Source organism: Elephas maximus, chromosome 15 (genome assembly GCF_024166365.1).
Source record: "Elephas maximus indicus isolate mEleMax1 chromosome 15, mEleMax1 primary haplotype, whole genome shotgun sequence".
NCBI lineage: Eukaryota > Metazoa > Chordata > Mammalia > Proboscidea > Elephantidae > Elephas > Elephas maximus.
Window position 1 is genome coordinate 86,942,430 of NC_064833.1, and position 72,089 is coordinate 87,014,518.

Below are 72,089 nucleotides of genomic sequence, written 5' to 3' on the forward strand. Positions count from 1 at the left end.
TCATGGAAAATACAAAAAATGGAAGAATTCAGGAAAATAATACAGGAACAAAATGTCAAAATAAATTCAAAATGAGAAATTGTACAAAAACAACAATTAGAAATCCAAAAGATAAACAAGATTTCAGAAAAGGACAGTGTCACAGAAGAACTGAGGAGCAGGTTTGAAATGATGTAAGACAGGATGAGTGAAATTGTAGACAAACACTTGGATACAACTCTGTTTAAAGAAAAATTAGAAAAAAGAACAAAGAAATATGAGGAAACACTGAGAATTTTCTGAGATACAATCAAAAGCAAAAATTTGTGAGTGATTGGAGTTCCAGACCAGGGAGAGAAAATGGAAAACACAGAGAGGGTCATTAAAGAATTGCTGACAGAAAACTTCCTTAATATCATGAAAGATCAAAGGCTGACCATCCAAGAAGCTCAGCGAGCCCCATATAGGATAGACCCCAAAAGAAAATCACCAAGGCATATCATAATCACCCTCACTAAAACCAAAGACAAAGAAAAAAATCCTGAGAGCAGCAAAGAAGAAATCCTGAGAGCAGCTCAAGAAAAACAAAAAGTTACATTCAGAGGAGAAACAATAAGATTAAGATCTGTTTATTCATCAGAAACCATGCAGGCAAGAAGACAATGGGACGATATGTATAAAATCTTGAAAGGAAAACATTGCCAACCACGGATAATATATCCTGCAAAACTTTCATTCAAATATGTTGGCAAAATTAGGACATTTCCAGAGAAACAGAAATTAAGGGAATATGTAAAAACCAAACCACACCTACAAGAATTATTAAAGGGAGTCCTTCAGTCTGAGAATAAACAACATCAGACCACAGCCTGAATCCAGGATGCAAGATTGTACCAGCCAGTTAGCAACATAGGAAATGAACTCTCAAGGACTATCCAAAACCAGAAGAATTGCAACAGGAAACCAGAGAGGTTAATTTGTAAAAGACAATGTTGTCAGAATAATAAAAGAGGGAATAAAAAGTGTAAGTATAGAACTTTCTAATGGAGAGGAAGGCAAGGTGATACCAAGTAATAATAGACTAGTTCAAACCTAGGAAGATATGGGTAAATTTCAAGGTAAACAGAAAGAAAGTTAACAAAGCTACTCGTCAAAATAAAGAAGAATAACATAAAGTCTTAACAAAAACAAAATCTACAAAAACAAAAGAAATCCACAGCCAAAAGGAACTCAGCACAGGACAGTAAGAGGAACAAAGAAATATTAGCACCACTAACAAAAGCACTACAAAATGACAACAATCAACTCACACCGATCAATAATTACACTGAATGTAAATGGCCTAAATGCACTCATAAAGAAACACAGAGTGACAGAATAGAAAAAAAAAAAGGATCCATCAATATGCTGTCTACAAGGGACACACCTTAGAAACAAAGAAGTAAATTTATTAAAAGTCAAAGGATGGAGAAAAATATATCAGGCAAATAAGTACCAAAAAGAAGAGGAGTGGCAATACTAATCTCAAATAAAACAGACTTTAAAACAAAATCTACCATAAAAGACAAAGAAGGGCACTATGTAATGATTAAAGGGACAACCCATCATGAAGACTTAACCATAATAAACATCTACACACCCAATGACAGGGCTCCAAAATACCTAAAACAAACTCCAACAGCACTGAAAAGAGAAACTGATGGTTCCACAGTAATAGTAGGAAGACTTCAACAAAGGACTCTTGGCAAAGGACAGAACATCTAGAAAGAAGCTCAACAAAGATACAGAAGAGCTAAAGAGCACAATCAGCCAACTTAACTTCATAAAAAAAAAAAAACATTAGATATACATAAAACACTACACCCAACAGCTGCAAAGTATACATTATTTTCCAATGCACATGGTACGTTCTCCAGAATAGACCACATCTTACGCCACAGAGCAAACCTCAACAAAATCCAAAACATTGAGATAATACAAAGTATCTTCTCTGACCACAATGCCATCAAAGTAGAAATTAACAACAGGAAGCGTAAGGAAAAAAAATCAATTGCATGGAAACTGAGTAACACCCTGCTTAGAAACCACTGGGTAATAGAAGAAATCAGAAGTGGAATAAAAAAATTCCTAGAATCAAAAAAGAATGAAAACACATCATACCAAAACCTTTGAGACAAAGCAAATGCAGTCCTCAAAGGTCAATTATAGCAATAGATGCACACATCAAAAAAAGAAGGGACAAAATCAAAATATTAGCTACACAACTTAAATAGAGAAAAGCAAAAGAAGCCCACAACCACAAAAAGAAAGGAAATAATAAAGATCAGATCAGAAATAAATGAAATAGAGAATAGAAAAACAACAGAAAGAATCAACAGAACCAAAAGTTGGTTCTTTGAAAGAATCAACAAAATTGACAAACCACTGGCCAAAGTGACAAAAGAAAAACAGGAGAGGACACAAATAACCCAAATAAGAAATGAAATGGAGGACATTGCAACAGAGCCAACTGAAATAAAGAGGATCATAACAGAGTATTATGGAAAACTATACTCCAACAAATCTGAAAACCTAGAAGAAATAGACAAATTTCTAGAAACACACTACCTACCCAAAATAATACAAAATGATGTTGAAAACCTGAACAGACCTGTAACAAGGTAAGAGATTGCAAAGGTGATTAAAAAAAAAAAAAATTTCCAACAAAAACAAAGCCCTGGCCCAGATGGCTTTACTGGTGAATTCTACCAAACATTCAGAGAAGAGCTTACACCAGCGCTACTCAAACTATTTCAGAATGTAGAAAAGGAAGTGACACCACAAAAAAAGAAACTTACAGACCAATAACTATCATGAATATAGATGAAAAATCCTCAACAAAATTCTAGCCAATAGAATTCAGCATCATATCAAAAAAATAATACACCACAGGCAAATAGGATTCATAGCAGGTATGCAAATATGGTTCAATATTAGAAAATCAATCAATGTAATCTATCACATAAATAAAAAGAAAAGAATCAAATGCTCATCTCAATAGACGCAGAAAAGGCATTTGACAAAGTCTAACAACTATTTCTGATAAAAAACTCTGAATAAAATAGGTATACAAAGAAAACTTCTCAACATAATAAAGAGCATATATGCAGAACCAATGGCCAAGACCATTCATAATGGAGAGAGGCTGAAAACATTCCTTTTGGGAACAGGAACAAGACAAGGATGCCCTTTACCACCACTCCTATTTAACATTGTGTTGGATGTACTAGCTAGAGCAATAAGGCATGAAACAGAAATAAAGGACATCCAAATTGATAATGAAGAAGTTAAACTCTCCTTATTTGCAGATGATATGATACTATACATAGAAAACCCAAAAGACTCCACAAGAAAACTACTGGAACTAATAGAAAGATTCAGCAAATTACCAGGATACAAGATAAACATACAAAAATCAGTTGGATTCCTATACACCAACAAAGAGAACAATGAACAGAAAATTGGGAAAACAATACCATTTATAACAGCCCCTAAACAAATAAAATACTTGGGGATAAATCTAATCAAGGATGTAAAAGACCTATACAAAGAAAACTACAAAACGGTACTGCAAGAAACCAAAAGAGATCTACATAAACTGAAAAACATACCGTGCTCATGGATAGGTAGACTCAACATTGTGAAAATCACAGTTCTACTGAAAGTGATTTACAAATGCAATGCAACCCCAATCCAAATAACAACATTCTTTAAAGAGATGGAAAAATCTATTATTAATTTTATATGGAAACGGAAGAAGCCCTAGATAAGTAAAGCACTATTGAAGAAGAAGAACACAGTAGGAGGACTCTCACCATCTGACCTCAGAACCTACTACACAGCTACGGTAGTCAGAACAGCCTGGTATGGGTACAACAACAGACACATTGACCCATGGAACAGAATTGAGAACCCAGATGTAAATCCATCCACCTATGGTTACCTGATCTTCCACGAGGGCCCAAAGTCCATTAAATGGGGAAAAGACAGTCTTTTTAATAAATGGTGCTGGCAAAACTGCATGTCCATCTGGAAAAATATGAAACAGGACGCATACTTCACACCATATACAAAAACTAACTGAAAATGGATTGAAGACCTAAATATAAAGACAAACTCCATGAAGTTCATAGAAGAAAAAATAGAATCAATGCTAGAGGACCTAATACATGGCATTAACAGGATACAAACTGCAACCAACAGCACACAAGCTCCAGAGGATAAGCTAGATAACTGGGATCTTCTAAAGACTTCCCAAAAGAGTAAAAAGAGAACCTACAGACTGGGAAAAAAAAATGTGACTATTAGAAATCAGACAAAACTCTAATCTCTAAAGTCAACAAGAAAATCCAACAAAAAGACAAATAATTCAATTAAAAAATGGGCAAAGGAAATGAACAGACACTTCACCAAATAAGACATACAAGTGGCCAACAGACACATGAAGAAATGCTCAGGACCTCTAGCCATCAGAGAAATGCAGATCAAAACCACAATGAGATACCATCTCACCCCAGCATTACTGGCATGAATCAATAAAACAGGAAATAACAAATGTTGGAGAGGCTATGGGAGATCACAACTCTCATGCACTGCTGGTGGGAATGCAAAATGATACAACCATTTTGGAAAATGATATGGTGCTTCCCTAGAAAGCTAGAAATAGAAATACCATATGACCCAGCAATCCCACTCCTAGGAGTATATCCTAGAGAAATAAGTGTCATCACACGGACTGACATATGCACATCCATGTTCATTGCAGCATTGTTCACAATAGCAAAAAAGATGGAAACAACCTAGATGTCCATCAACAGGTGAATGGATAAACTCTGATACATACACACAATGGAGTATTATGCAACAATAAAGAACAACGATGAACTTGTGAAGCATCTCATAACATGGATGAATCTGGAGGGCATTATGCTGAGTGAAATAAGTCAATCACAAAAGGCCAAATATTGTATGAGTCCACTACTGTAAATACTCATGACAGGGTTTACATACCAAACGAAGCAATCTTTGGTGGTTACGAGGAAGGGGAGCGGTGGGGATGGAAAAACAGTTAATAGAAAATAGATAAGTAGAAACTGAAAACCCTGGTGGCACAGTGGTTAAGTGCTACGGCTGCTAAACAAGAGGTCAGCAGTTCGAATTCACCAGGCACTCCTTGTAAACTCTATGCGGCAGCTTTACTCTGTCTTATAGGGTCACTATGAGTCAGAATCGACTTGCCAGGAGTGGGTTTTGAAGTGGAAACTTTGGTGAAGGGTAAGACACAGTACTGGGGAAGCCAGCACAACCTGTACAAGGCAAGGTCATGGTAGCTCCACAGACACATCCAAACTCTCTGAGGGACCGAATTGCTGGTCTGAGAGCTGTGGGGACCATGATCTCGGGGAGTATCTAGCTCAACTGCATAACACATAACATAGTTTATAAAGAATATGTTCTATATCCTACTTCGGTGAGTAGCATCTGGGGTCTTAAAAGTCTGTGAGCAGCCATCTAGGACACTCCACTGGCCTTATCCCTTCAGGAACAAGGAAGAATGAACAAAACTAAAGATACAAGGGAAAGATTAGTCCAAAGACTAATGGGCCACATCTACCACAGGCTCCACCGGACTGAGTCCAGAACAATGAGATGGTGCCTGGCTACCACCACTGACTGCTCTGACAGGGATCCCAACAAAGGGCCCCAAACAGAGCTGGAGAAAAATCTAGAAGAAAATTCTAACTCAAAAAGGAAGACCAGACTTGCTGGCCTGACAGAGACTGTAGAAGCCCTGAGAGTATGGCCTTTGGACACCCTTTCAGCTCAGTAATGATGTCACTCCTAAGAGTCACCCCTCAGGCAAAGATTGAACAGGCCCATGGGACAAAACAAGAGTAAAGGGGTGCACAAGCCCTGGGGCAGGGACTGGAAGGCAGGAGGGAACAGGAAAGCTGGTAATAGGGAACCCAGGTTTGAGAATGGAGTGTGGTTGTTAAACAATGTCATAGAACAATGTGTGTACTGTTTGATAAGAAACTAGTTCGTTCTGTAAACCTTCATCTGAAGTACAATTTTAAAAAATCTAAAAAAAAAAAAATACAGCAAGTTTAATAACATATGCTTTCTATCAGGGGAAACCCTGCTGGCGTAGTGGTTAAGAGCTATAGCTGCTAAGCAGAAGTTCAGCAGTTCAAATCCGCCAGGCGCTCCTTGGAAGCCCTATGGGGCAGTTCTTTGTCCTTTAGGGTCGCTATGAGTCAGAATCGACTCCACGGCAATGGGTTTGGGTTTTGGTTTTTTTTATATCATTTTGTATACCATTTTAACCATTTATATTTCCTTCCCATCGTGTAAGCTTTTATCCACTACTCTGATATAATCTCATGTTCTGGAGAACCTCCACATCAGCATCTCTCCTCTATGTATGGAGACACTGGCCAGGTTCCCCAGGCAACCAGAGTCTAGGGAAGCATCTTAACACTCTGCCCATTTGGGCTTCACTTAATTTTAGCCATTAATTTGCTAAGAAAGAAAAATAAAATAGGAGTACTCAAATGAAACAAAATAGTTTTATCATAATTAACAGTTTTACCTTCAGAGGACTATCTCAGCTGGTCTAGGTTTCTTATCAAAGATCAGAATAAGAGCATCCTCCCAGGCTGAGTTCTGCCTCCTGCTTTGGTTACTGAAGTATTTTCTCAACAAAAACTTCCCATTCATTACAGATATATGAAAAAGGGGAATTGAGAGTTTGAATTATATCAACTTGGAAACCTCTTTAAAGCTTTTGCCACTTTAAAACTTTGCCTAAATCCTTTCAAGTAATAACTTTTCCTTTCTCGTTGAAGGGAAGCTTTCCCTTTGCCCCTCAAATCACCCTGCTCCAAAGCGCAGTGTATTTGCAAGGCTGTGGAAACACTCTGGTAGTCAATTCCCTTTTAGGATTTAAGTGTCTTAAAAGAGGCATGAGACCTTCCTTTGGCTGTCACTGTCAGCCATCATGGTGCCCCTGGGTGGTGCAAATGGTTAACACTCTGGGCAATTGGAAATTCGAATCCACCTAGAGGTGCCTTCAAAAGAAATGGCTGGCAACCTACTCCCGAAAAATCAGCCATTGAAAACCTTATGGAGCACAGTTTGACTCTGACACATATGAGGTGGAACCAACTCTACTGGCAACTGATTTAGGTGGGGCATGGACATGAGCTGGTGGGAGAGTAGGGGCTCTATGCCTTTGTTCCAGGGAATCCATGCCAGAAACCTAGGAGGCTAGCCCTTGTCTCCTAACTCCCTGCCTCCAATACCTCGTTGGGGATGGGGAATCCACTGCTTCTTCAGGAGCTACGCTTTGGAGAGAAGCTGAACCCTGGCTCTCTGGCACTTGCACTATGTCTGGAGCACCAATCACTCCACCCTTGATTTCTTGTCTTTGTACCATTGTTCCCAGGTCCCTTTGCTTTGCCGGCTTTATTTCAGGAAGCAGACTCTGACAGTGATCCTTGGACTGGCAGAGTTATGGGAAGAAATGGTGGTGACTGAATTTCTCTCTGGAGCTCCAGATCTTGGGAGGGTTGATAGAGGAGGCCCTGTGTGAAGGAGCAGCAAGGAGAAAATGGTGGCCTCAGGGAATTAATTTAAGACAAAGAGGCCTCCTGAACTCCTGGGAGCAGCTCTAAGGCCTGGGTGAGGAACCTCTTTCACTGGTAAGACCAGCACATGGCCTAGGAGGGGCAGTCTCTATGCAGTCTGCTGGGCCAATGAGGCAGGGGGACTGAAAGGAATAGAATGCACGGAAATATTCTACGTGTCTTAAATCATTAATATTTTCAGAGCTGGTCTTATTCTAACTGGATCATTTTGCCTACTTTGCTGGGATGAGTCCTTCGAATAAATAGAACTCCGATTTTTCTCCTCTCTGGAAAGGAGCTGTACCTCAGGAACTATGCCTACACTGAGTTCTAGATGCATCACGAATGATCCAGATGCACGGTCGTACTGAACAGACACGCCCTCCGTTATTATTAAGTCGAAGCGGTTCGGAGGTTCGTTAAGAGAGCTGCAGAACAAGCCGAGAGCTCCTGTCCTCACTGGTATTGGAGACACCGGCGCGGGGCGAGCCTGCCAGACTGGGGTGAGCCTGCCGGGAGCGCTGGGGGCGCGGGGCTGGGCGGGGCTCGCGGACTTCGGGGGCGGGTCCGCGAAGCCCCTGCCAGGCCCCTAGCCCCTGGCCCCTTCCCGCGCCACGGACCCCAGGGGCTAGCTGCCGCCTTCTTGTGAGGCGCGCAGGGCTGTGGGGACGGCGCTCGGCGGAACGGGCGCCATTGGTGGAACACAGGGCCGGCCGGGGTCCTAGAGCCGGCGGGGGCTGCGGGTGCTCGGCGGCCGCGAAGACTGAGCGCACCCTGGGTGGACTGGAGGGCGGGGCTCAGGACCCGACTGGGCGCCCGCGGGACCCGCAGGTCTCTAGGAGCCAGAGGTGAGCCTGAGGCTTTCAAGGTGCAGTTCTTGGGCGCGACGGCTCCGTCCCTCAGGGGCCCTATCCTTGGGGGACCTCTTGCCCCGTAGAGCTCGGACCCGTAGTCTGGGAAAGCGTGCCACCTGGGGACCTTGCCTAGGCGGGGTGGGACATCTCGGGAGAGCCAGGCCAGCGCTCAGCTGAGCGTTTGCCTGACGGATGGCAGCGAGAGGTCTCTCCTCTCGCTCCCATTCCCGAGGATGAGCGGCCTGGGTCGCAACCGAAGGCCCTCGGCTCCCAGCGCCTTCCGCGAGCTGGCCCCGGCTGGGAGAAAGTTTGCGTCTCCGGGTCCAGCCAGTCTTCTCGCTTTCCTCCGCCGGTAGGTGCCACCCTCCTCGCTGGCCCTCCAAGCGCGGCCGCCGACCATGGAGCCCCCGGTGCAGATCTTCCGCGGGGACCCAGTCCCCACTTGCGCTCCGAGCGCCTGTCTGCTCCCCAACAGCAGCGGCTGGTTCCCCGGCTGGGCCGAGACAGACGGCAACGGCAGCGCTGGCCCCGAGGACGCGCATCTGGAGCCCGCGCACATCTCTCCGGTCATCCCCATCATCATCACGGCCGTCTACTCCGTGGTGTTCGTGGTGGGCTTGGTGGGCAACTCCCTGGTCATGTTCGTGATCATTCGGTGAGCTCGGGGTCCGGGGGGGGGGCAGCGAGGCGGGGGTAGGGACTTTATTCCTGCAGGGTCCAGGAGATTACTAGAGGAGGGGAAGCATTACCTTGGAGAGCTTTTTGCTGGGAGGCTTCGAGGTTCACACAGGGCGAAACTGAGCAATCTGAAGGACCGAGGAGGGACCCTCTGTTCGCAGACCCCTGTGGAAAACTGAACGGGCAGGGACGTGCCAGAGTGTGGGGCAACAAGATCGGTTTTATGATCTCTTGGAAGAGAAGCTGGTCCATTTGCGTGGCCTTTTGCCTGATTGCCTGTGTCACTTTGGAGTACTTTGTTTTGCCTTTTGCAAATATTAAGATAAATCGCTGGCTCGCTGATTTTACTGATAATAATTTAAAAATTTCCGTTACTCATCAGATAGGTGGTATGGTTTATGAAGCAAAAGCCGATATCCTATTTGGTGTTGTTGATATCCATATATGAATTTTTTTAGTACTGAAAAGGAGCCCTGGTGGCGCAGTGGGTAAAAGCCCTGAGCGTCGGTTCCAACCCAGCAGCCGCTTGGAGGGAGAAAGATGTGGCAGTCGGCTTTTATAAAGATTGCAGCTCTGGAAACCCTGTGAGGCAGGTCTATTCTTTCCTCTGCTGTCGCTATGAGTTGGAATCCACTGGACGTCAATGGGTTTAAGTTTTTTTTTTTGCTTTTTAGTACTGCAATGCCTTATGGTTGCGGATATCAGTGAATTTTGTAACTAAGCCATCCAGTGTTTTCCTCTGAAGTATGAGCTGTAGAGGTTTTCAAAAATGGGCTTTGATTTCTCGTTTTCCATTATTTTATTGTCCTTTTGTGGAATTTTACTAAACTCAACATCCTGTAATAAATATGTCTAGATATATACAAAAGTATGCTAATTTTCTGGCTCTGGAATTTAATTACAGAGTCTGGTTATGCATTCTGATTTTGGCTTCTTTCCAAAAAAAAAAAAAAATACCAACATGGCCTTTGAGATCACGTATTTTACTCTGTGAGAGTGCACCTTTGAGAAGTCTCTGGTAAATAAAGGAAGCATGCAATTCACCCTGTGTAGGGACTCTGAAAGGATGAAGATCTAATTTCTTTTCTTGTCCTGACTTTAGTTTTAAAACAGGCCATTTATTTATTTTGAACTTTAAGGACAACATCTACAGTAGCATGAATCTTACTCTTGGGAAATATCGTAATAAAAATAGCCCTTTACTTTTTTTTTTTTTGGTTGAGAATATCAGATCTTTTTTGTCCCATCTATGTTATGAAGTTTAAAACCATAATTTAAAACTTGACACACATATTTTAAAGCTCATTTTTACTTACAACGAGTGTTCGTAGCATGGTATCCTTGGTTTCCATAATTGCTTATTGCATGTCACAGGAATCCTATCCGTGATAAGTAAAGGCTACAGAAAGGGGACATATTAAAGACAAATTGTTTATCCAGGTCATTATTAACCTCAGGGATTATCTCCATTAGAGAGAAGATTATAGAAAACCAGAAGAAAATACATCTGTAATTTAAATTATGTTTATACTTACTATGACACCTTCGGTGTAGGGGTCTTCTTAAATAAAAATATCAGTCCACAAAAAGAGGATGCTAAAAAAAAAAAAAACCTCTGTTTCCACTCATTATATTTAGGTGCTTAAGTAAAAGTTATATCTTATTGTTACTTGATATAATTCCTGAAATCTTAAGTTTGAGAAGAGCTTCTCGGTTGCTCTACAGCTTTTTATATGACCTGCAGCCAGGATTAGAATACTGAAGAATCCTAAAATATGTGAAAAGATAACTCACTGGGGTCATTAGAAGAAGAGAAAGGTCTTGTGAATTAATTATGACTTCTTATGGTGGTTCGGTGGCAGAATTCTTGCTTTCCATGTAGGAGACCCAGGTTCGATTCCTGGCCAGTGCACCCACCTCATGTCTGTCAGTGGAAGCTTGCATGATGCTATTATGCTGAGCAGATTTCAGCAAAGCTTTCAGACTAAAACAGAGTAAGAAGAAAGGTCTGATGGTCTACATCCAAAAAATCAGCTAATGAAAACCCTATGGATATATATACCCCACAAAACCACTGCCATCGAGTCAATTCTGACTCATAGTGACCCAGAAAACCAAGCCCAGTGCCATCAAGTCGATTCCAACTCATAGTGACCCTACAGGGCAAAGTAGAACTGCCCCGGAGAGTTTCCAAGGAGCGCCTGGCAGACATATATATGTACGTATGTATGTATATATGTACGTACGTATATATGTCCCCCAAAGATATTCAGGGCTAAAATTTGCTAGATGGGCATAAATTCAGTTAAAAATATCAAAGAAATTGATAAAATAGTAGTCATGAGAATGTCCTTCAGCCTCCCACCCCACTCTCATATACTGGGAGATTGTTTGATTATAAATGAAAGTGAAGAGTTTTACTGCTATTCTGGAATGCCAACCTACTGAAATGTTAGTTTAAATCTAAAGCTAACATGGTTAAGGAATATTTCAAATTTGTTCAAACTGATAGTCAGATAATTGAAAAACAAACTTTCAGAAGGACAATTAATTGACTTGGATTTATTTAGCTCAGAAGAAAGGTCTGAAGATTTGAGAGAAGGTGGCATCGAGAGGCCCCTGGCGTGGCCGTCAGAGCAGAACAGGAAGCGTGGGATTCAAGTGCAGATTTTATAACCGACATTGATGCTGGTCGACATTGCTTGAAAAGTTGGAGAACCACTTTTGAGAAGGGCACTATTTTAAAGTATTATACATGGAATGGGGTCTTAGCTTAGCTCAGTCTTATAGGTTATTTTAGAGAGAGAATTTAGAGGCTCAGCTGGCTGAGCAGATGAAGGTCTAGGATGGCCAGCTCCAACCTGGGAAGAAGGTTAGGTCTGCGGGGAAAGCTCTGACTGTTTTTAGGCCTGCCTTGTAAATAACTTTTCCCACTTTGGCACCTGGAATGCTGCCCACAGTCTCCTGAAGATACTGAGGTTTTCTCGGGTTCTCATCATTTCAAGTGCACCAACTGCCATAATTCTTTACTGTTGCTGTCGTTAGTTGCTGTCGAGTCGATTCCTACTCACGGCAACCGCGTGTGCGCAGAGTAGAGCTGCACCATAAGGTTTTCACCGGTCAATACCAAGAAACCAGGAAGACAGCTACCTGGCCAACCGACTGGAAGAGATCCATATTTACGCTTATTCCCGAGAAAGGTGATCCAACCAGAATGTGGAAATTATCGAACAATATTGCTAACATCACATGCAAGCAAAATTTTGCTGAAGACCATTCAAAAGCAGCTGCAGCAGTATCTCGATAGGGAACTGCCAGAAATTCAAGCGGGATTCAGAAGAGGATGTGGAACCAGGGATGTCATTGCTGATGTCAGGTGGATCCTGGCTGAAAGCAGAGAATACCAGAAGGATGTTTACGTAAGTTTTATTTACTATACTAAGGCATTTGACTGTGTGGATCATAACAATTATGGATAACATTGTGGCGAATGGGAATTCCGGAATGTTTAATTGTGCTCATGAGGAATCTGTGCATGGATCAAGAGGCAGTCGTTTGAACAGAACAAGGGGCTACTGTGTGGTTTAAAGTCAGGAAAGGTGTGTATCAGCGTTGTATCCTTTCACCATACTTATTCAATCTGTATGCTGAGCAAATAATCTGAGAAGCTGGACTATATGACGAAAAATGGGGCATCAGGATTGGAGGAAGACTCATTAATGACCTGCATTATGCAGGTGACATAACTTTGCTTGCTGAAAGTGAAGAGGACTTGAAGTACTTACTGATGAAGGTCAAAGACCATAGCCTTCAGTATGGGTTACATGTCAACATAAAGAAAACAAAAATCCTCGCAACTGGACCAGTAAGCAACATCATGATAAATGGAGAAAAGGTTGAAGTTGTCAAGTATTTCATTTTACTCAGATCCACAATCAACATCCATGGAAGCAGCAGTTAAGAAATCGAAAGACTCATTGCTTTGGCCAAAGCGGCTGCAAGAGATCTCTTTAAAGTGTTAAAAAGTAAAGATGTCACCTTGAGGACTAAGGTGTGCCTGACCCAATCCATGGTGTTTTCAATTGCCTCAGATGCATGCAAAAGCTAGACAAAGAATAAGACCAAAGAAGAATTGATGCATTTGAGCTATGGTACTGGCAAAGAATATTGGATGTACCTTAGATTGCCAAAAGAACGAACAGACCTGTCTTGGAAGAAGTACAACGAGAATGCTCCTTAGAAGCAAGGATGGCGAGACAATATCTTACGTACTTTGGACTTGGTATCAGGAGGGATCAGTCCCTGGAGAAGGACATCATGCTTGGTAAAATAGAGCGTCAGTGAACAAGAGGAAGACCCTCAATGAGATGAACTGACAAAGTGCGCTCAACAATGGGCTCAAGCATGGCAACAATTGTGAGGACGGTGCAGGACTGGGTAGTGTTTCCTTCTGTCGCTGTGAGTCAGAATTGACTCAATGGCACCTAATGACAATGCCAGCATAGGATTTTCAAGGCTGTGACCTTTTGGAAGCAAATCACCAGGCTGTCTTCTGAGACACATCTAGGGAGTTTCGAACCTCCAACCTTTTGGCTAGTAGTCGAGCGCTTAACCATTTGCACCACCCAGGGACTCCCCATATTAGGACACGCTAACCTGTAATGACTTTAACATGTTAAATGCTCCAACCTCCCCTATCTTTGGTCCTTGTGGTTCCTGAGTGGGAATTCCTAGCTTAGCCCTGGATCCAACTCCTGGGATACTGACATCTCCTTTGGTGTGTACATGGATGTGTCTAGGATGCTAATCCCATAGTTTTTTTTTTTTTTACTTCCTAATGTGGAGGCCTCTCCACTGCACACTGACCACCCACACTCAAGCCTACACCCTGGACTTCACCCCCTCCTCTGACATCTTACAAATCCATTATCTCACTCTCACCAGGACCTCCCACACATGCAGAACCCTTCACTCCCTCAGCAAAGTAATTGAGACTTTAACGAGCGCTTACTATGTGCCAGGCAGGGAAAGCTAACTGCTGCACATGAATTACTTTATTGAATCTTCACAACTATAGCTATATTATTACCATACCCATTTAACAGATGAGGAAACTGAGGTTAAGAAAGATTGAATAAACTGGCTAAGGCCCCATTTAGCTAACTTGTGGGCTGGAATGATCCCAGCAGCCTGACCCCCAGAACCTGCGCTTTTAAACACTATGCCATTCCATTTTCCACTATTCTAATTTTTCAAACTTTTGGAGACTTCTTCCGTGGTTGTCCCCCATTTTCTCCCAGACAGTCTCTTCTATCTTACCTAGACTCTGTGAGCCATCACATCAGCACCTTTCTGGACAGTACCCTCAATTCCCCTACCTTCTTGACCTTCTGCCACTATCTCCCACCAAAACTCCCACCCTGGATCTAGTCAGTAATGTCCTTGCTTTGTTCTCACACACAGCTTGCTGAATGTAGCGGAATAAAGTCAGTTTTTTCTACCATCATAGACAATTTTATCAACCTCAAGAATATCTGACCCTAATTCTGCCCAGGAGTTTTTCTGTGTCCCTCAGCTATTTCCTAGAAAGAGCCAGATCTTTCTCCTATTTTCCATAAACACAAGTTCAAATTCGTATGATTTCCCAGCCGTCCACCTGACCATGTTCCTTCATGGTCAGTGGATGCTCTTCCTGCTAGTTCACTGAGATGCTGGGGCCTCCACCTCTCCTGCAGAGGCATGCTGGCAGCTATCCTTCCCTCCTGTTGCATCTCAGTGGAAGAGTCTCTTCCTTCTGTCCTGTTTCTAATCCCATCCCTGGCTACTTTCCTGGGGTCTTTGTTGTATTCATTGTCTACTCTCTTCACTGTATCTGCAATCTCTTTCTTCTCTATGTGACTCTGTCCCTTTAGCATATGAACATATTCAAGAATTTTCCATCATACAGATAACAGCAACACAATATCCACAAAACCCTCCATTTTTCTGATTTATCTTTAGCTAACATTCTTTCCTATCACCCGTCTATCAGTTTGAAGTACTGTGGTGGATTGTGTGTTGCTATGATGCTGGAGGCTGTGCCACCAGTGTTTCAAATACCATTAGGCTCACCCATAGTGGACGGATTTTAGCAAAGCTTCCAGACTAAGACTAGGAAGAAAGACCTGGTGATCTACTTCAGAAAATTAGCCAGTGAAAACCCTATGGATCACAACAGAGTATTTTTTGAGATAGTGCTGGAAGGCAAGCCCCCTAGGTTGGAAGGCACTCAAAATACACGGTTACCTCAACAATGGATTCAAGAATACCAAGGATCATGAAGATGGTGCAGAACCAGGCAATGTTTCGTTATGTTGTGCATCAGGTTGCCATGGGTCAGAACAGACTCTGTGGTGCTAAAAACAACACACGTTCTTTCCTCCAAAGTTAAGCTTCTTGAACGAAGAGTCGATGTCCTTCATTCCTAGCTTATCCTCATTCCTCAGCCTGTTGTACCAGGACTTTCTGCTCTGCTGCTGCTTTTACTGTCTCGTGGCAGTAATGCTTCTGGTGTGCGTTTTAGGCCTTCTGCTACTTCTGTGAAGGATTTTGCATGTTGACTGATCTTGTTGTTGTTAGGTGTCATCGAATCAGTTCTGACTCATAGCGACCCTACGTACTACAGAGCGAAACACTACCTGGTCCCGTGCTATGCTCACAATCATTATGCTTAAGCCCATTGTTGCAACCACTGTATCAATCCATCTCGTTGAGGGTCTTCCTCTTTTTCAATGACCCTCTACTTTACTAAGCATGATGTCCTTCTCCAGGGACTGATCCCTCCTGATACCAAGTCCAAAGTATATGACATGTAGTCTCGCCATCCTTGCTTCTAAGGAGCATGCTGGTTGTACTTCTTTCAAGACAGATTTTTTAGTTCTTTTGGCAGTCCATGGTATATTCAGTATTCTTCACCAACACCACAATTCAAAAGCGTCAGTTCTTCTTAGGTCTTCCTTATTCACTGTCCAGCTTTCACATGCATATAATGTGATTGGAAATACCATGGCTTGGGTCAAGTGCACCTTAGTCTTCAAGGTGACATTTTTGCTTTTCAACACTGTAAAGAGGTCTTTCGCAGCCTGTTTTGCCCAATGCAGTGCATCTCTTGATTTCTTAACTGCTGCTTCCGTGGATGTTGATTGTGGATCCAAGTAAAATGAAATCCTTGACAACTTTGATCTTTTCTCCATTTATCATGATGTTGCTTATTGGTCCAGTCGTGAGGATTTTTGTTTTCTTTGATCTTAAGTCGTTCAATTTCCATGACAGCGCCTTCTCCTCAGCATCCCCCCATATCACTCTGGGTTTCTCTTTAGTCTTCTTTACAAATCCCTCTTCCTCATATGTCTCTTTATGATCATATTCTCTAGAATTTTCTCAGCTGTCATCTGTTCTCACTTTGCATACCATCTATCAGTCAGGGTTCAACTACAGAAAGAGACCTAGTTGGTGTGCAGTGGTTAAGAGCTCAATTGCTAACCAAAAGGTCGACAGTTCGAATTCACCAGCCGCTCTTTGGAAACCCTATGGGGCAGTTCTGCTCTGTCCTGTAGGGTTGCTATGAGTTGGAATCAACTCAACAGCAACGGGTTTGGGTTACATATTAAGAGATTTATCCTAAGAAAGTGGCTTATGCAGTTGTTGGCACTAGCTGTACAAGTCCTAAATCTGTAGGGCAGGGCATCAGGAAAGGCAGGCTGGTACTCTTGGGCATGGGCTGAAGCTGTTGTCCACATATGGAATTTCTTTTCCTTCAGTGAAACCTCAGTTCTGCTCTTTAAACATTTCAACTCATTGAATCAGATCTACCCAGATGATCTGGATTAACCTCCTTTGCTTAAAGTCAACTGATTTAGTCACATGTACAGGAGCTCTCAGATGAGTGTTAGATTAAATAGCTACGAATATAGCCTCAACACGTTGACACAGCACTATAACCTTGACACTTTCTTTAAAAGATTTCATCCATTCTCATGGCTACAATGATCAGGTAAATTCTGAGAAATCTCAAATCTGGATCTCTGGCCCAGGTACCTGTCCCTCTCCGTCTCCTGGATGGCTCTGTGGGATCACCTCACAGGCACGTCAGGTTTCCAGAGAATCTCTCCGTCCTCTTTCTGTTCCCCTTAAGAGTTATTAAAAATCTCAACCTTCCATTTCCACGTAACTGTGTGTGTGTTCTTTCTGTTTAAAAAAAAAAATTTACTCTTATGAAGGTATATTTTTGTAAATTAATTGTAAGGATAGAGAAGAAAGACTTTATTAGGAATCAGAAAATTATGTGGCCCTTAGTTTTTTAAGTTTTACCTTTTTCTTTTCTCATTATGTTTGATTAACTCTGGAGTACCTCAGTAAAGAGGACTGTATGTCTTCTGCTAACCTTATTTGCCTCTGGGTGGCCTCTAACCTCCAATCTTTTGGTTAGCAGCCAAGCACATTAACAATTTGTACCACGAAGGGATCCATCTTGAGTTACCCGGCATACATTGCCTCACTCAGGCCCTCCCTGAGCCAATCTTGGCCTCATGGTTGAACTGGTGTCAGTCCCACAAAACTGCATCTGTCACTGAATGAGGGAAGCTTGGGAAGGACTGAGAGACCCAATCACAATGTCTGCTATGCTGCCTGCTTCTTGTATACCCCAGGTTTCTTATTGCCCCCCTTGGAATGCCCTCCTGCACTCGCTGACACTCAAGAGTGTCAACACAGTCTAACTCAGACAATACCACCAAGCTACACACAGACAGGCATTACAAAAGTCAGCAGTACAGCGTGGGACCTCCATAATGGACCAGTTGCTGTCCTCTATCTAACATCAGTATTACCATGGACTTCAATTAAAATAATATATTCTGATGTATCTCGAATCTTCTCATGGAATCAATGTTAAATGTTTCCTTTAAGGGAAACATTAAAAAAATAACCCCAGAATTTATTTTTTAAAAAGAGCCAATTTTTTATTTCCTAAAATAATTTTTATATATTTCATAAGCTCTTAAAAAAGAGAATTGGTTTCATTGCAAGTGCTTATGGGGATTAGCTAAATGAAATTACTTTCTTCCTCGTGGGATATGTGATTACAGCTGAAGTCCAGAGCCTCGTGGAACTGTTTCAGTGTTCCATGCAGAGGCCCAACAGCTGCAAGAAATGAAAAAGAAAGAAAAAGAGAAACAACTTGATGGTCAGGTATAGGCTCTTGAACAGCCTCCAGGTGGAAGTGTATGCTTCAAGATCATTTCTTGACTGCGTGGATGTTACAGTTCTTCTTGGGGCCTGTCTCGGGGTTTAACTGAAGTCCACTGTAGTCTGGAAGTTCCTCCGAAACCTATTCAGCATCATAGCATCATAGCAACACGCAAGTCTGTACTGACAGATGGGTGGTGGTTGTGCATGAGGTACGTTGGCCAGGAATTGAACTTGGGTTTCCCATATGGAAGGCTAGAGTTATACCACTGAACCGCCAATGTCAAGACAGGATTAGAATTGTATCAATAAATTGTGGTTTTAGAACAGCATCTGTTTATTTTTCTACAAAAAATCAGTAATTTTTGCAGGGAGTAGGGGTGATTTATGTCTGAGACAAGGATGACTGTACACATTATGTGAGAAAAATAAATTTTAGGCATAGAGATAATATTAAAGGTTTTAAAAATTATTTTTTAATATTTACCCTCACCACTGGCCAAGCAAGTCAGAATTTAAATGTCAGAAAGGAAAAACACCAAAAAATGGAATGAACTATGAGATCCCAAAGGGATGCTGGGCAGTGCAAGACTTCAGATTAAGGATGACTAGAGTTATGATGAGTTAGAGGTCAGCTATAACAATAAAAATGATTTTCTGAGCCCCTGTTGAATATTAAATCATTTAACTTTTCAAGAAACCCTAATGTCCCAACAAACCTACAAGATAAAGATTGTTATGGCTTGGTTTCAGACAAGGAAATTAAACTACAGAAGTTCCAGTGACTGTCCAAGGGCACAACATTGTTAAATGACCCGTCAGTGTCTGGGCCAGCCTGCCTAGCTCCAATCCTCACCCAGCTTTCTCTGCCTTCTGGGGTGCTTCCTAGACTGTGTGGGATCATGCCACTGGGTGGAGGACAGAGCAGGAGGGTAACAGCCTGGGCCTCTCTGCTCTCCCACAGTTGGGGACTGTACTCCAGCTAGATCATTTCCTGTATAAAACTTCAAAAATCATTTCATATCCACATATTTCTTAATGCCCAGGTAACTGTACTATGGAACAAAAGTACTGGTCATCTGAGATTGTCAGTTTTCTCCTGAGTGCTGTTGGGCACTACATACACACACCCTGTGTGGTCCTGAATGCCACAGGGACATTCATCTGAGATTGGGAGGGTACATCATTATATCTACAGAGAGGGTCCACATTATGTCGGCAGAGGGTGTCTTAGTTTTCTGGGGCTTCCATAGCAAAATACCACAGACTGGGTGACTTTAAAGAACAGAAGCTTATGTCTCACTGTTCTGGAGGCTGGAAGCCCAAATTCAGGGCATCAGCAGGACTGTGCTCTCTCTGATCACTCTAGGAGAAGGCTTTTCCTTGTCTCCTCTAGCTTCTAGTGACTGTCGGCAATCCTTGGTGTTCCTTTGCTGCTTGTAGATGTATCTTCACATGGAGTCTTCACCCTGTGTGTGTCCCTGTTCCCATGTCTGTCCTCTTTTATAAGATACCACTCAGAAGGGATTAGAATTAGGACCCACCCAGCTCTAGTACCACTTCCTTAACCTAACTAAGCCAAAATGAACAAACCTGTTGCTGTCGAGTCAATTCTGACTTAACCTAACTAATAACATCCTATTTCAAGAAACAAGGTCACATTCGTAGGTACAGCAGTTAGGACTTCAGTTTATCTTTTTGGAGGATACAATTCAATCCAAAACAGAGAGGAAGAGATGTGTGGTTCCTGTGGTGCTGTCTATTCCAGGGAAACCATGACTTCATCATTCCTCCTCTTGTTATCTCTTTCCCGCTACATGTTCGGACTGTACGGTGCAGGATGCGTCTGTGGTCTGCCATCCTGACAAGGCATCCCTCCAGCGTGGAACATGGGTATGCGCCCAGCATTCCCTTTGTGTGTGTGGGAGCAATTCTGGGGTACCAAGAGGGCACGCAGCCAATGTGAATCTGACTCCTTCAGAATAACGCAGGCTAAGGGAACATCAAGGTCAGCTTGAGAAGACGTAACTGAATCTACTTTCTTTTTTTAAGTTAATAAATTACTGCCCTTGTAATGAAACAAACAACAACAAAACCATTGCCACATAGTCGATTCTGACTCATAACGACCCTCTAGGATAGAGTAGAACTGCCCCATGGGGTTTCCAAGGAGTGTCTGGTGGATTCAAACTGCCAAACTTTTGGTTAGCAGCCATAGCTCAATTTCAATAGTAAATATTCCAAAAGGATATGTAGGAAATGAATTTCATCAACATGAACTGAAGCTATTTGGGGGAGTTTAATGAAGAAAACTCATTATATTTTCAAATAAGTTCTAATAATTCACTTCAGCACAAGTCATCATGATTTCTGATAAACTTGAACATAAATTCGGGAATGCTACGTCTCTGGAACATGTGCCCAAGAAAATGAGTAAGTCATGCGTGTTGGCAATACAGAAAACAATGCCTTGTTTTCCATCGCTTGTAAAAAGGGCCCTGTTGTCCTGTGGCACTGCAATCTCCCCTCCTCTGAATTTGGTATTTGAGGTCCTTCCAACTCTCACCAGGGTGGTAAGGTAGCAGCTGTCTGCTCCCGTGGCCTGCTGGCATTTTGGTCACACTCATTGTTCTAGAGAGCAAACAGTTCTTGTTCAGGTGTCTCCCATTGGCCTCAGGCATCTGCTAAATAAAAGGAGTCCACTGGGGAGAATGGCCACTAGATTTTTTTTTTTTCTTTCCATTATGTTGGAGCTCTAGCTTGACAGCTACTCAGAAGACTCAGATTTTTTTTCCTAGTAGTTTTTTTTTTTTTTGAACATTTTATTGTGCCTTAGGTGAAGGTTTACAAAGCAAATTAGTTTCCTATTCAATAATTTATATACAAATTGTTTGTAACCTTGGTTGCAATCCCTGCAAGGTGTCAGTGTTCTCCCCATTACCACCCCGAGTTCCTGTTTCCATTTGCCTGGTTTTCCTGCCCCTTCCTGCCTTCTCATCTTTGCTTTTGGGCAGATGTTACCTTTTCGATTTCATATAGATGATTGTTCTAAGGAACACTTTCTTCACGTGTGTTATTGCTTATTTTAGGCCTGTTTAGTATTTGGGTGAAAGGTTATCTCCAGAAGTGGATTCAGTTCCAAGTTAGAAGGGTGAGAAAACCTGCCTCAGTAGTTCCTGGCTTCAGACAAGTCAATGAATCTCTCCTATGTCAGTTTCCTGATCTGATAAAAGGGTCTAACAAGATCTCTCTGTCTGTGGAGAGGTTCACAGTGTGTATGACAGCAGGTTGTACACTGATGGCACAGGCTCTTGTTCTGTAACATTATTCCCTCTGTACCTGCCCAGTGTCAGTGTGTAAAGTGTCCTCCACCTTGTTATGCATGCCTGACCACACTGTTCGGAATGGTTTTCAGTCGTTAGCAGATGGAAGTGGCAGAATTCACTTAATCACATTATTCCTCTGATAAAATGCCCAACTCCTCAAAAAATTCTGGAAAAAGACAGCCCTGGTTCCTTTACTTATTTCCTGTGGACTCTGAGAAACATCCCTAAGACAACTTTCTCTCTGGAAAGAGTGGGGAACAGGGCGGTGATGTGGATTGCAAGGACTGTGGTAAGTAAGTAATGAAAATAATAACGGTAATGATAACAGCAGCAGCACAGCAATGCCAACAATGGTGGTGGCATTCAATGAGCAGCTATCAAGCACCAAGACCTGTGCTGAGTAATTTTGTGCATTGTCTTATTTAATCATCATGACTACTTTGTCTGATGATATAAAGTTCCTAGAATAGTGTCTATCACACGAGTCCTCAATATATGGTTAAAATGATTTTTTCTCTTTGTGTTCAAGGCACTCGGTGACCTGACACCACTTTTCCCATTCAAACCAGTCTCTCATTACTCTCTCACAGGATCCCAAGACCAAGAAATTGATTTTCCTCACCAATCCCTGAATAAGATGTTAGCCATCAAGTCCCTTAATCTATCTAAATCTGTCTCTAAGTTTCAGGTCCTGTTCAGGCTCCCTCTTCTCCAAAATATGTCCACATGTCTCCACTACACACCGATCTTTTCCTCCTGTGCATTGCTGTAGTTTACATTAATAATTTTGACTACTTTAATTGAAAAGATCCTGAGGCATCCTTCATGCCTAGTGCATTGGTGTATGGAGCGGGCACTTAGCACACTGTTGAAACACTGAAGGAATGAAGACAGGACAGGTAGCTACACCTAACTGGACAGAGAAGAAAGTGTACCGGTGTCAACATGGGGCACAATTGCAGGGAAAGGTTAAAAACAACAAATATATAAAACTAGAAATTAGTGCTTGTATTTGAAAATACATATACAGGCAGTCCTCGGCTTACAATGGGGTTCCCTTCCGGTGACTTCATCGTAAGTCAATTCTGATGTAAGTCAAATAACTCATTCTTTTTGTTTGTTTGTTTTGTTTTGATCACCATGGGCTTTTATTATCAGCATCTTTATAAATCCATTTTTATTGTCTTTGGGGGTGGGAAACATTGCATATAATCTTACAGTTATATTTTAGGACATATATAAAAAAATAAACAAATCCTAAAAATTTACTTCAACGATGAAGAAGAGTTGGACAAAGGCATTTTGTCAGTTGTAATAACTCCTCTTATAGGAAGGTTCTGGATCATCTGGATTATCCCTGAAATTGGGGATGGTGTTTCTAGTCAGAAAATTAGTGAGAGTTGCCTGAATGGACCTTTTCCTTTTTTTTCTTCATATATTTCACGGTAACATCTCACTGCTTCCCAAATCTGCCTGTTGACTTTAGCAAAGCGATCAGCGTTTGGGTCCATGTTTTCATGCAACCTAAGCCCTTGATTTAATTTAGAAAAAACTCCAGCTGATCCTTTAACTGTAAAATTGTTTTGACAACTAATCTCCTTTTTCCTCATTATTTCTTTCTTCATCATTTCTTTCCTCTTCAAAATCCATTAAGTCCTGATCTGTCAATTCCTGTGTTTCATGATCTATGAGCTGTTCCCCATCAGTGATCCAAACCAAAAATCAAACGCAGTGCCATCAGGTCGATTCCAATTCATAGCGACCCTGTAGGACAGAGTAGAACTGCCCCATAGAGTTTCCAAGGAGAGCCTGGCAGATTCGAACTGCCGACCCTTTGGTCAGCGGCTGTAGCACTTAACCACTATGCCACCAGGGTTTCCCCATCAGTGATATCAAGTTCTAAATTCAATTTTCTTGCCTTATGGGCAATTATTCCACCAAGCTCTTCCATCATATTATCCTGATCAAATGCTTGGAGTGTGTTCACATAACTCAGCAATTTTTTCCAAATCCTTGCATGCATTTTCCTGTAACTTCCTCCCAGGAAGATGTACTAACAATAGGATGTACAAACGAAAGACAAAACGAAGAAACTGACGGTCATAAGTGTGGTTTGTTGTAACTTGAATACATCATAAGTTGGGGACTACCTGCATGATGCTTAGTCATCAAGATTATGAGTTGATTATGCTACTGTCATGGAACTGAAAAAAACAAATCCTGATTAAAGAAGCATCATTTAAATAAAAAGAGGAAAACACACAGACCATGCACCTCAATAGCAAAGGAAGCTAATGATCCGAGCATTATCTTTTCTCCCTGCATCATCTTGTTTGGCCACAGCAGGCAGAAGGGAAGAACAACACATGGAGAAAGAGCCATTATGCCAGGCTGCTGTCCCTCCAGCCAGCCTTCACAGACACCCTGCCTAGCAACATGGCTACTGACATAACTTTGTTCCCGTCTGCATTGTGCAGACTCTTCCAGCTGCCAACTTAGAGGGCCATCCCTTAATTCTCTGTGAAGAGCTTCCTTCTTGTTAAAGCACTCAGCTAGGAGGGTCTTTGGTTGAGGTGTGGTGGGGGTAGCAAGCCCCCATCCTCTGAGTCAGAGAACACAGCTTTGCCAAGCAAGGCCTTCATCCCCCATAGTAGTAGGCGTGTCGCCTGGTGATGGCGCTCCCTGTGTGCACCCTGGTTTCTGTGGTTGCCCTCCTCTTCCAGGCATGCTGAACCCACCCCCCTGTGCACATCCTATTGTAGTTTCCAGGTTTGTAGACAAGCCAGGTTTGGTGAGGACACCCCATAGTCTTTGCTCTTTTAGTGCCATATGCTCCTGTGGTGTGTATGCTAAAAAGTGCAACAACTCACAGCTTTTCTACCCTAGCGAGAGATTCTCACCCAGGTGGCTGCCATTTTACTTGAAACACTTGCGAATTTTTCTAATGCCATGTGAATAAAATAGAAAATAGTCTCACATCCTGTTATAGTAAGAAAAATGACTTGTTTCTTCACCCGTGGACATGCAACAAGTGAAAGGACTAATGTTTTATGTTGTTTACGTACAAGTAATACCCAGATGCTCAGTGTCTTTGAGGGTGAGGGTCTTTTGTATAATGGTGTGTTCTACAGAATCCAGTCCAGCATAGTACATAAAGGACTGCCAGGAAGTATTGGTGGCATTCACAGTTTATTCATTATTTTAAATATCTTTTTGTTTCTTCCCTTCCAGTGTTGTAGATTCATAAAAGAGTGTCCCCCAGAACGCTGGAAGAGGGGAAATTGCCCAGTCATCCCCTTCCAGATCCTCCCACAGAGGTTTCTGGCTCTGGTTTTGCTGCCCTCTGACTCTGGGACATTTTAGGCTGACTATTGACCTCCCTGAGCCTCACTTTCTCAATCTGTATTTGAAAACCCCATACATCTCCTGGGTAAACTCAGGCCATTGTTGTAAGAATCAAATGAAATATATGGAAGTCAAGATACTGGCTGGATAAGTTATCAAGTGCTGGGAGGTGTAAGAATGCAGAAATTGGAACCAGTCAGACCTGGGCTTGATTCCTGCTATGCTTTCTGTAACTACATTCCTTTGAAAAATGTACAGACTCCTGTGATTCTTCAGTGTTGCATCTATAAAATAGGCATAATGATGCCAACCCCTAGAGCTGCTGTGAGCATTAAGTGAGATGAAGCAGGTGGAATGTACAGCACTGACCTAGGAAGTTTTTGGAATAAATGGTTATTATGGTTATCATCATTAATATGAACCATCTCAAAATATGGTAGCAATGCCCCAACACTGGAATATTGGCAGAAGTCACTGGTCCTGGCAGTAGGAGAGTGCCAGTGGTTCCTAGGTTCCTGTCACGGGTTGAATTGTGCCCTCCAAAAATATCTGCCAACTTGGCTAGGCCATGATTCCCAGTGTTGTGCGTGATTGCCTACCATTTTGTCTGGTGTGATTTTCCTATGTGTTGTAAATCCTGTCTCTATGATGTTAATGAAGTGGGATTAGCAGCAGTTATGTTAGTGGGGCAGAATTCAATTTACAAGATTAGGTTGTGCTTAAACCAATCTCTTTTGAGATATAAAAGAGAGAAGCTAGCAGAGAACCAGGTGGACATCATACCACCAAGAAAGCAGCACCAGGAGCAGAGTGCATCCTTTGGATCCAGGGTCTCAGGACTGAGAAGCTCCTTGACCAGGGAAGATTGATGACACAGACCTTTCCCCCACAGCCCATAGAGAGAAAAAGCCTTCCCTTGGAGCTGGCACCCTGAATTCGGACTTCTAGCCTCCTAGACTGTGAGAGAATAAATTTCTCTTCATTGAAGCCATCTACTTGTGTTATTTCTGTTATAGCAACATTAGATGACTAAGACAGTCCCTGACCTTCTGGGTGGTGATGGTGGCAGCTCCCACATGAGAAGTCTTGGCAAAACCAGTCTGGGAGCAGGGACTTTTATTACTATTGTTAGAGCATCTATTTCATGCTTCTGTTTGTTATAAATATTTTGTGAGCCGAGAGCAAGCTATCACTTTACATTTTATGATTCCATAAAGATGCTTATTTCATTTTATTATCATTTGTGTCATACCATCCATGTTCTTCTAGCATTTGTGGCCCCAGACTTCGTTTTTAGTCTTATCTTTTATGTTGAAGCTGTTGTTTTGTGCACTTGAGTCAGTTCCAACACAAGCTGAGTAGTGGTAAATCTGACTGAGAACATTAACTAGAAACGACATTCTACTCCCTTGCATGTGGTAGCTGGCAACTTTCACCCATTTGAGAGAGGGAAGAGGAGCTGGGGAAAAGGAAATAGAGTATGTACCCTGGGCCAGGTGCATTCCACTAATTATCTCAGTAAGTCTATGAGATAAGCATTATGTTTCCCATTTTGTAGTGGGGGAAACTGAAGTTCAGGGTGGTTAGTGGCTTCTCCAAAAGCTACCTATTAGCTGGAAAGAAAATAAGTAGATCCCAGGTGTGTGTAACTTTATAAGGCAAGGACCTAACTTCGTGAAAAAGGAGAGTCACAAAATACAAGAGTAGTAGTCTAAGATATTGCCCTCCAGAATCTTTGTTAGAATCGGGGCTTTTATGGAAGGAAGTTGAAAGAGTGGCACGTCGATTTGTAAGTTGCATTTTTCAAACATAAAATCTTATTTTTAAGAAAACCAAAACCAAACCCATTGCTGTTGAGTTGAATTCCAACTCATAGCGACCATACAGGACAGAGGAGAACTGCCCCCATAGGGTTGCCAAGGTTGTAAATCCTTACAGAAGTAGACTGTCACATCTTTCTCCTACAGAGTGGCTGGTGGGTTTGAACTGCCATCTTTTGGTTAACAGCTGAGTGTATAACCACTGACAGCCAGGGCTTTATTTTTAGGAAGATGATATTTAAACAGATATTATTTGTCTTTCTCATTAATACGGTTGGCTGTTCCCCAATAAGTAGATTTGCTTAGTTTTCTATGTCTTTATACAGCCGCGGTTCTGGGTGCTTGGCCATGCATATTTAATCATTTTCTAACTCTAACCACCAGCTTACCAGTTTGCTGTTGAGTTGATTTCAACTCATGGCAACCCCATGTGTGTCAGAGTAGAACCGTTCTCCTTAGGACTTCCAGTGACTGATTTTTTGGAATTAGATTGCCACACCTTTCTTCTGAGGTACCTCTGGGTGGACTCAAACCTCCAAGGTTTCGGTTAGCGGTCAACCGTGTTAGCTCTTTGTACCACCTAGAGATTCCCTTTCTAACACTTGCAGGCATTTAGTAATGTTTGAGGAGAAAGTGCAAATGCAAAACATATTTTTAAATAAATTCCTTCATTCTCCACATTAAAGCACTGTTTATTTGACAGAGCTTCAAAATGGAAGGCAACAGAGAGAGACTCCAGTACAGTATCAGTCTTTACATGGCCTTCCCATCCAAACACGGACAAATCCATTTCCTAAAAAAGAGAGAAGAGAGGAAGGGAGGGCTGGAGAGGGGAAGGATGCTAAGCATGAAGTGTGACCCAGTGTGTCAGATACTTTGAGTAGGGTCGTTTACAACCTTAACTCCTTTACTCTGGGGCAGGTTTTCTTGTTCCATTTATCATGAACTGAAACTCAGAAAAGTGTACTGATAATGTAGGGCAGCCCAGGAGCTCAGACTCAGAACTCTGTGTCTACACTAGAGCACACTGCCTTCAAGGGGAGCCCTGAATGTCCTGTCACTAAATTTCAAAAGAAATTTCTCATATGGAAGTTTATACATTGAATGACATAGACACCCAAAAAACTCCTTGCTGTCGAGTTGATTCCGACTCAAAGAGACCCTATAGGACAGAATAGAATTGCCCCATAGGGTTTCCAAGGAGCGACTGGTAGCTACTGACACCAGTTTTATGTCCAAAGCAAAAGTGGTTTGCCAGAAAAGAAAAAAAAAAAACCATTACCATCAAGTCAGTTCTGACTCATAGTGACCATATAGGGCAAGATGGAACTATTCATAGGGTTTTCAAGGAGCAGCTATTGTTGTTGTTGTTAGGTACTATGGAGTTGGTTCCAACTCATAGTGACCCTATGTACAACAGAAGTAAACACCGCTTGGTCCTTCACCATTCTCACAATCGTTTTGGATTCGAACTACCAACCTATTGGTTACCAGCCATAGCACTTACTCCACCATCAGGGTTTGCCAGAAGACAGCTCTTATAAATGACCTGTAATAAAAGTCAAGGGCATAACACTGAAGAAGCCCGACTCCTGGAAGGTGCCTGCGGGATAGTTGCATTAATTGTGATAATATATGCAAATCTGAGGTGTGTAGAAAGGAATAAACATACGATTTTCCCAACATACCTTATCTCCAGAGCCTCCTGGAAAACTAATGGTATAGTGTGTGTCATGGATTGAATTATGTCCCCCCAAAAATGTGTGTATTAACTTGGCTAGGCCGTGATTCCCAGTATTGTGTAGTTGTCCTCCATTTTGTGATTGTAATTTTTTGAAATAATTTTTATTGTGCTTTCAGTGCAAGTTTACAGATCAAGTCAGTCTCTCACACAAAAACCCATATACACCTTGCTACACACTCCCAATTACCCTCACCCTAATAAGACAGCCTGCTCTCTCCCTCCACTACCTCTTTTCATGTCCTTTTCGCCAGCTTCTAACGCCCTTCACCCTCTCATATCCCATCCAGGCAGGAGATGCCAACATAGTCTCAAGTGCCACCTGATCCAAGAAGCTCACTCTTTACCAGCATCCCTCTCCAACCCATTGTCCAGTCCAATCCATGTCTGAAGAGTTGGCTTCAGGAATGATTCCTGTCCTGGAGCAACAGAACTTCTGGGGGGCCATGACCACCGGGGTCCTTCCAGTCTCAGTTAGACCATTGAGTCTGTTCTTATGAGAATTTGGGGTCTGCATCCCACTGCTCTCCTGCTCCCTCAGGACTTCTCTGTTGTGTTCCCTGTCAGGGCAGTCATTGGTTGTAGCCAGGCACCATCTAGTTCTTCTGGTCTCAGGATGATGTAGTCGCTGGTTCATGTACCCTTTCTGTCTCTTGGGCTCGTAATCACCTTGTGTCCTTGGTGTTCTTCATTCTCCTTTGATCCAGGTGGGTTGACACCAATTAATGCATCTTAGATGGCTGCTTGCTAGCGTCTAAGACCCCAGACGCCACTCTTCAAAGTGGGATGCGGAATGTTTCCTTAATAGATTTTATTATACCAATTGACTTAGATGTCCCCTGAAACCATGGTCCCCAGACCCCTCCCCCTGCTACGCTGGCCTTCGAAGCATTCAGTTTATTCAGGAAACTTCTTTGCTTTTGCTTTAGTCCAATTGTGCTGACCTCCCCCGTACTGTGTGCTGTCTTTCCCTTCACCTAAAGTAGTTCTTAACTACTATCTAATTAGTGAATACCCCTCTCCCACCTTCTCACCCTCCCCCCTCTCCTAACCACAAAAGAATGTTTTCTTCTCAGTTTAAACTATTTCTCAAGTTCTTGTAATAGTGGTCTTATACAATATTTGTCCTTTTGCAACTGACTAATTTCACTCAGCATAATGCCTTCCAGGTTCCTCCATGTTATGAAATGTTTCACAGATTCCTCACTGTTCTTTATCGATGCGTAGTATTCCATTGCGTGAATATACCATAATTTATTTATCCATTCATCCGTTGAGGTTGGGCGGGGCCAAGATGGCTGACTAGGTAGAAGCTACTTCGGATCCCTCTTGCAACAAAGACTCGGAAAAACAAGTGAATCGATCACATACATGACCATCTACGAACCCTGACCATCAAACACAGATCTAAAGAGTTGACCTGAGTGACAGAGACTGAGAATGAACAACCACGAGGAACCAGCGACTGTTTTCGGAGCCTGAAGCCAGCATCCCAGTCAGGAAACCTTGGCACTGGGCTTTGGACTGGGCGCAGGGGAGCTGAGCACGGCATCCTGAGACAGCGCAAACACGGGACACAGCCCTAGCCCCCAGAACTGACCTCGGGGGAAGCCCAACCAGTGCACGCAGGCAGCGCAGTGACACGGCTGACAAGAGGAGAAGTCACCGGGAGGCAGCGACTGGTTTTGGAGCCTGGAGTGTGGCGTCTCAGCTGGGGAACCTTGGTGCTGGGCTTTGGACTGGGAGCAGAGGAACTGACCACGGCCTCTGAGACAGCGCAAGCACGGGACATGGGCCTGACCGTCGGGGGCAATCTCTACCCAGCCAGCGCACACAGTCGATGTGCCCCTCAGGAATCTCAGATAAAACAGTCATCCCAAGCAAGATAAGTAACTTTTGTCTATATTCCTGGGTGCTACTCTCTCCTATTTATCTGAACCCTCCCATCCCCTTCCCAGGCGGCTTCATTAACAGTGGAATTTCCTGAGCCAGAGAGTGAAGTGCCCTGTGGTTTTTCTTTCCTTCTTTTTTTTTTTTTTTTTGGTCTATTCCTAACCCATTCTCCAGGCCTGAGAGAAGCAGCTACAAAAAACCCAGGGACCAAAAATCCCTCCCTAATTGGACTAAAAACACAGAACCAGCTCCAGCCAAACATACGTGATCCACAGTTTTGGGCTTTCATCCCTACAGGGAACAAGGAGGCTATTATAATGCAGAGGCATTTCTGATAGGGATCTGACTGTAATTTTTTTAGCGGATTACTAGAAAGACAAGTTTCCCATTCATCCCTTGATGGCCACCTTGGTTGCTTCCATGTTTTTGCTATTGTAAACAGTGCTGCAATAAACATGGGTGTGCGTATATCTGTTCGTGTAAAGGCTCTTATTTCTCTAGGATATATTCCAAGGAGTGGGATTGCTGGATCGTATGGTAGTTCTATTTCTAACTTTTTATGGAAGCACCAAATCGATTTCCAAAGTGGTTGTACCATTTGACATTCCCACCAGCAGTGTAGAAGTGTTCCAATCTCTCCACAGCCTCTCCAACATTTATTATTTTGTGTTTTTTGGATAAATGCCAGCCTTGTTGGAGTGAGGTGAAATCTCATTGTAGTTTTGATCTGCATTTCTCTAATGGCTAATGATCGTGAACATTTCCTCATATATCTGTTAGCTACCTGAATGTCTTCTTTAGTGAAGTGTCTATTGATATCTTTTGCCCATTTTTTAACTGGGTTATTTGTCTTTTTGCGGATGAGTGTTGCAGTATTATGTAGATTTTAGAGATCAGGCGCTGATCAGAGATGTCACAGCTAAAAACTTTTTCCCAGTCTGTAGGTAGTCTTTTTCTCTTTTGGTGAAGTCTTTGGATGAGCATAAGTGTTTGATTTTTAGGAGCTCCCAGTTATCTAGTTTTTCTTCTATATTCTTTATAATGTTTTCTATACTGTTGATGTCATGTATTAGGGCTCCTAACATTGTCCCTATTTTTTCTTCCATGATCTTTATCATTCTAGATGTTATATTTAGGTCTTTGATCCATTTTGAGTTAGTTTTTGTGCATGGTGTGAGGTATGGGTCTTGTTTCATTTTTTTGCAGATGGATATCCAGTTATGGCAGCACCATTTGTTAAAAAGACTGTCTTTTCCCCATTTAACTGTTTTGGGGCCTTTGTCAAATATCAGCTGCTCATATGTGGATGGATTTATGTCTGGATTCTCAATTCTGTTCCATTGGTCCATGTATCTGTTGTTGTACCAGTACCAGGCTGTTTTGACTACTGTGGTGGTATAATAGGTTCTAAAATCAGGTAAAGTAAGGCCTCCCACTTTGTTCTTCTTTTTCAGTAATGCCTTATTTATCCGGGGCCTCTTTCCCTTCCATATGAAATTGGTGATTTGTTTCCTCATTAAAGAATATCCTTGGGATTTGGATCAGAATTGCATTAAATATATAGATCGCTTTTGGTAGAATAGATATTTTTATATGTTAAGTCTTCCTATCCATGAGCAAGGTATGTTCTTCCACTTATGTTAAGTCTCTTTTGGTTTCTTGCAGAAGTGTCCTGTAGTTTTCTTTGTACAAGTCTTTTACATCTCTGGTAAGATTTATTCCTAAGTATTTTATCTTCTTGGGGGCTACTGTAAATGGCATTGATTTGGTGATTTCCTCTTCGATGTTCTTTTTGTTGGTGTAGAGGAATCCAACTGATTTTTGTATGTTTATCTTGCATCCTGATACTCTGCTGAACTCTTCTATAAGTTTCAGTTTTCTGGAGGATTCCTTAGGGTTTTCTGTGTATAAGATCATATCATCTGGAAATAGAGATACTTTTACTTCTTCCTTGCCAATCTGGATGCCCTTTAATTCTTTATCTAGCCTAATTGCTCTGACTAGGACTTCCAGCACAATGTTGAATAAGATTGGTGATAAAGGGCATCCTTGTCTGGTTCCTGATCTCATTGGGAATGTTTTCAGGCTCTCTCCATTTAGGGTAATGTTGGCTGTTGGCTTTGTATAAATGCCCTTCATTATGTTGAGAAATTTTCCTTCTATTCTTATTTTGCTGAGAGTTTTTATCATGAATGAGTGTTGAACTTTGTCAAATGTCTTTTCTGCATCAATTGATAAAATCATGTGATTCTTGTCTTTTGTTTTATTTATGTGGTGGATTACATTAATTGTTTTTCTAATGTTGAACCATCCCTGTGTACCTGTTATGAATCCCACTTGGTCATGGTGAATTATTTTTTTGATATATTGTTGAATTCTATTGGCTAGAATTTGGTTGAGGATTTTTGCATCTACATTCATGAGGGATATAGGTCTATAGTTTTCTCTTCTGGTGGTGTCTTTACCTGGTTTTGGTATCAGGGATATGGTGGCATCATAGAATGAGTTTGGTAGTGTTCCATCCTTTTCTATGCTCTGAAATACCTTTAGTAGCAGTGGTGTTAACTCTTCTCTGAAAGTTTGGTAGGACTCTGCAGTGAAGCCATCTGGGCCAGGGCTTTTTTTTGTTGGGAGTTTTTTGATTACCTTTTCAATCTCTTCTTTTGTTATGGGTCTGTTTACTTGTTCTACCTCTGTTTGTGTTAGTTTAGGTAGGTAGTGTGTTTCTAGGAATTCGTCCATTTCTTCTAGGTTTTAAAATTTGTTTGAGTATAGTTTTTCATAGTAATCTGATATGATTCTTTTAATTTCAGTCGGGTCTCTTGTAATAACACCCATCTCATTTCTATTCAGGTTATTTGCTTCCTCTCCTGCTTTTCTTCTGTCATTTTGGCCAATGGTTTATCAATTTTGTTCAGTTTTTCAGAAAACCAGCTTTTGGTCTTGTTAATTTCTTCAATTGTTTTTCTGTTGTCTATTTCATTTGGTTCTGCTCTAATTTTTATTATTTGTTTTCTTCTGGTGCCTGTGGGTTTGTTTTGTTGCTCTCTTTCTAGTTGTTCAAGTTGTAGGATAGTTCTTTGATTTTGGCCCTTTCTTCTTTTTGGATGTGTGCATTTATTGATATAAATTGGCCTCTGAGCACCGCTTTTGCTGTATCCCAAAGGTTCTGATAGGAAGTGTTTTCATCCTCATTGGATTCCATGAGTTTCTTTATTCCATCCTTAATGTCTTCTATAATCCAGTCGTTTTTGAGCAGAGTGTTGTTCAGTTTCCAAGTGTTTGATTTCTTTTCCCTGCTTTTCCTGTTATTGATTTCCACTTTTATGGCCTTATGGTCAGAGAAGATTCTTTGTAATATTTCAATGTTTTGGATTCTGCTAAGGCTTGCTTTGTGACCTAACATGTGGCCTATTCTAGAGAATGTTCCATGTGCACTAGAAAAGAAAGTATAGTTGGTTGCTGTTGGGTGGAGTGTTCTGTATATGTCTGCGAGGTCAAGTTGGTTGATTGTAGCATTTAGATCTTCCGTGTCTTTATTGAGCTTCCTTCTGGATGTCCTGTCCTTCACCGAAAGTGTTGTGTTGAAGTCTCCTACTGTTATTGTGGAGCTGTCTATCTCACTTTTCAATGTTGATAGAGTTTGTTTTATGTATCTTGCAGCCCTTTCATTGAGTGCATAAATATTTAATATGGTTATATCTTCTTGGTGTATTGTCCCTTTAATCATTACATAGTGTCCTTCCTTATCCTTTCTGATGGATTTAACTTTCAAGTCAGTTTTGTCAGAAATTAATATTGCCACTCCTGCTCTTTTTTGATTGTTGTTTGCTTGATATATTTTTTCTGTCCTTTGATTTTTAGTTTGTTTGTGTCTCTAAGTCTAAGGTGTGTCTCTTGTAGGCAGCATATAGATGGATCTTTGTTTTTTAATCCATTCTGCCACTCTCCGTTTCTTTATTGGTTCATTTAGTCGCTTGACATTCAGGGTAATTATGGATAGGTATGAATTTAGTGCTATCATTTTGATGTCTTTTTTTGTGTGTTGACAGCTTCTTTCCCACTTGATTTTATGTGCTGAGTAGATTTTCTTTATATATTGTCCTTTCCTCATATTTGTTGTTGATTTTGTTTCTGCTGAGTCTGTATTTTTCCCTTGTGTTTTATTTTGATGAGTAGGATAGTTTGTCTCCTTTGTGGTTACCTTGTTATTTACCCCTATTTTTCTAAATTTATAACTAAATTTTATTTCTTTGTATCACCGTATCTTCCTCTCCATATGGTGTATGATTACATTTCTTAGTCCCTCTTTATTATTTTAATGTTGTCTTCTTTTATATAAAAACATCACCGTTACCCAGTATTGGGCTTTTTTTTTTTTTTTTTCCCTGTCTGGGTTGACTTCTGGTTGCTCTGCCCAGTGTTCTAGTCTTGGGTTGATACCTGATATCATTATTGATTTTCTAACCAAAGAACTCCCTTTAGTATTTCTTGTAGTTTTGTTTTTTATGAATTCCCTCAACTTGTGTTTTTCTGGAAATGTCTTAATTTCACCTTCATATTTAAGAGACAGTTTTGATAGATATATGATTCTTGGCAGGCAATTTTTTTCCTTCAATTTTTGAAATATGTCATCCCTTTGCCTTCTTGCCTGCATGGTTTCTGCTGAGTAGTCTGAGCTTATTCTTATTGGCTCTCCCTTGTAGGTGACTTTTCTTTTATCCCTCGCTGCTCTTATAATAGTCTCTTTATCTTTGGATTTGGCAAGCTTGATAATAATATGTCTTGGTGACTTTCTTTTACGATCTACCTTATGTGGAGTTTGATGAACATCTTGGATAGATATCTTCTCATCTTTCACAATATCAGGGAAGTTTTCTGCCAACAAATCCTCAACAATTTTCTCTGTATTTTCTGTCATCCCTCCCTGTTCTGGTACTCCAATCACTCGTAGGTTATTTCTCTTGATAGAGTCCCACATGATTCTTAAGGTTTCCTCATTTTTTTTAATTCTTTTATCTGATTTTTCTGTAAACATATAAGTGCCAAGTGATTTATCTTCAAGTTTAGAAATTCTAGCTTCTACTTGCTTAATTCTGCTTCTCTGACCTTCTATTGAGTTATCTCATTCTGTAACTTTATTGTTAATCTTCTGAATTTGTGATTGCTTTCTGTCTATGGATTTTTCCAGCTTATTAAATTTTTCATTATGTTCCTGAATAATCTTTCTAATTTCTTCAGTTGCTTTATCTGTGTGTTCCTTGGCTTATTCTGCATATCGCCTCATTTCCTTCCTGATGTCTTGAAGGGTTCTGTATATTAAACTTTTGTATTCTGCATCTGGTAATTTCAGGAATGCACTTTCATCTAGAAGATCCCTGAATTCTTTGTTTTGAGAGACTTTTGAGGTGATCATGGCCTGTTTCTTTATATGACTTGATATTGACTGTTGTCCCCAAGCCATCTATAAGTTATTGTATTAGTTTATGCTTGCTTACTGTGTCGTAGCTGCTTGCTTTGTTTTGTTTTGGTATACCCCTATGGGTTTCTAGAGTGAGCTGGCTTGATTATTTTCACCTTTGGAGCTTTGGTGTCCTGTCCCCAGCTGGCTAGAGCTGTTATCAGGTATATCAGTCTAGGAGTCCATTCAGTTTTCTTGTATGAATTCGACTCAGGCTTCCAGGTAGCTGATATCAAGTGTGTGGTATGGGCTCTGTCATACAGTCTTAGAGGGGCAGGAGTGATTGGGGTATATACCTGTATCTGATTGCAGCAGGGGGTCACGCTCTGAACAAGGCAGGGGGGTGAGAGTTGACCCCCAAGTTTCTCTGAGGAAAACGCATCTCTGTTCCCTAGAGCGTGCTGGCGGGTGGGTTCTGCAGAGGGACCGTGGGCACCCAAAGTTTTTGGTTGTAAGGACTGGGAGGTACCAGTTATCTTTGGACCCCTGTAGTGGGTGGTTGGGTGACCTGAGTGGAGCTTCTAGTCCTTAGGTCCCTGTTGTGGGCAGGTGAGGACCTTGTTTAATAGGCAAAGCAATGTCAAACATCAAACACCCACCTCTCCACTGCACAGCTGAAATGGTTGGAGTTTGCCATCAAGGGCCTATTCTCACAAAATAGGCCCAGGCAGGTCCATGCAGAAGGCAACGGTGCTCAAGGTCCATGGAAGGTTTATGCCTGGACAGGAGCCACTTCTGTCCTGAGCTCCCCCAGTTAATGGAGCTAGGAAATTATCTTTTCCCCCCAGTTGCAAATTTTGTCCTTCCCCAAGGCCGGGAGAACAGCTCCAGGTGCTCACCAGGGTCTATTTCAGGCCTGGGGATTCAGCCGCTGAAGCTGGAGGGGGGGGCGTGCGGTAAAATATACGCAAGTACTTAGCTTTTGCCGAGAGCGCCCTTCTCCTCAGGTTCTGGAGGTGTGAGTGGGCTGTGTGGCTGGCTCCTTCTCCCTGAGGAAACTGCAGCTGAACGCTAGGACCAGCCCGCTGCCTCTCCGGGAATGGTGCCTGAGGGCCCCCCGCGATTCAGGTCCGGCAACTCCTCTCCACTTCTGAACAGTCTCTTCCTTCCCCTGCCCCTCAGTTCGTTGTCTAAGCTTGCCTTTGATGCTCAGGGCTCCTAGCTTGTCACAAATATACTCGTTTGACTTGTTTTTTGGGGTCTTTGTTGTAAAGAGGGCTCCACAGAAGCATCTGTCTATTCTACCCTCTTGGCTCCTCCTCTCTCCTGTGATTGTAATTTTTTGTTAAGGAGGATTAGGGTGGGATTGTAACACCACTCTTACTCAGGTCACCTCCCTGATCCAAGGTAAAGGGAATTTCCGTTGGGTGAGGCCTGTACCACCTTTTATCTCTCAAGAGATAAAGGAAAGGGAAGCAAGCAGAGAGTTGGAGACCTCACACCACCAAGAAGGCAGTACCAGGAGCAGAGCATGTCCTCTGCACCCGGGGTGCCTGTGCTTGAGAAGCTCCTCGACCAGGGGAAGGTTTAGGACAAGGGCCTTCCTCCAGAGCCGACAGAGAGAGAAAGCATTCCCCTGGAGCCGACCTCCTGAATTTCGACTTGTAACCTACTACCAAACCAACGAAACCCAGTGCCGTCGAGTCAATTCCAACTCATAGCAACCCTATAGGACAGAGTAGAACTGCACCATAGAGTTTCCAAGGAGCACCTGGCGGATTCGAACTGCCAACCCTTTGGTTAGCAGCTGTAGCACTTAACCACTACGCCACCAGGGTTTCCTGTAACCTACTAGACTGTGAAAAAATAAATTTCTCTTTGTTAAAGCCATCCACTTATGGTATTTCTGTTATGGCAGCACTAGATGACTAAAACAGTATGGAACCTTCAAAGCTCTAGAGATGTCTGAGGAAGCAGCCTCTAAGCAAAATAATCATTTTAATTCAGTTTTAGTTGAAAATGGAAGTTATACTAAACTTCATGTTAGGATGGGAAGAATGATTTGATCTTGAAAGCAATCTTTCTAACCTACTTTGAAAATTACTGCCCCCTCAGCTGGAAGATGAAACAAATTACTTGCCTTAAAAATCTCTCATGTTTGGAGAAAAGCCATGTCGGAAGTTTTTCTTCTCTACTGTATCAGACTACATTTAGTGCTATGATGTGTATAAGAAAAGAACTCAGCCTGCTTTATCTATGTAATGCATTTAAAATGACCAGTAATCTAATGCTACACTGGTAAGCAAAAGTCAGCAAAACTAATTTTGCTTCAGCAATTGTAATTTAAACTATTGAATTGTAAAAACCATTTTTTCATTGTCAAAAGGCATCATAATTATAATAATTGATTTCTCAAAATAATCCTGAGAAGTTGAGTGTGTGTTACATTTATTTTACATAAGTGAACGAATAAAAAGTATTTTGTCTCAGAGAAAGACAACTTTCAGTGCAGTCAGTGAGTCAAAGGCATAATATGCTGACCATGCTATCTAATTTTCATCTGGATTTCTAGACTAACAGCTATGTTTTTGAGAAAAACATGTTTTTCCTCAGTGGTCAAAACCATATGCCTGGAGGGATCTTGACCAAGTGACCATCTGCACCCCTCAAAATACACATATTCAGAAAGAGTGCTGTCTGGGTGCTGTTGCCAACAAGGTATTTTTGCAAGATAGACAAAGAAAATACATGTCCGCATCTTGTGATCATGATCTAAGCATGCTGTGAAACTATCTGTAATCACTAACTATACTTTTAATAACCAGTAACCAATCAGATGGTGATTATTACAATATTCATTGATTTTCCTCTAAATGCCCTCCCTATGGTTTGGTTCCTGTTTTTACCCCATAGGAATACTTGTATAACGAAACCACCCCAGACTATCTGGTTACATTTTCAATGGGCTACTATGTAGTGCCCCAATTGCAAATTGTTAAACCCTTAGTAAACCTTTCTGTTTTAACTTGAAGCAGAGTTCAAGTTTTTCTCTACCACAATTGTAAAAAATGCCTAAATCAATCAATTCTAGATAGAATTAAAATGAATTGGCAGTGACAAATAAAAACTATCACATGCAAGTTTGTGAAAATACCTATATGTATTATCAGTTGTATCTACATTATTTTCTTTTCTTTACCTTTTGATCTTTTTACTTAAATATTTTATGAGGTATTGTAGATGGTTGCACAACATGATTAATCTTTTTGGTGCCACTGAATTGTACGGGAAAAAATGTCGAATTGACAAATAGTTTATAGATTGTTTAAAACAAACAATAAAAATATTTTATAAGAAAACCAGTAGAATATAAGCTAAATAAAATCAAGGGGTTATGCCCATTTTCTACTATTCCCAATATCCTTTTACATACTAAAAACCAAAACCAAACCTGTTGACACTGAGTTAATTCTGACTCATAGTGGCCCCTTGTGTTACAGAGTAAAACTGCTCCAGAGGGTTTTCTTGGCAGTAATCTTTATGGAAGCAGATCGCCAGGCCAACCTTTAAGTTAGTAGTTATGTGCAAACTCTTTGCACCATCCAGGAACCTTCTTTTACATTTTAGATCCTCGATAAATACATAAAGAATAAGTGAGAATGAACAAGCATAATCAATAGTCTAAAGGCTGTTCATCTTATGGATTTGACAGGAAGATGGAGGAAAATGATATTGCTTCTTGTCTTGTAGATACACAAAGATGAAGACAGCAACCAACATTTACATCTTTAACCTGGCTCTGGCAGACGCTTTAGTGACGACAACCATGCCCTTCCAGAGCACAGTCTACCTGATGAACTCCTGGCCGTTTGGGGATGTGCTATGCAAGATCGTCATTTCCATCGACTACTACAACATGTTCACAAGCATCTTCACCTTGACCATGATGAGTGTGGACCGCTACATCGCCGTGTGCCACCCTGTCAAGGCGTTAGACTTTCGCACACCCTTGAAGGCAAAGATCATCAACATCTGTATCTGGCTCCTGTCATCATCTGTTGGCATATCTGCGATAGTCCTTGGAGGCACCAAAGTCAGGGAAGGTAAGAGAGTCATTTTTACTCAATGCTTTAAAATGTAACTTTAGGCAAACTTCTAATTTTGGAGTGAATAGGACACGCACATGTGGGAGAAAGATGTGGCAGTCTGCTTCTGTAAGGGTTACAGCCTTGGAAACCTTACGGGGCAGTTCTACTCTCTCCTGTTTGGAAGCTATGAGTTGGAATTGACTTGACAGAAATGTGTCAGGACACCCATGACTCATGGTGACTCCAAGTGTTCAGAGTAGAACTGCACTCCATAGGGTTTCAAGGCTGTGACCTTTCGGAAGCAGATTACCAGGCCTTACTTAGAATAAGGATTTGGGGTCACTGTGAGTCAAATTGACTCAACAAAAATTAATAACAACAGGACACACATTTAGAGGAACAGTCAGGAGATATATAATGCCTAAGTCATAAAAGTTGAGAAATAACATGATCCTGTGTTCCTTTCTACCTCTAAACACAGAATGAGATCATGAAGTTACTAGGATACAGATATCCCATCTACCTCCTGCTCCTGAAATGCATTTCAGAATCTGGAGAGGTGGGGATGACATGAGAACCTGCAGGCATATTCATTTGCAAAGTACAGCCTGGTGATTCCAGTTTACACCTTCTCACACCCCCTCTTTCTCCCTAATAAGGGCCTTATATCATTAGAGACCTGTGCTAACTCTTTCTTCCTTTCTCTTCAGTGGTCATTCTCTAGATCACTATCTTAACAGCTTCATTTGGCTGCTGTTATTGTTGTTGTTAGCTGCTGCCAAGGTGGATCCCAACGCATGGTGACCCCATGCACAATGTAACAAAATGCTGTCTGGGCTTAGGCCATTCCCCTGATTAGTTGAGCATCAGGCTGTTGTGATCCGTAGAGTTTTCACTGACTTATTTTTGGAAGTAGATTGTCATGACTTTCTTCACAGCCTGTCTTAGCCTGGAGGTTCTGCTGAAACCTGTTTAGCATCATAGCAACACACAAGCCTCCAGTGACTGAGGAGTAGTGGCTGCGTATGAAGTGCATTGGCTGGGAATTGAATCTGGGCCTCCTGCATGGAGGGAAAGAATCCCACCAGTGAACCACCACTGTCCCATCATTTGGCTGTAGGCCATTTAAAATTGTGCTTACAGCTAGATGGTAGTTACAGCTGAACAAAACTGTGGGATTGTGGACATGTCAGTTCTTGCCTCAGCTAAGTTAATCTATGTTTTTCCTTATATTTCTCAGACAGTGGTTCTCATCTTTGGCTGCACATTGGAATCACCTAGACACTTTAAAAAACACTGCTGTCTGGGTTCCACCCCTGGAGAATCTGATTTGAGTGACCAGGGCCAAGCCTGCAGGTAAAGATGTTTAAGATCTCCTCAGATGACTCTAGCGTGCAGCCAAGGCAAGAACTACTGTTCTAGGAGTTTTTCTTTACTGGCAGACTTTCGCAGGTATGGCTGTGAAAATAATTTTGATCTTAATAGAAATTCACTGGGGGGAGGAAAGCAGAGCAATGACTCTGGACTTTATGAATGCTATTTACTGTTCCAGTAGAAGTCTAAAATATTCCAGTTTATTGGGGAGGCTTGTGATACCTGAGAGTATACATAATTGAATACACGCAGCAAAGGACTTTCAAGGTCATAGGGAAAGGGCAGGCCCTAAAACCATAGCTTGTCTTGTGTAGTACACATTTCTTAATGAAACATAATCTTTTTTTCTGAAACTGTAAAATGAATTTCCAACATAGTCACAGCAGGTGTTAAGCTATAATAGCTGGTAATTTTTAAGGAGTGCCCAGCCTTCTCTATCAGATAAGGATTCTTGATTGAATATGATTAATCACACACAGGATTTGGTTTCTTCATGCTTCCAACAAATGGAATAAAATTGCCAGAAACTGCTCTGAGGCTAAGGAGTTCGTGCATAATAACTCAGATTCAAGAGGAGTCGCTGTGAGTCCACCACAAGGGTGAAAGGAATGGGCACAGTAACAAAAGAAGATAGATGATTTTCCCCAGGAGAAATGATGAACTGTTTTTTCTACTCCATGTTACAGTTGTGGACTTAACCACTACATTTCTCTAGTCATTATCAAAGAATGACAGCTTAGAAGAAATGGACTTCAGTTAGGGTTTTGAAAGAGAAAATAAAGACAGGTGACGTTTATCCGGAAGGAGTTTCTATAGATGAAAGCATGCAGATGCAATGGAAGAAAAGATGAACCTCTGCTGGCAGAGGATTAATTGGTACAATGAAGAGAGGAGAAAATGGGAGAAGATTGAAGTAGTGTTGTAGGGAACCCCTGTCTTCCCGTGTGTTTTTGTTTTCTAAAGCAGGTTCTGTTGATGTGATAAAAGGTTGTCGCGGGCTGTCCAGAGCGTTCACTGTGGAGTGCTGCACCCCTCTGCATGTTTAGATTCCTGGGTAACCAGGAGAAGCATTCTACAGCATCTTAGCACCTAAGCAGAGCGAGTGGCTTTTGTAGCTCATAGTCTCATGTCTGTGGAAATGCTCACTGTCTTAGTTTCCTAGGGCTGCCATATAAACTACTCAAAGTGGGTGGCTTAAAGAACAGAAATGTATTATGTGAGAGTTCCGGAGACTAGGACATCAAATTAGGATGTTGGCCTTGTTGATTCCTTCTGAGGGATCTGAGAGAGGAACTGCTCATGTCTCCCTCCTACCTTCTAGTGTCTGCCAGCAATCCTTGGCATTCCTTTGTTGTTTGTTGATGCATCTGCCTCCATCATTGCTTGGCATCTCCCTTCCCCCTTTGTGTGACTCTCTTATCAGACACTACTCAGAAGAGATTAGTACTGTGACCTACCTTACCCTGGTATGACTCAACTGATAATATCTTCAATGAAAAACACTATTTCCAAACAAGGTCACATTCACTGGTATAGGGGTTAGGACTTCAACATATCTTTTTTGTGGGGGCACCATTCAATCCATAACACTCACTGAAAGGAATCAGGCATCCATTGTTTTAGAACACGTCCACTTGGACAAACACATCTCAGCTAATGGTTCAGAGTTTAAGGTATTTCTGTCTGGTTGATAGCACAGCTTTGGAATCAGACTGCCGAGGGTTGAATCCTGACTTCACCATTCACAGGCAGTGTCACTTTGGAGAAATTGCTTTGTCCCTTCACTTCCTTATCTGCAAAAACAGGGCCAGGGAAAAAGAGGAAGACCCTCAATGAGGTGGACTGACACGGTGGCTGCAAAAGGTTAGACAGGCCTATAAAACAAACAATAACACACATGAGGAACAAGCTTCTTAGTTCAATCAAATATAAGAGACCAAATGTGCAACACCTGCCCAAAGGCAAAGACAAGAAGGCAGGAAGGAACAAGAAAACTGGATGAATAAACACAGGGCACCCAGGGTGGAAATGGAAAGGGAGAGAGTGCTGACATGTTGCAGGGATTGCAACCGGTGTCACAAAACAATTTGTGTATACACTTTGAACGAGAAACTAATTTGCATTGTAAACATTCACCTAAAGCACAATAAAAAAAATTTTTTAAAGCTACTCATCTTGGGTTCCTGCTTTTTCTAATGTTAAGGTCACTCCACAGAGAATACTATCTGGCAAACAGAAGCAGAACAAAAGAACAATTACCTAAGTAAACAGACAAAAAGAGTCGGTACGTCCGCATTACTTAGTTAATGTTGGTCAAAATGAAAAGTGTGCCAGACTTATTCACCTTGATGGTGATCTGCTGCTGCTTATGATAGTTCTGTTCCTCCTCCTCCTCTTCTTCCTCTCCTTCTTTTTTTCCTTCTCCTTCAAGAGTTTTATTCGTGTTTCAGAAATGCACTTAATCACAGTGAACACAGTTCATTAGATCACAATACTTGGGCCATAGTTATACAAATTTTATATTCATTTTTATTGATTTGTATAATGATTTTATTTTTAATTTTTTTTCAGACAACGTGGCTTTTGTGAAATTGAACGGCTAGGTTTGAAGTACTTAGTTAGGTATTGCAAATGAATACTAGTTTTTGTTGCCAGAGCTTTAGGTGTAGGAGAGTTGTTAAAAAGTAGAAATCCGAATGAGAGCCCATGCCATAAGTGGACAATCTAGCTCTTCCTGAAAGTCATCAATATCAAATAAGTTTCCAACACTAGATAATTCATATTGCCAACTAATCTTACTAATTTATTCTGTAGCACATGCATGTTGCCAATAAATGAAGACTTTCAAGCTTCATTGTTTTGTACACAAAGATAAGATGGTAATATAATATGGTATTCGTTTATAATTTAGCAAACCGCTTCGAATAATATTATCTCACCATAATTGGGCCTTTGCAACCAAAGATGTCAAAATTCACATTTAAAGCATGTTGCAGCCATGGTAACAAAACTAATGGATTTGTGTGTGTGTGTGTGTGTGTGTGGTTTTGTTGGTGTTGGTCACCTCCTTCAGATGTGGATATCATCGAGTGCTCCTTGCAGTTCCCAGATGATGACTATTCCTGGTGGGACCTTTTCATGAAGATCTGCGTCTTCCTCTTTGCCTTTGTGATCCCTGTCCTCATTATCATTGTCTGCTACACCCTGATGATCTTGCGCCTGAAGAGCGTCCGGCTCCTCTCTGGCTCCCGAGAGAAGGATCGCAATCTCCGCCGGATCACCAGGCTGGTCCTGGTGGTGGTGGCTGTCTTTGTGGTCTGCTGGACCCCCATTCACATCTTCATCCTGGTGGAGGCTCTGGGGAGTACCTCCCACAGCACGGCAGCCCTCTCCAGCTACTACTTCTGCATTGCCTTGGGCTACACCAATAGCAGCCTGAACCCCATCCTCTATGCCTTCCTTGATGAGAACTTCAAGCGGTGTTTCCGGGACTTCTGCTTTCCCATTAAGATGAGAATGGAGTGCCAGAGCACTAGTCGGGTCAGAAATACGGTTCAAGAGCCTGCTTACATGCAGGATGTGGATGGGATAAATAAGCCAGTATGACTAGTCGTGGAGATGTCCTCTTATAGTTCTGCAGGAAGAGAAGAGTTCAATGATCTAGGCTCAACTCAGGTTACAACTGCAGTCTGAGATGAGAGAGGGAATTTTTAACAGACTTTTAGAAATCCTGTGGTCTGAAGTCAGCCATTAGCAGCTCAGGTCAGTGGATGCAGAAGGCCAGAGAGAGTAAAACGAAAGATTGACCAAGCAAGTGGAAGCCCTCGCTAGGTTAGGAAAGCAAGGCTGACTCCCAGTTCCTACGCGAACAAAGAAACAAACCTTTTTGTCCCAGTAACCTAGTTCTAATTCAGCACCCTTCTGCTGTGACCTTCATATGTAATATGGTTTCAAAAGCTCTGTTTAGAAAAAAAACAAAGAAAACGTTAGTTTCAGAATTCAGTGGACATTCAGTTGAGATGCTTAACATTGACTGCAACAACCTCAAAAAGAGTGATAACCACTTCTGGACTCTTGCCCAGCTTTATGCTCTGTGGACTAGCATTCCACGCGGCTGTGTGTTGAAAATTCCAGCTTACATGTGCCTCGGACACACACCTTAGGTGTCTGATGTTCCTGTGTAATAGAACATTATCTTGATATTGATGAAACTATTTAAGCATGCTGAAGGTGGTATCTAACATGATTTACTTTTTTGATAACTACTGAGTTTTTTAGCATGTTATTCTCATAAAAAATCTCATGTAACGCATGCCCTAATATCAAGTAACAAAGTGGTTTGAGTATCTCAGTAAGTATATCTAGTTTCATATGTAAATATAGTATATTTGCAAATAAGGAATGGGCTTCCTTTCAGCCAGGCCACTTCCTGAGGGCCTGCTAATGATGTTCCCCAGTTATTTAGAGCTGATGTTGAAATCTCTCCCCAGCATATCAGCTGTTCCCTGGGAGACTGTCATGGTGCCATCACTGACGCCCTGAGCACCATCTACCGCTTTACCAGTGCCTGTAACTCACGTGTTCATGCATTCAACCCACTCCCAGGCTGCAACTCTAGGCAGTATCTAGTTGCAGCATCTGTTTATGAAAATGGAGCTATTACCACATTCCCTCTAGTCACAGAGGATAGGGCATTTTGCTTATGTATATCTTGGGATATAATTTAGTGGCTTTCAGCAGAAAGTAAAATTGCTCGTAAATGTGGGCAGAATGAGGACATTATGCCACTCACGGTGCCAGAACATACCTTGAACTTTGTTCTGCAGAGAGTGCACCTGCTGGGGATGATACCATGAGCAGCACATTTACGGTAATTTTGCTAAAACTTCCAGGGGACATATAAATCCACCCCCTCTTTTTTTTTCCTCCTGAGCCTTACGGTTTCAGAGGTAATAGCTTTTTTCTATAATGTGTCTCATCATAAGAAAGGGATAATTCAGAAATAACACTTATCTCTTCTTAAAGCCTGTATGTTATGAGGGCCTCACCCTCTGGAATTTAATGGGAAAATCAAATGTATGGACCAGTGTAGCTCTAGACATCATTACATCTATAAGTCCTGTTCACACTGTGCTTTCTCTTTAGTGTATATACTCTCTTTTGAAAACAAAACCTTGTATCGAAGGTTTTACATGTGGCTTCAGAATTTTACTGTGATCATGTTTTAGATTTTCATGCCACCTAACACAGAGGACTTAAGGCTAACATACAGGAGCGATATCTGTATATAGAGAGAGTAGTTCCAGGAAAAAGCCCTGTTGAAACCCTTATGGAACAACAAAACCCAGGAGATCTTCTCAGCGGATTCTTAAGCAGAGCAAAAATATAACAGAGATACAATCATAGAATGAAATTACAGTAGTGTGTTCTCTTTAAATTAACACCCTATATGCTTTCATGGGATTAATTGCCATTATTGGAGTCTAACTTTTTTCCTAATCATCCTGCCTCTCTTCAAATCTAAGTTTCTAGCCAAAAGAAAGAGAAAAATGCCCACAAGGGGTGTTCTAAGCTTCTCTGTTATTTTTAACACCTGTTTCCCCAAACCAAAAGAGGAGAGAAGATGGATCCATCATTTTTGGCCCCTACGCTAAAGGAATGGTAAAGTGAATCATGTTAGGAAAAATATGACTTAAAGTTCACACATATTGGCAAAACAACTCCCTCTCTTTATGTTCGGCAAGGAGGAGACTCTCTGCTGTGTCTCTTTGAGACCAGAACTGTGCATGTCTAACCTTGGGATCGACTCTTTGACATCAGCTCCATCCTTCCACCTTGGTAACGACTTCTGTAAGACAGGACCTAATGAGGGGTAAGAAAAAGTGTGGAGGAATGAAGCAAAAATATGGAGCCAGCACTGAGTGTGAAACACCACACCTCTAGCTGGGAGGAAGAGAGCGTAACCACTGCTAGCATCTAAGAATCCTCTGACGAATCTAAAAGCATTCCATATGCAGAGTTTAAGCCAAAATTCCAGGCTAACAAAAAGGATGCATAGTTTGGAGAAAAAGCAAGGAATTTTCACATAAATCTTAAGAATATGGTTCAATTCTGTGATGTATTACTGAGAAACAAAGGTTTTTAAATGTGAATAGTTATTATCTATAGATAGATGTTTGTAGGAGCTCTTGTGGTACAGTGGTTAACTATTTGGCTGCCAACCAAAAGGTTGGCAGTTCAAAGCCACCAGGTGCTCCTTGGAAACCCTGTGGAACAGTTCAACTCTGTTCTCTAGGGTCGCTATGAGTCGGAATCAACTCCACAGCAGCAGGTTGTTTTTTTTTTTTTAATCCCAAAAGGGCATAAACCTGCTTGTCCTAAGGCAATTTTCTTCTCTTTTACAAAAGTATATTCATGTTTCAATTCTGTACCACAATGTGTGTTGTTTATATCTCGAACTTTCAGATGATAATTATGCATTGTACATATGATTGTGTGCCTTGAAATAAAACGAAGATTGTATCTGTTAAAAGTCATAACAGTCAGTTATTGTGGTGAATCATTTATTTTTTATGGCTTCTATGATGCTGCATTTCAGTGACAACACTGTTAAATTTTTCTCAGAACTATAAAAGTTGCTTTAATATTCCACCTATGAAAATGTTGTGGAGGATTAAGGGGAAGGAGCAAAACCTGATGGAATTTATACTATGATTTTAAATGATTTCCAAACTTAGGAAAATTCACCTGTTTTCACAGTAATGCTGACAGTTTCCCAGAATCAATGTTGTATACTGCCATCCCTATAAAAAAAATCAAGCACTTTTTCTTTTCACTAGGAAAAAACCCAAAAAACTATGAAATTCAAAATCAAACCACCCTATCAATAGAAGTACAAAGAAATCAAACTCGTTAACCTAGAAATACAAGAAATCTATTGCCCTTCCAGTACAACATAACCTACACCACTGCCGTGAACACAAACAATCAAAAAGCAATTGAAAACCACTTTCTTGACAAAATAAGCATTTTTCTTTTTCGTATGTCAAAGCAGAAACCTAAGGAAGGGAAATAAAAAGGGACACTCGTTTTGCTAACTGGGAAGAATGCACAAGCAGCTTCTAGTCTCATTTTACAACTGAGCAAATTTCTTATTACTGTTTATCTTTACTAGCTCTATTTTGTAACTGATTGGAGCTCAAGTGTATATGAACTTCCACTCTTGGTGGATTCTTTGGCCTGTTTAATAAAAGAGGAACAAAATAAATTTGAAAAGACCTAAGGAAATAGGAATTAAGGGAAGTAAATAGCTTTTCATTTGAAACAAGATTCTTTCATTGGCTTGGATGCTGTGTATAAATATGTGGACATGTGATTAGGAAGTTACTCTTTAAGGAAATTGTTAACACAGTTGACTAGAGAGAAACTTTAATATACAGCAAATTTTAGGCATTATGATATTTCTGCCTATAATTAATTTTCAGCACTATCTATTTTTGCTGACGGCCTCCAGCCTTGTAGAAACTAAGGATGACAATTTTTAAAAAACAACCAAATATTATAATTGAGTTATTTTTTCATAACTGATGCTTGAGAGAATACTCGTATTTGTGCCAGGAACTATGCTAGATACTGAATCAACAGTCATAAACAAAGTACACTTTTGACACAGTCTAAGAAAGAGAAGCAATTAAACAAGTAATTATATTGCAATAGGAGTACAAATTAGTGGGATGCAACCTATTCTAAAAGGCCAGTCTATTCACCTATCTAAGAGTCCCTGAATATTGCAAACAGTTAAGCACTCAACTACTAGCTGAGAGGTTGGAAATTCAAACCCACTCAGAGGTGCCTTGTCTGGTCATCTGCTTCCAAAAGGTCACAGCCCTGAAAACTCTATAGAGCACACATGGGGTCACCATGAGTCAGAATTGACTTGACAGCAACTAACAACAGCAACAACATTCATCTATCTGGATATATTTTTTTTATGTTATACCTGGATCTAGTAGAAAAGCTAAAAGAACATTTATTTCAATATTTGGAGATCAGTTAATGCAGCAACTACTAGTAAATATTATGTGACTTTTTTGAGTTTGAATTAGTTAAGAAAACCAATATGTTAGCAGCCAAATAACTTAGGAACAACATAGTCTTGGGATTAACACAGAGGAGGAGACATTGATAATTATGAGCTATGCTTAAAGGTATATGTAAGATACAGACTGAACTACAAGATCTAGGGTAGTTGCTTTCAATACTTTTTAATGGAACTGTTGAGGAAAGAGTTAAAACAGCTGGTCTGCAAACCATTTACTCCCTTTCTTGGGGAGCTTCTATACAAAAGAGGTGGGGAGAAGTCAGCTGCCTTTTTGATCTCCTTGTCAACTGGACCTCTGATAAGTAATGATTGTTCCTCTGCAGAAGAGACCTTGTCCATAGTATGTTTTAGCTGGATGTCTCTGGCTACAGGATTATTGATAATAAACCTGCAGTCTATGGATTTATGGTTTTGCAGGGTACAAAATGTATACACTTTATAACTTAAATGCTTCCCCTGACGTGTAAGGTGACCTGCAACTTCATTAGAAACATCAACTGTTATTCAGGGGCAGAGAGCATATGTCTTCCAGAGAGCCACCCTTGAAGTCCCAGACATCTCCCTGTTTCATCTAAGATTTAGCTTTTCTATATCCTTGACATCACCAATAAATAAATAACTTCTATTTCATAATATACCTCAGCTGGAAATTCTAACTATAAATGTGCTATTCAAGCCTGAGAGTTATTTACTAGAGGAAAGTATCAGCTAAGTTTTCATTTAAAAATAACAATGCTGGGAGGCAGGGCCAAGATGGCAGAATAGCCACTTGCTTCCTGGGATCCCTGTTAAAACAAACACCCAAAAAATCAAGTGAGACGATTATATTTGTGGCAAGCCAGGAGCCCTGAACATCAAAGGCAATGTTAGAAAATGGACTGAGCGGCAGCGGTAGAGAGAGACCATTCAGAAGTGGAGAGGAGTTGCCGGACCTGAATCACTGGGATCCCTCAGGCACCATTCCCAGAAGCGGCTGTAGTGGGCTAGTGGTAGTGTTCGGCCTCAGTTTTCTCAGGGAGAAGCAGCCAGCCACACAGCCTACTCACACCTGTGGAACCAGAGAAGAACGGTGCTCTCATCAAAAGCTAAGTACTTGCTTATATTTTACCATACCCCACACCCCCAAGCCAAGTACAGTGGCTGTTGATTTCTCTGGGCTTGAGATAGGCCCTGTTGAGTGCCTGGAACCATCCTTCCAGCCTTGGAGAAGGAATTAATTCACAACAGGGGGAAAAGATAATTTGCCAGCTGCACTGACCTGGGGAGCTCAGGACAGAAGTGGCTCCTGTCCAGGCATAAACGGTCCATGGAATTTGAGCACCTTTCCCCCTGCATGGACCTGTGCAGGCCTATTTCAGGAGAATAGGCCCTTGCTGGCAGACTGCAACTGTTTAAGCTGTGCGGTGCAGAGGTGGGTGATTGATATTTGACATGGCTTTCCCTATTAAATAGAGTCCTCACCTACCCACATCAGGGGCCTAAGGACTGGGGGCTCCACTCAGGTCACCCAGCCAACCATGACAGGGGTCCAAGGATAACTGGTACCTCCCAGTCCTTACAATGAAAGCCTTGTGTGCCCATGGTCCATCTGCAGAGCCCACCCACCTGTATGCTCTAGAGAACAGGAATGCACTTTCCTCAGAGACACTCAGGGGACAGTTCTCAGTCCCCTGCCTTGTTCTGAGCATGACCCCCTGCTGCAATGAGATACCGGTACATACACCAAACACTCCTGCCCCTCTAAGACTGTAGGACAGACCCTGTACCACACACTTGATGACCAGCTACCTGGACACCTAATCTGAATCCACACAGGAAAAATGAATGGACTCATAAACTCATATACCTGATAACAGATCTAGCCATCTGGTGACAGGACTTCAGAGCCCCAAAGGCAAAAATAATCAAGTTAGCTCACTCAAGCAACCCATTTGGGCATAGCAAAACAAAACAAAGCAAGAAACTAGGATACAGTAAGCAAACATAAAATAAACTAGTACAATAACTTATAGATGGCTCAGAGACAACAGTCAATATCAAACCACATAAAGAAACAGAACATGATTGCTTTACAAGCTTTGAAAACAGAGAATCAAAGCATCTTCTGGAAGAAGGTGCCTCCCTGGAATTACCCAATGCAGAATTCAAAAGATGGATACACAGAACTCTTTAAGACGTAATGAAGATCAGGCAATATGTAGAACAAGCCAAGGAACACACAAACAGTTGAAGGAATTAAAAAGGTTCTTTAAGAACGTAATGAAAAATTTAATAAGCTTCAAGAATCCATAGAGAGACAGCAATCAGAAATTCAGAAGGTTAACAATAAAATTACAGAATTGGACAACTCAATAGAAAGTCAGAGGAGCAGAATCAAGCACCTGGAAGGCAGAATTGGTGAGTTTGAAGACAAAGCACTTGGCACTAATATATTTGAAGAAAAATCAGATAAAAGAATTTTAAAAAAAGAAGAAACCATAAGAACCATGTGGGACTCTATCAAGAGAAATAACCTATGAGTGATTGGAGTACCAGAACAGGGAGGGATAACAGAAAATACAGAGAGAATTCTTGAAGATCTGTTGGCAGAAAACTTCCCTGATATCATGAAGGATGAGAAGATATCAATCCAAGATGCTCATTGAACTCCACATAAACTAGATTTTAAAAGAAAGTCACCAAGACATATTATAATCAAACTTGCCAAAATCAAAGATAAGGAGAGAATTATAAGAACAGCTAGGGATAAACAAAAAGTCACCTACAAAGGAGAGTCAATAAGAATAAGCTCGGACTACTCAACAGAAACCATGCAGGCAAAAAGGGAATGGGATGACTTTTATAAAGCATTGTAGGAAAAAAATTGCCAGCCAAGAATCATATATCCAGCAAAACTGTCTCTCAAACATGAAGGTGAAATTAAGATATTTCCAGATAAACAGAAGTTTAGGGATTTCATAAGAACCAAACCAAGACTACAAAAAATACTAAAAGGGGTGCTTTGGTTAAAAAAAAAAAAAAATTTTTTTTTTTTTTTTCCAAACCAAGACTACAAAAAATACTAAAAGGGGTGCTTTGGTTACAAAATCAATAATATCAGGTATCGACCCAAGACTAGAACATTGGACAGAGCAATCAGATGTCAACCTATACAAAGAAATCACAAACACTCAAAACAGGGAGACACCAATGTCATTATGTAAAAGAACATGTAGTCATAGATCTTTCATATGGAGAAGAAGACAAGGAGATATAAAGAAATAAAAGTCAGTTTTACACTTACAAAAATAGGGGTAAATATTAAGGTAACCACGAAGGAAACTAACTATCCTACTCATCAAAATAAAAGAAGAAAAAATAGAGACTCAGCAGAAACAAAATCAACAACAATTAGACGAAAAGGCAACATATAAAGATAAAGTACGCAGCACAAAAAATTAAATGGGAAAAAGAAACTGTCAATAACACACAAAAAAAGACATCAAAATGATAGCACTGAACTCATACCTATCCATAATTACACTGAATGTTAATGGACTAAATACACTGATAAAGAGACAGAGAGTAGCAGAATGGATAAAAAACACCATCCGTCTATATGCTGCGTACAAGGGACACAACTTAGGCTTAAGACACAAACTAAAACTCAAAGGGTGGAAAAAAATGTATCAAGCAAACAACAATCAAAAAAAGACCAGGAGTGGCAATATTAATTTCTGATAAAATAGACTTTAAAGTTAAATCCACCACAGAGGATAAGGAAGGACACTATATAATGATTAAAGGGACAATATACCAGGAGGATATAACCATATTAGATATTTATGCACCCAATGACAGGGCTGCAAGACACATAAAACAAACTCTAACAGCTTTGAAAAGTGAGATGGACAGCTCCACAATAATAGTAGGAGCCTTCAATACACCACTGTCAGTGAAGGACAGGACATCCAGAAAGAAGCTCAATAAAGACACAGAAGATCTAAATGCCACAATCAACCAACTCGACCTTAGAGACATATACAGAACACTCCACCCAAGAGCAGTCAAGTGTACTTTCTTTTCCAACGTACGTGGAACATTTTCTAGAATAGCCCACATATTAGGTCATAAAGCAAGCCTTAGCAGAATCCAAAACATCGAAATATTACAAAGCATCTTCTCTGACCATAGGCCATAAAAGTAGAAATCAATAACCGAAAAGGCAGGGAAAAGAAATTAAACACTTGGAAATTGAACAATACCCTGCTCAGAAAAGACTGGGTTATAGAAAACCATTAAGGATGGGATAAAGAAATTCATCAGATCCAATGAGAAGGAAAACACTTCCTATCAGAACCTTTGGGACAGAGCAAAAGCAGTGCTCAGAGGTCAATTTCTGTCAATAAACGCACATATCCAAAAAGAAGAAAGGGCCGAAATCAAAGAATTATCCCTACAACTTGAACAAATACAGAGAACAACAAAAGAAACCTTCAGGCCCTAGAAGAAAGGAAACAATAAAAATTAGAGCAGAAGTAAAAGAAATAGAAAACAGGAAAACAATTGAAAGAGTTAACAAGACCAAAACATGGTTCATTGAAAAAAATAACAAAATTGATAAACCATTGGCCAAAATGACAGAAGAAAAACAAGAGAGGAAGCAAATAACCCAAATAATACATGAGATGGGAGATATTACAACAAACCCAACTGAAATTAAAAGAATCATATCGGATTACTATGAAAAATTGTACTCTTAACAAATTTGAAAAGCTAGAAGAAATGGATGAATTTCTGGAAATACACTACCTACCTAAACTAACAAAAACAGAAGTAAAACAACAAAATAGACCCATAACAAAAGAAGAGATTGAAAAGGTAATCAAAAAACTCCCAACAAAAAGAAGCCCTGGCCCAGAAGTCTTTATTGCAGAGTTCTACCGAACTTTCAGAGAACAGTTAACACCACTACTGCTAAAGGTATTTCAGAGCATAGAAAAAGATGGAATACTCCCAAACTGATTTTGTGAAGCCAGCATATTCCTGATACAAAAACCAGGTAAAGACACCACAAAAAAAAGAAAATGCACACCTATATCCCTCATGAACCTAGATGCAAAAATCCTCAACAAAATCCTAGCCAATAGAATTCAACAACACATCAAAAAAATAATTCACGATAACCAAGTGGGATTCATACCAGGTATGCAGGGATGGTTCAACATTAGAAAAACAGTCAATATAATCCATCATTTAAATAAAACAAAAGACATGAGCCACATGATTTTATCAATCGACGCAGAAAAGGCATTTGACGAAGTTCAATACCCATTCTTGGTAAAAACTTTCAGCAAAATAGGAATAGAAGGAAAATTCCCCAACATCATAAAGGGCATTTATACAAAGCCAATGGCCAACATCATCCTAAATGGAGAGATTCTGAAAGCATTCCCCTTGAGATCGGGAACCAGACAAGGATGTCCTTTATCACCACTCTTATTCAACATTGTGCTGGAGGCCCTAGCCAGAGCCATTAGGCTAGATAAAGAAATAAAGGGCATCCAGATTCGTAAGGAAGAAGTAAAAGTATCTCTATTTGCAGATCACATGATCTTATACACAGAAAACTCTAAAGAATCCTCAAGAAAACTACTGAAACTAATAGAAGAGTTCAGCAGAGTATCAGGATACAAGATAAACACACAAAAATCAGCTGGATTCCTCTACACCAACAAAAAGAACATCAAAGAGGAAATCACCAAATCAATACCATTTCAGTAGCCCCCAAGAAGATAAAATACTTAGGAATAAATCTTACCAGAGATGTAAAAGACCTATACGAGAAAACTACAAGACACTACTGCAAGAAATCAAAAGAGATCTACATAAGTGGAAAAACATACCTTGATCATGGATAGGAAGACTTAACATTGTAAACATGTCTATTCTACTGAAAGCGATGTATAGATACAATGCAATGCTGATCCAAATTCCAACGACATTTTTTAGTGAGATGGAAACAAATCAACAACTTCATGTGGAAGGGAAAGAGGCCCCAGATAAGTAAAGCCTTACTGAAAAAGAAGAACAAAGTGGGAGACCTCACTCTACCTGATTTTAAAACCTGTTATACCACCACAGTAGTCAAAGCAGCCTGGTACTGGTACAACAACGGATGCATAGACCAATGGAACAGAATTGAGAATCCAGCATAAATCCATCCACATATGAGTAGTTGATATTTGAGAAAGGCGCAAAGTCAGTTAAATGGGGAAAAGACAGTCTTTTTAACAAATGGTGCTGGCATAACTGGATATCCATCTGCAAAAAATGAAACAAGACCCATACCTCACACCACGCATGAAAACTAACTCAAAATGGATCAAAGACCTAAATATAAAATCTAAACCAATAAAGATGATGGAAGAAAAAATAGGGACAATGCTAGGAGTCCTAATACATGGCATAAACAGTATACAAAACATTACTAACAATGCAGAAGAGAAACCAGATAACTGGGAGCTCCTAAAAGTCAAACACCTATGCTCATCCACAGACTTCACCAGAAGAGTAAAACGATTACCTACAGACTGGGAAAAAGTTTTTAGCTATGACATTTCCGATCAGTGCCTGATCTCTAAAATCTGCATGATACTGCAAAGACTCAGCTACAAAAACAGAAATAACCCAATTAAAAAACGGGCAAAGGCTATGAACAGACAGTTCACTAAAGAAGACATTAAGGTGGCTAACAAATACATGAGGAAATGCTCACGATCATTAGCTATTAGAGAAATGCAAATCGAAACTACAGTGAGATTCATCTCACTCCAACAAGGCTGGCATTAATCCAAAAAACACAAAATAATGAATGTTGGAGAGGTTGTGAAGAGACTGGACACTTATACATTGCTGGTGGGAATGTAAAATAGCACGACCACTTGGAAATCGATTTGGCCCTTACTTAAAAAAAAAAAAAAATTTTTTTTTTTTTTTTAAAAACTAGAAATAGAACTACCCTACGATCCAGCAATCCCACTCCTTGGAATACATCCTAGAGAAATAACAGCTTTTACATGAACAGATATATGTGCACCCATGTTCGTTGCAGCACTGTTTACAATAGCAAAAAGATGGAAGCAATCAAGGTGCCCATCAATGGATGAATGGATAAATAAATTATGGTATATTCACACAATGGAATATTATGCATCGATAAAGTACAATGATGAACCCGTGAAACATTTCATAACATGGAGGAATCTGGAAGGCATTATGGTGAGTGAAATTAGTCAGTTGCAAAAGGACAAATATTGTATAAGACCACTATTATAAGAACTCAAGAAATTGTTTAAACGGAGAAGAAATCATTCTTTTGTGGTTACAAGACGAGGGAGGAAGGGAGGGAGGAGAAGGGTTTTCACTAATTAGATAGTATTATATATAGTAGATAAGAACTATTTCAGGTGAAGGAAAAGACAACACACAATACCGGCGAGGTTAGCACAATCGGACTAAACCAAAAGCAAAGAAGTCTCCTGAATAAACTGAAGGCTTCGAAGGCCAGCGTAACAGGGTTGGGAGTTTGGGGACCGTGGTTTCAGGGGATATCTAAGTCAACTGGCATAATAAAATCTATTAAGAAGACATTCTGCATCCCACTTTGGAGAGTGGCATCTGGGGTCTTAAAGGCTAGCAAGCAGCCATCTAAGATGCACCAATTTGTCTCAACACACCTGGAGCAAAGGAGAATGAAGAACACTAAAGACAAGGTAGTTATGAGCCCAAGAGATAGAAAGAGCCACATAAATCAGAGGCTACATCAGCCTGAGACCAGAGGAACTAGATGGTGCCTGGCTACAACCAATGACTGCCCTGACAGGGAACACAACGGAGAATTCCTGATGGGGCAGCAGAGCTGTAGGATGCAGATCTCAAATTCTCATAAAAAGACCAGACTTAATGGTCTGACTGAGACTGGAATGACCCCAGAGGTCATGCTCCCCAGACCTTCTCTTAGCCCAAGATAGGAATCATTCCTAAAGCTAACTCTTCAGACAAGGATTGGACTGGTCTATGAGATAGACAATGATAATGGTGAAGAATGAGCTTCTTGGGTCAAGTAGACACATGAGACTATGTTGGCATCTCCTGTCTGAAGGGGAGATGATAGGGTAGAGAGTGTCGGAAGCTGGCCGAATGGACACGAAAAGAGAGAGTGGAGGGAAGCAGTGTGTTGTCTCATTAGGGGGAGAGCAATTAGGAGTATATAGCAAGGTGTTTATAAATTTTTCTGTGACAGTCCAACTTGATTTGTAAACTTTCACTTAAAGCACAATAGAAATTAAAACAATAAATAATAATGCTGTTAGTGCTAATACCAATAATTATAAAATTACACTTATTGCTATTCTAAGTGTTTTATATGTCCTGAGTTAATACTCTCAACAATTCAATGAGTTATTTGTATAACTTGGACATGTCAAGTTGTAAAAATGGCACGGGAGCAGTATCTGCCCCTCTTACTTCACAAGGGGGAAAGAATCAAGATCAACAGCCCAAGGCTGATTCCCATGAGGCGGTCAGACATGCGTGCTGTCTCCGCCATCTTTACCAACTCTGACACCAAACAACCCTCTCATGGCACGCTCTACTTCTCTGCTGGGTTCGATAATTCATTGCAATGGTCACACAGAGCTCATGATTATGGGATTTATTAGGGAATTAACAGGTTACAATTCAGGCTCAAGAACACTGAGGATACAGTTCTTGCATCAGGACAGCCTCTTTATAGCTGTGCTCGAAGGTACACCTCTCTCTAGCCCTAGGCATCTGCCCTACTTAGGCAAGCATAACAAGGATCTTTTAGCCCTTGCCAATAAGTCCCCAGAGGGACCCTAGACACTCAGCTCTCTTGTCCCATGCGCTGGCAAGCCCACTGTGGGGTCTTCTGCCACCACTATTCGATGCCTTCAGGGTTTATACCTCTCTCTCTCTCCCCCCGCCCCTTTCTTTCTGTCTCCGGGTTCCAGGACCTTCTCAGAGTAGGGATCCAGGGTGCAAAGGACACACTCTCTGCTCCTGGTTGTTCTTCCTTGGTGTTGGTGGGATCTTCTCTTTCCTTTGCGGTGGCTCATTTCAAGCCCAGCTGGATAGCAAAACTGACCAATCCCTTTGGTGGGCCACAATTACCCTATCACACAGTCCCACCCAGTGACTTGGGTGGGAGTTACAAGACCATGGCAAGAAAGGCCACACGAAAGTGGCACATCGCACTGCAGAAGTAAATCACCAAGGCCATGGCCGTGGATTGAATTGTGTCCCCCCAAAATATCTGTCAACTTGCCAGGTCATGATTCCCAGTATTGTATGATTGTCCACCATTTTGTCATCTGATGTGACTTCCCTATATGTTGTAAATCCTATCTCTATGATGTTGATGAGATGGCAGTTATGTAAACTCAATCTACAAGATTAGTCTATAATTTAAGCCAATTTCTTTTGAGATATAAAGGAGAGAAGTGAGCAGAGAGACAGGAGAACCTCATACCACCAAGAAACAAGAGCCAGGAAAATAATGCATCCTTTGGACCTGGGATCTCTGTGCCTAAAAAGCTCCTAGACCAAGAGAAGATTGATGACAAAGACCTTCCTCCAGAGCCGACAGAAAAAGACTTCCCCTGGAGCTGGCACCCTGAATTCTGACTTCTACCCTGCTAGACTGTGAGAGAATAAACTTCCCTTTGTTAAAGCCATCCATTTGTGGTATTTCTGTTATAGCAGCACTAGATAACTAAGACAACCCCTTAGTAAATTGCATAAGTAGAAAATAAATGTGATTAAAAAAAATGTGATTACTACATGCAAAATAATGGGAACTCTGGGCGTCACTGTTTGTGGGAGGTTGGTGAGCTGCAACAAATGAGATTGGGAAGATACAATCTAGTATAGACTTGGGAATTAGACTGTCAGATTTCAAAAACCAGTTCCACCACTAAATTGTGGTGTTGTGCAAGGTAATATTCTTTCTGCACTATAATTTCCTTTGTAAACTGACAAAAATAATGTCTACCACAAAGAAGTATTAGGGTTGTACAATTACAGTAAGTACTTGAAAATTGTTAGTTAATATCTTTATTATTATTATGGACCTCACTACAAAAATATTGGATTCAATTATTTCTCTGGTTTCTTTAATTCTAAAGTTGCATGACCCTGGGATTTCTTGGGCTGCTTCACATGACTGGTGATGGACATGGACAAATGAGATCTAGCATGTCATAAGGACAGAACTTATCTTCCCATCAGTAATTGCAGAATGAAACTTGGACATTGCTACATGCTATGAAGAAGGCCTAAGTATTTAGCATGATAAAACACAGGTCTCTGGTCTTGCAAAATAGTGAGAAGCCTTGTTTTAGGGCTTTTTTTTTTTTTTTTTCTTCTCCAAAACTAAAGTTACTCCTTCCTTACAAACTGACTTCCTTTTCATCATTGATTAATCCCTCCCACCAGTGAGAGTTCGTACTTGGAATGGAAAGAACTGACATAATCAGGTTCTCAGCTGCAGAGAGGCATGAGGCTTCATCTGCAGTTCAGCTCAGGATGCGGAATGTCTCACGTGACAGACATGGATGGAGTCAATGTTCAAACCGTTATTTCAGGCTCTGTTTCCTCTTTTCATTTCTCAGTTCATGTGTCTTCTGTGTTGCCTTATTTTTCAGACAATCTCTTTCTAAGTGTGACATTGGCAGCTCCAGGTTCACAAGATCCACACAGCTCATGATACCTGAATAACAGAGAAACTTTCTCTTCTCCAGCACCCATATATCCAAGGAAGATATTCTTATGGACCTATTCCTGAACCAATCATTATTGCTGTGGGATATAGTTCTCCAACTGGTCAGGTTTCCCTAATGTGTTTCCACTACTTTTGTGTGTGTGTGTGTGCGTATTTACACATGCATGCATGCTCACATGTGTGTGTTTGGAGGTAGGGGTTAGGAAGAATTAGTTTTCCTTGCACCTCATGGAATGAGTTTCCATTAGAAAGAGAGATTCTGTTATCAGAGAAAGGAAAAGGGGTGATGGAGAAAGAAAAACCATGGCTGCCTACCAGTATCCTTCTAGTCAAACTTTCACACTTGCCTCAGTGGCTATACAGGAGGAAAGGGGTGAATATGATAGAGCCATGGAGAATAGAAACATGCAGACAGCAGCATAAAAATGTACCTCTAAGACAGATTTGCAGGTGGAGGTGGAAGGTGAGCAGGGGTGTGATGATGAATGGAGAATCTCATCAGTACTGACTGCAACAGGCTCGGGGGACATGGTGTTCTGACAGTCTGTGTCACTTCTCTCCTTCTGTTCTGAAAAACCGACTCTGGATTTGCGTATTGCCAAGAAGAAAACCCACACACAAATATTTATAATTTCCTGAGTTTTAATTCTAAATAGCAATTAGTATCCCAATTTGCAAATTTTATATTAATAAAAGGGAACAGGATATTTTTAAAATCTGTAAGTAGAATCTAACACATGAGCCACAGAAATAAGTGGCACTTTTTAAGAGTTCTAACACTGACAACCTTATATAAATAATACAAGGTGACATCTGTGTTAGAAAAAAATGAATATTTAAAGCCATTGGAACTAAAAACACTAAAAATGGCACCGTTAATACCAGAACACCAAGTACAGCAACCACTTACCTCTGATGACAAAAGTAATGCTTTTCTCTATGTCGCAGGAAGGTGGGCTCTTAAACACAGAAGACTTTTTCATGCGGTGGCTATTGACGCCAATGTTTATCCGGTGACTATCAGCCCTAAGTTAGACACCATTTTGAGGACTTCAGATCCAAGGATGTTATTGGCATGCAGAAAAGCTTACGGGGCAGACACATAAGGGACAAAGACACAAAATAGTGTGTCTTTGGTCTGTATGGAAACCCTGGTAGCATAGTGGTTAAGTGCTACAGCTGCTAACCAAAGGGTCGGCAGTTCGAATCCACCAGGTGCTCTTTGGAAACTCAATAGGGCAGTTCTACTCTGTCCTATTGGGTCGCTATGAGTCGGAATCGACTCGACGGCACTGGGTTTGGTTTTTTTGGTTGGTTGGTCTGTATACAAGAGAGAAACTTCTGCTATTCTTCCTTGTAACCACACTGTATTAGTTCCCTAGAGCTGCCATAGCAAAATACCATAAACTGAAGGATTGTGAAACAGAAGTTTATTGTTTCACAGTTCTGAAGGCTAGTAGTCTAAATTCAGTGTGTCTGAAGATTCTAGGGAAAGGTCTTTTCTTGTCTCTCCGGGCTTTTGGCAACCAAGTGTTTCTTGGCTTACAGCAGCAGCATAACTCAGTCATCACATGGTGTTCTTCCTACTTTGTGTCTCTTCTCTTGTATGGGGGACTATTCAGATGGATCAGGACCCACCATGCTCTGGTATGAACCATTTTAACTTAACTAAGACCCTGTTTCCAAACAAGATCATGTTCATAGGTGCAGGGATTAGGTCTTCATCATATCTTTTGGGGGGATACAATGTAATCCGTAACACACATACGAAACTTGAGCATGCTTCCGTTTGGGTGACAAGAGTGTTGGTGTACTGTGAGATAATTTGAGGAATAACATACAATAACATACCAATAACTACTGATTGGTTTTTTTTTACTGATGACTTTTTTTGTTGTTGTTGTAAATTAGAAGATAATTTTCCACAGACTGTTTTCATTTTGGACTTCTGCTTAGATGAACACATTATGATAAAATGATTCTCTGGAGGCCCTCTGCCAGCTATGCTTCCTTAATTTCATGATGCTTTTTCCAAGTTTTCTTTCAGATTTAAAAATAGAGCTCAACTTTTCCTTTAAGTCATATTTGGAAATCATCCTTCTGTATATTATTTATTTCTAAGGACTACATTTTTTCCAGAAGAAAAATATTCCCATTTATATCAATACTCAGGCAAAATGTATTTGACTTGTGGAAAACTGTTTCAGATTATGTGGTTCAAATATTAGTTCAGATGTAATGAAGGATTCAAACAATAGCTCCTACCCAAAAACAAACAAATAAGCAATTGTTTTTTCAGGGAATAAAAACAATTGTGGGCCAACACTGGCCTTATTCCTGAATCATTTTAGCCAAAGTTTTCAGCCATTGTTAGGCTTTGGTGTTTTGTGATTGCAGCTGAATGTTGAGCTGAGTTTTCTTGGCTACATCTACTCAACAAGACTCTGCACACGTCTTTCTCACTATGACTACAGAACAGATCCTAAAGATTGGCAATCGATGGGTAAAGTACCAACTGTGTTACATCACACTTTCTGTATCAGATAAATACAGAAAGAGTAAAGATTCACTCCTAAAGAGTGGATATATGTTCAAATTTCACTGATGTCTAGGAATAGGCCCATGGTATGGGCAACATAACTGGTAAGTAGTCCCAAATCATTCATTCTTTTCATATTTACTTTTGCCTTCATATAGCTTATAAAATAATAAAAGCATATTTTTAAGATCTGACACACTGTGGCAGACTGCATTTTCCAAAGATGGCACAATAATGTCTTTCCTCCCACATGATTTTTGTACATTGTGAGCTTGGCACTCCTCTCATCTAGTGCTGAGTCTTTGCCCCTCCCCTTGAACTTGAATAGACCTTTGTTACTGTCTTAGTCTGCAGAGTATGTTGGAAATGATGCTAGATGAGTTCTGAGACTAAATCACAGATACTGTGTGCTTCTGCCTTGCCCCCTTGGAATGCTTGCTCTTGGAACCCAGCTGCCATCTCATGAGGAAGCCCAACCAAGCCCCTGCAGAGAGACCACCTGGACATGCCATGTGGAAGGGCAACAGCCCCGCTGAGGTCCCAGCCAACAGGTGGCATCAGCTGTCCAATGAGTGAGTGAGGACACCTCCAGATAATTCCATCCCCTAGCCCTAGAGTCACTCCCAGCTTTCAAGTCTTTCCAGCCGAAACCCCAGACATTGTGAAGCCAGGGAATCCATCCTTACTGTCCAAATTCCTGACCCACGAATCAGTGAACATAACAAAATTGTTTTACAGCACTGTGTTCTGCGGCGGTTTGTTATGTAGCAATAGTAGCTGGAACACACAGAGGTAGAAGGCAGTCACCATATTCCTTCACTCAAAATCTGCATGTTCACCTGTCCACACTGCAGATGGGAAAAACTCCTCCTCTCTGTGATAAAAAGAATCATTTTGAAAAGGTTTAGCCTCTCTTCCAAACCCTGTCAGCTATATAATTCACACACACTCTACGGGATAGTAATATATAAGAAGAAGACTTGTAAGACACTGATCTTAGACTCCCTTTCATGGAGACACTGCTAGACCGTAAACAGCAGATAATGAACATAAGTAAAAAGACTATGGAATAGTAGCAGATAATGCTGCAATGAATTTATAAACGATGGGAATAAGTAATGAATGAAACATTATAAGAGCACAGAAAATAAGTTTCTCTTGTTGTTAGTTGCTGTTGAGTTGACGCCTGACTCATAGTGACCCCATGCACAACAGAATAAAACACTGCATGATCCTCCAACGTCTCCATGATCGGTTGCAGATTAGACCACTGTGATCTATAGGGTTTTCACTGGCTGTTTTTCCTGAGTTTCCCTTCATCGCTACCAGTTACAAGTGACTTTGAATCATGTTGACCTCATGTGTTTCAGAGTAGAACTGCCCTCCATAGGGTTTTCAAGGCTATGACCTTTCGGAAGTAGATTGCCAGCACAGTCTTCTGAGGTGACTGTGTAGATCTGGACTGCTAACTTCTCACTAGTAGCCAAATACTTAACTGTTTGTGCCACCCAGGAACTCTTAAATTTCTCTTTGTTGTTGTTGTTGTTAGGTGCCATCTAACTACTACTTCCTACTCATAGCAACCCTATGTACAACAAAATGAAACACTGCCCGGTCCTGTGCCACCCTCACAATTGTTGTTATACTTGAGCCCACTGTTGCAACCACTGTGTCAATCCATCTCGTTGAGGGTCTTCCTGTCTTTTGCTGATCCTCTACTTTACCAAGCGTAATGTCCTTCTCTAGGGACTGGTCCATCCTGATAACTTGTCCAATGTATGTGAGACGAAGTCTCGCCATCCTTGCGTCTGAGGAGCCTTCTGGCTGTACTTCTTCCAAGATGAATTTGTTGGTTCTTTGGCAGCCCATGGTGTATTCAATATTCCTCACCAACACCACAATTCAAAGGCGTTAATTCTTCTTTGGTCTTCCTTATCCATTGCCGAGCTTTTACATTCATATGAGGAGACTGAAAACACCATGGCTTGGGTTAGGTGCAAAATCCATAGAAGCAGCAGTCAAGAAATTGAGCAACACATTGTAAGAAATCAAGTTTCTCTTAGATGTGGGTATAATAATAGTTTGTGGTAAATAGTAAATTTGTCATTGGATATTATCTCAGATTCATAAATACTGTTGTATTAAAATTACACAATATTATCACTGACAACAATGTGGGAAAGTTGAAAGATCATGGTTTTGGGAGCCAGAGAAATTTAGATTTTAAAACCCCTCCATTTACTGCAAAGGAGCCCTGGTGGTGCAGTGGTTAAATGCTCAGCTGTTAACTGAAAGTTGGTCTAAACCCACCTGCAGGGGAAAGACGTGGCAATCTTCTTCTGTAAAGATTTACAGCCTGGGAACCCTATAGGGCAGTTCTACTCTGTTGTATAGGGTCACTATGAGTTGGAATTGGCTTGGTGGCAATGGTTTGTTTTTTCCATTTACTGCTTTTATGACTTTGGAAGTGTTATTTAACTGTCCCTGATCTTAGTTTCTTTGAGCACTAAAATAAGAGAGAGAGAGAAAACAAAGATATAAAAATCTATAATCTGTTATCAAATTAGAGTGTCTGAATTTTGAGGCTACAAATCAGAAGTACTTACAAATTGATATGCACTTTTTTGTACAATGTTAAATATATTTCACAAGGCAAATTATAGAAAGTTTAACAGGCTGAACAACACATCAAAGGACTGAATTATTTGTTCTCAGAGTAATGGAAACTTATTCTATCTGAATTAATGGTTGGTGGGGATATTGCATTACCCAAGTAGCTTACTTGTGCAAGGTCATGAAAGCTTTACAGAAGCAGAAGGTGGGGGTGTAGAGGGTTTAAAGTTATCTCTGTACAAATTAAAATGTTTGGAATGTAGTTTAAAGGAATTTTTTTTTAAGTCTGATGACAGATTATCAGGAAAAATATAGTGTGTGGGGGGCGGTATTTCAATTATTCTCCACAGAGAGGCTATAACTAACTAAATGCACAGAATCATTTATTTCATGATATGCTTATGTACACATATACACTCAAACTAATAACCCAAAGTGAAAGCATAAAATCTGAAAATACTTCCAAACCACTTGGTAGAGAGTGTAAGCACGTGACATCCCCCGCAGAGGCTGCTGAGTTGGCAAAAATACAGGCAACCACAGTGGCTGCAGACTGGACAGAAGTGGAGGTGGTAGCACTGGGGTGGTTGCTATTCTTCCACCCCTGCATGGGGCTCTGCTGGCAGAGGCCATGGATAAGGTGACAGGCTAAGGCATCAGCAGAGGCGCTGTTGGCAGGGCTGCAGGGCACATGGGGAACACTAGCATCCAGGAGCACACTTGCGTTAGCAGCATGTCCATCCATTCTTTCATTGCAACGAAGTACTGCACCAGAAACCCAGTGATGATCAGAGAAATGTAATGCTATGTGTAACAAACACTAAGCATCAGTAAATGATTTAGAAATGATTAAAATGACCTTGATATGGATTGAATTGTGTTCCTCAAAAAGACATGCTGAAATCCTAACCTCTGTACCTGTGAAACTGACCTTTTCCTAACATGAGGTCATACTAGAAACTGACCTTTTCCTAACATGAGGTCATACTAGAGTAGGATGGATCCTAATCCAATCTCAGTAGTGTCCTACAAAAGAGGAGAAGAATCACAAGCACAGAGACACACAGAGAGGAGACAACCATGTGAAAATGCATCTACAAGCCAAGGAAGCCATGTTCTACCAGAAAGTGGGAGAGACAAGAAAGGATCTTCACCTAGAGTCTTGAGAGGGAGCGTGGTTCTGCCAATGTACTGAATTCAGGCTCCTACATTCCAGTCACTACGGTGTGCCTGATCCAGGCCATGGCATTTGCAATCACTTCATAAGCAAGTGAAATCTAGACAATGAATAAGGAAGACTAAAAAGAATATTGAATATATGACGGACTGCCAGAAGAATGTACAAATCTGTCTTGGGAGAAGTACAGTCAGAATGTTACTTCGAAGAGAGGATTGCAAGACTTCGTCTCATGTACTTTGGACATATTATCAGGAGGGACCAGTTGCTGGAGAAAGACATCATGCTTGGTCAAGTAGAGGGTCAGCAAAAAAGACGAAGACCCTCAACGAGTTGGATTGACACAATGGCTGCAACAATGAGCTGAAACATAACAACGATTGTGAGGATGGCACAGGCCTGGGCAATGTCTTGTTCTGTTGTACACAGGGTCACTATGAGTCAGAACTGACTCAATGACACCTAACAAAAACAACAGCCTCCAGAACTATGAGATAATAAATTTTTGTTATAAGCCATCCATTTTGTGGAATTTTGTTATGACAGCCACCCTAGGAAACTGATAAAGACCTGAACGTACATCATTTAGTTAAAAAAAAAAGCACCAACAAAAAAAACCCATATATATGTACATACATATACATACACACACACACACATATGTGTGTGTACATATGCATGTATACACACACACACATATATAGACACGCAGACATACAGATTGGATTGGATTGGTTTTATATATATATATATATATATATATATATATATATATATATATATATATATATCCAAGAAAAAACTTGAAACCCTTTGCCGCCGTGATGATTCCAACTGATAGCAACCCTACAGGACAGAGTAGAACCACCCCATAGGGTTTCCAAGATTGTAATCTTTATGGAAGCAAATTGTGACATCTTTCACCTGTGGAGTGACTGGTGGGTTCTAACTGCTGACCTTTTGGTTAGCAGCTGAGGGCTTAACCACTGGACCACCAGGGCTCCTCCTGTATTAAAAAAAAGTTGCCATCAAGTCTATTCTGACTCATAGCAGCCCCCCTGTAAATATGTGTATAAAAAGAGAGAGACAGAGAGAGAGAGCAACCTTCACCAAACAAGAATGCTAATACCACAATCTGATTGGTAGCACTGACCAATTGATAGATAAATGTCAAGGTTAATTTTAACAGTGGGGCCTTTAATATTGTATCCCATATTAAATCAGGTGTCCCATATTAATATAAGTACCTTTCTATACAAACTGAATGCTTCATTTATGAAGTTCCTCTTTCAAATGGAACTGACATTTTGGTACTGGAGCTTAGTGGCTTTTATTAAGGAATGTACGGCTCCCTTGCTGGACATGCCCAGTTGTGGGAATTTTAACCTTATTTGTCATTTCAACGTGAAATACTTTGTTTATCTTCAGTCTGCCTGTGGTACTTTTTTGTTTCATTTATACAGTGCTTATTTTATCTTAATATATATTTTTATATTAAACTGGAAACCCTGGTGGTGTAGTGGTTAAGTGCTACAGCTGCCAACCAAAGGGTCAGCAGTTCGAATCTGCCAGGCGCTCCTTGGAAACTCTGTGGGGCAGTTCCACTCTGTCCTATAGGGTAGCTATGAGTCGGAATCGACTCGACGGCACTGGGTTTTTTTTTTTTTTTTTTTTTGGTATATTAAACTGTTTTTTACTAGAAGTATTTGGAAACACTTTTTCTCTTTCCCATCAGCCCCCTCCATACGAATGAATGCTATTTGCGTGCAGATGTGGAGTCTTATATATCATTTCTATTTCCTGGGACCCTAGCACAGTGTCTTGTGTGCTGTACAGTCAATTAAAGTTTTGGAATAGATATGTGAATGATTCAATTTTCTATATACAGGCCAAACAATCCTTACCAATATACCAGAATCTTTTCTTCAAAGGCTAATGGGCAGTGAATTAGAAACTGGCGCTCAGGCTCTGCTATTAACTACCTGGTCTTAACCTCCATAGCTTTCAATTTTCCTCCATAAGATAAGAAGGTATAAGCAACAATACAAAAAATTTTATTTTGTGAGTAAGCCTAATTCTTTTCTCAGCCTTGTTTCTCTTAGACTTCTCATGGGCACATGAGTAGACAGGTGCCACAGGGGTTTCTTTCCTAGAAGCTTAGTCCTTGCGATAACAGATATTTTTGTCACTCCACAGCTTAGGTGTTGCAGGAAATGGAATTGCCATCCATCCTGATCGGGAGAAGTGAGGGTTTTCCTGCTGAGCCCCTCTGAGTGTTTCTTGAAAGAAAAGTCATTTGCTGAGAGCCATTTTCTTAATTAATGCTTTTCTACTATTCTCTTGGTAAATATAGTCTATATTGAATTTGTGATCAATGTTTTAATTTGAAAATTGGTAGTGAAAATTTAAAGTACATAATGAATTGAAAATATTTAGGTTCATTATGGACTACACTCTTTAATTAGAATTTAAACAAGTGTGTAAAATCAAAATAAAGAATTTTTTAAAAATTCCAAATTTCATAAACAAATTTTCTCAGTTTTAAGAGTTAGCCTGCATTTTCCAAAGAGTTAAAAACCACTGAGCTGCTGTCACATGGCTATATAGCACTGTAATTTTTAGAATAAGCACATCACACTGAAAGAAAGTCAATGAATATTGCCCTAAAAGACCGAAAAAGAAGATGACTTCTTCATGACTATTAGCATATAAATGCGCTGACATCTTTGAGATCTCTAAGGTGATAGTTAGTTACACAGATCAGCACCTTTTTTGCCATGTAGAATTGTTGTTAATCCCAAATGAGTTGGCTGAGATAAAGTATGAACTCACTGAGTAGACTACTCTGGATGAAACAGTGCTGATGTGGTATACCTTCGTTTGTTTTCACAACTCCACATTCACATTTTGCATTTTACCATTATTAGCCATTGCTATAGAGTGAAGGTAATGCTATGTATTTGTAGAATCAAAACATTGGTACTGGAAGTGATCTTAAAAATAATCTCTCTTCTTTCTAACAAGGCTAAACATAGCCTTACCATACAATCTAGCAATCATGCTCCATCAATCCACTCAGCTGATTTGTAAACTTAGGCTCACACACAAAAACCTGCACATGAATGTTTACAGCAGCTTTATTCATAGTGGCCCAAAACTTAAGTAACCAAGATGTACTTCAAAAGGTAAATAGACAACCTGTAGTACATCCATACAACAGAATATTATTCAATGGTAAAAAGAAATGAGATATCAAGCCATGAAAAGACAAGGACGAACCTTAAATATGTGTTGCTAGGTGATAGATGCCAGTCTGAAAAGGCTACATACTGTATGGTTCCAACATTCTGGAAAAGGCTAAACTATATTGGCAGTAAAAAGATCAGGTGTTGCCAGGGGGTTGTGGGAAGGGAGGGTTGAATAATTGAAGCACAGAGGAGTTTTAGGGTGGTGAAACAATTCTATATGATATTGTAGTGGTAGATACATGACATTACACATTTATCAAAACCCACAGAACTTTACAGCTGAAAGAGTGAACCCTATTGTATGTTATTAGAAAAAAATTATTTACGAGGTTGGAGGATCCCAGGAAGAAATGCAGACTGTGACGAGAGAATCTAACTGTATTGGAAATGTATGAAACAACCTCACTGAAGGAGTAAAAGGGAAAGGTTAAGTAACTTTGGAAGCAAGTGGAGTCTGAAGGTTTCTGAGTTTGCACTCAACTACTAAACTAAAAGTTGGAGGTTCAAACCCACCCAGTGGAGCTGTGGGAGAAAGCCTGGTGATCTACTTCCATAAAGATTATAGCCAAGAAAACCCTGTAGAGCAGAGTTCTACTCTGTAACACATGGGGTCACCATGAGTTGGAATCAATTCAATGGCAACAGGTTTTTGGTAAGACTTTAGGAAAAGGAACTGTACAAATCATTGTACTCTACTTGATTTAATTGTTTCCCACAAGGCACAGGGATATGGGCTAACAATTCTGATATTGCTATAAATGTAAACCAGAATGGAAAAATTAAGAAAATGGATATAGGTAGTGGGAGCCAGGCTTCTTTCTGTTGGAGTGGGAAATTATAGATAAGCAAGGGGAAGAGGCTAGCATGATCCATGTGATAATGGATTAGAGTTGGAGACATCTGTATGAACTCATGTTTAGCTTAATGTAGGTACAGATGGTTACATGTAGGAATATTTATAGATATGAGTGTATACACACGTTAGTATACACATATATATTTCCTTGCTCTGTAAGTGGAGAGGGCCTAGAAGCCACATCACCCAGTAGCAATGAGCACACCTAGCTCCCAGATCTTGGTTTCTAACACCATTCTCCAGTAAAAGGAACCAGGAGTGATTCTAGGACTGGGACATGTAATATGCAAGATGAACCTAGAGCATCTTGTAGTGCCAGAAAGTAAGGACATGCTCAAACAAACAGACAAACGCATAATTACAGGGCTATGTCAAAGAGATTCAACTGAAAACTTCCAACGGTCAAAGCTGGAACAATATAGAGCAACAAAATAGAGCAGTGTTGGGATATGTATTAGTTTCCCAAGGGCTTCAGTAAAAAATTACCACAAACTTGATTTCAGACTTCTGGCCTCATGAACTCTGAGGAAATAAATTTCTGTTGTTTTAAGCCACCCAATTTGTAATTTGCTATGGCAGCCACAGGAAACTTGTACATAAACTCAACACAATGATATTTTTTCAATATTCATCTACCTTAGCTTTTGACATTTCACTTCTGTTACTCTGTACTTTGAGCAAATGAGTGAACACAGAGGTCAAAGAAACTAAGTACCCTAAATAACCCGCCTATGTAGAAACATTATAAAAATTTAGGTAATCTTTCTCAGAAATGTGACCACCTTAGTTCCTAAGAATAAGCATATTGTGAGAAACCAGAGACTGTCAAATTCAGGAAGCCATAACATTCATGAGAGGTCAAATTATCATTAAGATGCTTGTGTTTTCTGAGTGATGAAGACGTCCTGTCTACCTCACAAGGTGCTGGTTCAGATACTTATGAAAGTAGAGTTCTCTGTGTCATAGGAGGAAAACTTGATTCTATCTCTGCTGAATGGGTTGTTTAAAACTGATTCTAAGCCTCTGGCTCAAAGTCAAGAGTGCTCCGTCAATATAGGTGATCGGTGGAAGAAAAAGTTTTTCTCAGAATGCAAAAATGTTCCATTTGTCACTGTTATCAGAAGCTATGGAAGTTTTTTTTTTTTTTTTAATGGAAGTTGCTTGTGCCAAGAAACACATGTGGTTGTTTTTGAGAGAGCTAACTCCCTTATACCGTGGTTAAAAGATGAGGATGATGTGTTAGCCCTTGTCTCAGATGCACTCCAGTCTTTTTATGGCTGGCATTTGGAAAGAGAAATCATATAAAATGTCTATTTGGCTATGATGGCCTCTATTTTGAATGTTTTCTTCAGCAGTGTGGTTTCAAACTTGTATGTCATAC

The 72,089-nt window shown here is 40.7% G+C and overlaps 1 protein-coding gene across 2 annotated transcripts; it reads left to right on the plus strand.

Moving 5' to 3' along the window:
• The first annotated feature begins 8,087 nt into the window (after positions 1–8,087).
• On the plus strand, positions 8,088–47,884 carry OPRK1 (opioid receptor kappa 1). 2 transcript variants are annotated; one of them, XM_049853511.1, is made up of 4 exons: positions 8,088–8,149; positions 8,857–9,155; positions 39,680–40,032; positions 44,465–47,884. In XM_049853511.1, the coding sequence occupies exons 2-4, from the start codon at positions 8,899–8,901 to the stop codon at positions 44,995–44,997; spliced, it is 1,143 nt and encodes a 380-aa protein (XP_049709468.1). In that variant the 5' UTR covers positions 8,088–8,149; positions 8,857–8,898; the 3' UTR covers positions 44,998–47,884. The 2 variants fall into 2 exon arrangements, with proteins under 2 accessions (XP_049709468.1, XP_049709467.1); XM_049853510.1 differs by lacking the exon at positions 8,088–8,149 and adding an exon at positions 8,161–8,494.
• Positions 47,885–72,089: the final 24,205 nt, after the last annotated feature.

Coding starts and splice junctions, on each gene's coding strand:
- OPRK1 (XM_049853511.1), top strand. CDS start 8,899: ATGGAGCCCCCGGTGCAGATCTTCCGCGGGGACCCAGTCCCCACTTGC. Junction 9,156..39,679: donor GTCATGTTCGTGATCATTCG/GTGAGCTCGGGG, acceptor CTTGTCTTGTAG/ATACACAAAGATGAAGACAG. Junction 40,033..44,464: donor AGGCACCAAAGTCAGGGAAG/GTAAGAGAGTCA, acceptor CACCTCCTTCAG/ATGTGGATATCATCGAGTGC.